Raw genomic sequence first — 72,089 nt, 5'->3', positions numbered from 1 at the left:
TCAGTGTAGAATGAACTTCCTTCAAATAAGATGGGTTCAGGGGCTTGAGGGTAGAGTATAAAAGATGTTAAGGAGGCCATGCATCTTGAGTTCTGGTATATTTAAAGCAAGCAAACAAAAGCCCCAAGGAGGTGATGGGATTAAATCTCAAAGTCCACATTGTTCGGTATTTGGTGAAGCATCCAGGAGAAGAATGAAGCTTTTTCCCAACAGAGCTTTGACATGCTCATTTATTTTAGTACCATGCTCTTAAACAGGTTTATTACTGTATGGATATGAGATCAGGACAGACCCCTCTGAGGAGTCCTTTGCAGGGGGGATGTAGAGGTTAGGAAAGGAAACACTTAAAGGAATCCCAAACAGCTCTTTCCTGTTTTCTCTCTGTCACTTCAATGTAATGAACAGGGATAAATAAAGTAATAAAGCTGTCTGCAACCACAGCTGTATGGTTCCTGTTCCCATAGGCTCAGCAACATCAATCAAAAATGAATTAGAGAGACATGTTTTACTTCTGTTGTATATCAAAGAGCTGCTCAGGCGTTACCAAATGCTAATTCATTTTAGCAACTTGAAATGAGACAAAAATCTGGAAACAGTGTATCTGAAAACTCTTTGCTGTGTCCTGGCTTTGTGTCCCGTGTCCTCCCTTTGTTTCTGTGGAGTAACAAGGACAGGCTGAATGTGGTTTCCATGCACAATGAATTACACTGTGTCCTCATTTACTGCTCCTCCTGTTACTGTTATTTCTACTTACTGCTGATGCTTGGCTGGCTGCAATCTGACATTTTCTACTCCTAAACTCAAAATCAGGCTTTCCCTGGTGACATGCACAAACTCTTCTGGAGGCAACAAACCATAGTGCAGTTTTACACTGAGTGGCAGTGGAAAAAGTATTTCCAACTCTATTATCCTAGAATATTACAGTGTGGGTATATCTACATAATAAGAAAAAAATATCTGGATTTTTAACTCCTGGGAAATTCTGAGGTGAGGCAATAGGCGGTAGAAAAACACTGAAATAATAAATTGCAAAAAGAGTTTGGTTGCTAAGCTGTAAGGTGGTTTTGGGCTGGTTACTTTAACTCTGTGTTTTATGTCATTTTATTCTTTTCTGTAGTTCTTTGGGCAGGAACAGTCTCCTTGCTATCACCAAGTCCTGCCATACAGTATCACCTCAGCCTAGAAACAAGTTCTTCCATTTTGTTCAAATGAGGAGTAGATTTAGAGGAGATAGAACAAGCTGCAGATAATTCTGGGTTATGGTCTGGGTTCAGAGTGCTATTAACCAAATATTGATAGGAATTTCCTCTTTTTATGGTGTATTTTTGGTTTGTTTTTCCACACAAAATGTCTACACAGCAAGATGCAGTCTGAGCCCCAAGGAACACTTACTTCCAATGCAGAGGCTGTGAAATTCAAATTCACTTCTTAGTTCATATACCTGATGTGTCTCTTTTGCTACATGTGATCTACACATTATTATAGAGATCTATGCAGATATATATCTGCATATCTATACATATATATTTGTACTGATGCAGCCCCATTTGGGTCTCAGATTTGTTATGACCAGTAATTTAAAACTGTAATAGTAGAACTTAATTTTGTCTATAAACAGGAGAAGTCTTGAAAATCCCACAGAGGTATAATATTATTTGTGTTTATAAAAATCAGAAATAGTGTGTTTTGGGTCCAGGACAGAGTCTCAGGCTTATTTTACATGCTTTACTCTATTAAAATATATTTATTTTTTGCTAATGGAGATACAAATGCTTGCTCTGAAATATTTATTGGGATGGGTGATTTTCTTCTCGATGACAAGCTTGGAGTTTGATTTTTGAGATATGAATGCTGACAATTTCATATGGGGAAGAAAGCTTATCTAGCTTTATGTGTACTTTTTATTATGTACTTTTTGTGTGGGACAAGTGTGTGAAGATTCTTCTTCCCATGAGAGAATTCATTTTATTTGACCATATCAGGAAGACAATAAGAGACATTTATCTGTTTCTTTTTTCATTATCTAGTGGTTTTATCCCAGAACCAGATGCTGTATTACCTATGCTCTCTGCCAATTATTAAATGTGTCATTTTTCTGTACATTCCCTAAGTCTTTTAATTTAGCAAGGAAACAATTCTTTCTACATACACTGAATTCTAGCAGGGAAGATTTTGTGATGAGAAAATGAAAAAGCTGGAATGACATTACAAGACTTCCATTGAATTTACATAAAAATTGAAACTGGTAGGAGATAAGAAGCTTCTTTACACTACTTACTTTTTTTTTTTAAAAAAATAAAGTTATATCATCTATGAAAATGCTGATCAAGCAAAATTTTCGGGGTGAAAATGAAAAGTTGCTGAATCCTTTAAGATGTGTAAATTCAGTATAAAGATAAAGATTTTCAGCCTAGTTTTGTATGTTGCAATGTAAGAAAGCAAGAAAATGTTAGAGCACAGTCAGGTTTCCTGTCATTATTCTTAGCATCTCAAGGAAGATCTGTCACAGCCTGGACTAAAAGAAACCAGTGGAAACAACCTCTGGGCCAAACCTGGGGTAAAGTTTTTTAAAAAGCTGTTTTACAAAGGAGAAAGCTGATTAGATAGAGAGTAGTGGAACTACACGTTAACGTCATGAAATGATCACTGAGTTTTCTTTTTCATGGTTCTGTTCTGTTTCCTCTAACGAGAGCAGCACCCAGTGGCTGAAAAATATCCACCTCTGGAAAAGGAACAGGGTCTGGGTGTTTGGTGAGCAGGAGAGAAAGACTTTCTGATCATGCATGGAGTAATTCCATAGCAATAACTGCACAATTACTATGACTCAGTTAAATGCTACAGTAATTTACATAATATTTTCTGCTGAAGTACCTTAAATGCAATTTGATTGCAAACACCAAAATAAGTCTCATGGAATCTTCAGCTCAAAATCTCAAACCAAGTGGGAACAGACCTGATGCAGCTGGGAAGCACTTTGAAGTCAGTGAAACTAAAAAATTTTTAAAAAGTTGCAGATGCTCAGCAGGATGCTTAACACAGTTTAAGATTTATAATTTTTTCGTGTAGGAAAAAAGGGGGATTTGATATTTAAATATTAAATATTATTTATACAACAGCTATGTTTCTAGTTAGAAACCAGAATTCACTTCAAGCCTGGAGTAATTTCCTCCTCTCATTCAGTTACAATGACATTAAAATGCAGGGTTTGTCTGACTGTATGGATATTATCCTTCTTTGCATTGAAGAGAACCATTTTGTGAGCTGTTGCACGTAATTTCTGCACTGGGATTCAGTCACTCTGTATCTCCCCCAAACTTGGGATGAATTTAGATAGTTATACTGGGGGAAGAGCTAGAAAATGCCATTTTTATCCTATTCCTCTGTTTCCTACTTTTATCTTATATGACAGAGCTTTTACACTGCTTAAGGTTGTAGAGAGCCCTGTAGATTTTAGTGTAACTTGTAAAAGCAAAAAACAAGACCACTGTAGTCTGTTTGGAAGCTTCTAGAACTTCAGCAGGATACAGGGCTAAGAATAGACTTTTTCTTTTTTTTTCCAAAAAAATCCCCCTCAAAAAATCATATTCTGAATTCTTAAAAACTGACATTGACTATCACAATGGCAGTGATGAGTTGTGAAAGTTTAGCTTCATTTAAATGTTAAAGCTGGAACTGAGGGATTTTCCTCTCAATCCTTTCCAGCTGTTATGCATGAACATAAGTGTAAGCAATTTTGAAAATCTGGACACTTCTGAAAAACTAGAATCAAGACAGGATTTGGGGGCTGCATTAGATGCCTCTCTGAAATTAATTTTCTAGGGAAGGACTATTGATAAGGAAAAAATGACCATATCTGAATCTACAAATCTATTTCCATCTTCAGCCCAACTGATTTGTCAAAGGCTCTTTGACATTGGCTCTGTGGTTCTCAAGGTTTCCCCAATTACAGTTTTGTGCAGTGTAAAGCAGTAACTGCTTGTTTACAGCTCTTTTGGAGGGAATTTACATTTTGAATAGTGGAACGATAGCTCTCGATCTACACTTAATTAACACTGACATTGCTCACATTTATTCAAATGGAGTTAACACAGAGATGTGTAATTTTTGTGCCAATTATTCTGGTCAAGTGAGGTTAGTGAATGAAAGACTGTAACTCATAAAGGAATGGGTGTTTGTTTATTTGTAAAAGAAAAAGCTTCACACAGTTCCAGCCCCTTTGTATTTGTAATACAATACTGATTACAAACACAGAGCTCCGACAGTAGTTGACTTTTACATATCTGGGATCTTGGGGGAATCGGGGATAAGGCAACAAACCTGCCTTAAAAATTAATTGGAGCAGGTTTTTTAATGGCTTGTGGCTAGCCAGCTTTGTATTACTGGGAATATGGAACAGGTGAAGTTGTCCATTTTGACTGTAAGCTGAGGAAAACAAAAGAACACTGAACGGTGGGAGAGGCTTGGATGTTCAGAGTGGCTATGTCAGTGTTTTGTTGTGAGACATTGCCTGAGATATAGCTGTTCAGAATCTCTGCCCACAGGAATTGCTTAGAATCTGAAATGTGGAGACTCATCATCCATGGGAAAGCAAAGGACTTCGCATTCTGGATATTTGGAGTCAAATAAGTTTGGCCTGTGCTATTTGTCAAATTCTAGACATACATAAACGAAGGCAGAGAACTGGTCCAGCTGTTGTTACATAAATTGCTAGAGAAATCCATCTCTGTGTGAGTGGGACTCAAGCCCATGAATGGCAAGTCCTGTCAGTAATATTTTACAGATTATCTGTGTGCAGTCTGGTCTCTTCAGTCTATATACAGGCAGCAGGAGAATTTATGTTCACATTTTTGGAGCTTTGATTTTTAATTGAGGAATATTCATTTTGTTGAAGTTGGACTTCTCTTTCATATCTGCATTAAAACAATACTTCTGGCTTTTGAGATTTAGAAGGTACATTGGACACCTAAAAGGATTGCCTCCACGGCCTTACTATAGTTCAGAGACAAAATTAGAAAATACTAAATCTTAAATAAAAAATAAAATAAAAATCTCTATTCCTTGCACACCACCTGCTGCTCAGTATCCAGAAACACAAACTTGCTCTGAGGGTGTCTGTACCAGGCTGGAAATGGTGCTGCTAAGTGAGCAAACGGAGCCACTGGCTGTTTCCTGGAGCTGGCTGCACCGAGCAGTGTTTGCCAACCGACCCCACTGTTTTGGGCTGAAGTATTAAATGTCAGAAGATTTCAGCTTTTCAGTGGAAGACGCCTCCCTGATCCTCTTTCAGCTGTCTGCTCAGGCTCAAAACTTGAAAAGGGTCTGAGTAGGCCTGAGGGAGGATAAGCAAAAGTCAGGAGAAGAAGTGTAATAATAGTTCTGTTTGCACGGAGTTTAAAGGCTGCACAGCTGCACAAAGGGAGGGTAGTTGGAGGCTTTGCTGATCTGTGTGTGCCAGTTTGGTTAAACAAATGTCCTGCGAATAAATGAGAAACCCTAGAGAGCCTTTGCTAAACTTGGTCCTCCTGTGAACTCTCTTGGTAGCTGCTCAGAGCATAACTATCACTGTCTGTGCAGCTGATGGGGCTTGGCTGATAATCCATGGATTCCTACCATAAAGGAAAGTGGGCAAATATTGGCTTCTGGAAGCAATAATTGAATTTTGAGCTATCAGCAGTGACTTTCACTTTGATTAAATAATTTCTGTATTTAAGTAGCTTGTGCAGTATAATTTTGATCCTACTTAATTAATGCAGTTTAAGAAAAATACTATACATGAGGTATGACCAGTAATGTAACACACTTCACACCTCTTAGTGTCATTAAACTGTGGAATTATATGCAACATTGATTTGGAATTTGATTTGAAGTTTCAGATAATTACAGTGGTCAAATTTCTTACTCAACTACATTAATTTCAATTAGTTCTGAATTTTGAGGCAGTGCTCTTGCCATGCAGAGTAGTTGCTGTGCCACTCCATTTTCACTAGCTTCATATAGGTTTTCTGGCAGTTTTAACATATGGAGGGTGGTTAAAAAGCTAAAAAGCAATACTTTTCTTTTTTTCTTTATACTGATTTTGCTCCACTGTGCATTTGATTTTACAGTTGTGTCAGGTATCTCCAGCTGTATTGTACCACACACAAAAATGAGAGGAGGCAGGCACGTTTTAGTTATAGCACACTGGCACTAGTGAGAGTAGTCATTTAGTATTGCTGTGATAGCCTTCATGAATAATTACATGCCATAATTCATTTTAGTACTTTTATCAGAAAACAAACTGAAACCTCAAAGTACATCCTGTGTCTTTCATTAAAGTTGTTTCAAGTGCTTGCCAGATCTGATTGTCTCTACAGCTGCTGAAAGGATATAAATTGTAGCTGAGAGACAAAGAGGTAACCTTTAAAAAGGCAAAATGCAAGGTAGTAAAGTCAGATTAGTACCAATTATTTTTAAATAACCATAACCATTCACTTTAACTTCTGTAATACAGTATTTTCATTAACATTTTCCTACTTTTCTGCACCCAAATACTTACAGAACCTACTGGGGGAAAAAAGGACCTGCTCTTCCAGTATCTAAGTATTAACATTTTGGGAATCATTACAATTCTAAAGAAAAACCTTTATTTTTATATGTATACTAGAAGAATCCTAGAACTGTTTTCTCTTTATTTCATTTGATGTTCTTTAAATATATTTTCTACTTGACTTGGACAGCCTTTAGGAGAGTTCAGTGACTCAGTGTTTTGGGGTGTCAGGAATATGTCTCAGAAATCGTGGGGAAAAGTCTGTTATAGGGAAAAGTAATGCATGCACAGTGCCTTTAATACTACTATCACTTTTTAATAGAATTTAAAGTGTCTGTATAAACTGGAGTCTTGCTGCCATATTTACAGGTGGGTCTTAACAAGGCATAACGCATTATCTCTTCAAGTGAAGTAAATTTTGTTTGTTTCAGTTCCTGTTTTCTCACACACCTGGAGAAGACAACTCAGCTATAATTTAAGGAGAAAAAACCTCTGATATAATTATTGGAAAATCACCTTTTGTTCATTATAACTGTAATAGCTCTGTTGAGGAAAGAAAAGTGACTAATCTAAGTAAAAGGCTGCTTAAGATGAAGCAATACAAAAGCTTATCAACAACAGAATTTAACAATAGACCCCAGGGCATTTTCCAGGCTATTAGAACTGCCTGTGGAGACTACTGAGCTGCAGTAGCTAGAAAAACATTTTTCACAGTTTGATGTGAAGTCTTGTGTTTTCCTGGCCTCCCTTCTTGCTTTAAGGACATACCATGTAGTTATTAAAAGGCAATAAACAGTGCATTTAGTGTGAATTTAAAAACTAAATATATATAGTAGCAACACTAACAATCAAATAGTGATGCTACTAAAGTGAATTTGTTTTTCTGATTTCATTTTTAGTAGATATTTGAATTTTAAACATGAATAGAAGTAAGACTGAGTTGAAGAAGGCTAAGATGGAAAAAATGATTATTACATGTTAGGGTCTTACTATGATTTGAATTTTTTGCAGTCTGAAACAGTATTTAAGAACAAAAATCCCCCAAAACTGAACACACACACCCCCAGCTGAGGCACTAACCTGAGATTGTACAATGATGATAAGACAATAGTAACACACTTCTACTTATTATGAAGAAAACCATTCTAATTCCTTTTATGAAATGAAGCACACTGAGATTCATTTTTTCTCATGCATTCCAAAAAATTGTTATGGTTATGCATCCTAAACACCCAGAGTTTGTTTTTCTTAATTTTTGTTGAATTTTTTACCAGCACACAAAGAAAGTAATCAGATTTGATATATGCTATGTTTAAAAATTGGCAAAATGAGATTGAATTTCATGGTGTTAAATTCTTTTGAAGGTCTGTGGTGGAAATCAGTAGCATTCCTGTGACTAAATATAAAAAGCCCCAGGATTGTTGCAGCTTGTGTAGCATGGTAACACTGATGGAAAAACTGTTTTATCACTGTGTTGAGTGGGTTATCAGCCTAGAGTATCTGCAATCAGCAAAATTTTAAGGCAGCATTGCCTATCAAAATTAGGGCAAAAATGAAATAAAGAATGTTCAACTGTATTTGTCTTGCTGATTGATAGAGTTGTCTTTTTTTCATAAGCATGAATTACAGTGACACCTTGCACAGAGGAGTCTGCATGAGACAGCAGTGGAGATCTGCTGGTTTTCATTCTCCTTAGCTCTTGGATAGCTTTCAGAAAAAAACCTGAAACAATAGAAAGGCAATGTACTAACTATCTGCCAGTAAAACCCCTGGCTGTAAACCACAGCTGATAATTTGTTAATGACACTGTCTCATGCAGGTGATTTGAACTGAAATGTGATGTGTGCACAGTGACAGCTCTCTGCTTATTTGTGCTGTATAATTTTGTCTGAATGTCGCAAGAATGCAGAACTCTGTATGTTTTGGCTTCTGCTTTGATTTTCCTTATCAGATGAGTTCTGCTTTCAATTTAGAGAAAATTGAAGTTTTAAAATACCCTGTACCCTCAGAAACCTACAAGAAGTTCGTCCCTGTATTTCCTGAGCAGAGTGACAATTTTATGTAGGTTTGGCATGTAGAGAGTTAGGACAGCCTTACGACTTACAGTTTTAACACATCTATCTTAGGATGCCTTCAAAAACCTGTTTGAGGGAGTAGCTACTAGCACTTGAATTGGTTCCCTTCAGGTTATCTCAGGTCAGTTGAAAACTCTGTCTGCACTTGCTACTTCTGTGTCTCCTTTGTCCCCACATCCCCCTGAAGCTTTTAGCATAGAAAAATGTTACTAATGCCTTTTTTGTACTCATAATCTCCTGTCATGTTTCAATACTCATAATGCACTAATACCAAAATAATGCAAGATTTTTACCCTTGCAAAATCTCTCTTAGATTATTTTGTGTCTTTTCATTAGTGCTGTTTTGAGAATATTGAAGTGTGGTAAAACATACAAGAAAAACAATGAAAATGCTTTAATAGGTATTGTCAGAAGGGGAGAGACACTTGAAGAATAGCAGCACACCTAATCAAGAATACACTCTTCAAAACAGGACACCTGTGTTCTCTGGAGTGATGATGGAATGGGAGAAAATACCTTTGAATTTTCTAAATTCTTGCATTGCTGGGTGCTCTCTACCATTTGCCACAGCAGTGAATTTCCAGCCACTTCAGTCTGCCATCTCTTCTAACCCGGCCTATTTCTGGATCTTTGTGGATGGCTGCAGGACTCCAGGTGAACAGGCAGCAGTGCTGGACACCAACCTCTGTAATCACATTCTGCACACATGAAGAGACTTAACTACCTTCAGAAAAAAATGGTTTAACCAGAGCCCTTTATACAAAAAGCAGAGAATAATTGACAGCTTGCCAGGCTGAATGTGCTCACTATATAAGATGATTCTACAGTTCTCAGCTTCTGATAAGCCTTTACAAAAGAATTGAAGATTCAGGCTAAAAATCAAAAGCATGCACAGTAAATTTCTGAAGGTCAAAGAAAAAGGACAATTCAAACCCCTAAAAATATCTTGAAGGAATAGTACATCAACTTACTTAAACAGAATAAAAAAAACCCCAAACCAGTATCTGTGATAGCAACTGCAATTAGCAGAAAAAGAAAAACAAGAGCTATTTTGACTAGAATAAAAAAGATTTCACAGTGCTGCAAAAAAATCTCAGATTGAGATGGAAGGCTCACATCCAATTCATGTGTATTATTAGCAGAAATGGTTCATTAGGCTGCCAGTGGGAATTGTATCAGAGAAACTCATTGGATTCTGTAAAATCTGTGGATAATGGGAAAGAACAGAATCAGATGGTAGAGTTTGAAAAATTACAGGAGAAGCAAACAATTTTATTATAGCTTTTACAATATCAGCATTTATAAAGCACCATATGTAAGTAATGCTTTTGAAAGGAAAATAAATTTCTTCAAGTCTGAAAGTCTTCCTGTTGTTTTCATAAGTAAGGAAAAAAAAAAAGAAAAGCATGAGTCAGGATATCAAGGATTTGATGATTTCATAGCAAAATCTACTACTCCACTTAGCTCTATGCCTTGTACACAAATAGCAGCAACATAAGGGAAAGCAGATTAGAGAGGCTGTTACAGACTTAGGTTACACAGAGTGATAGCTTCACTGAGATACCTTGTTAGAGACTTTTAGACATTTTATGAAGATTAGCTTCATAAAATAAGTAACTGAGTAAGAGCTTTTATAGGTAGTACTTTTTGTATTTTAATAGAAAACCTGATGTAAAAGGCTGAAATTCTTATAACTGCTTCAGGTATCTATAATGTAGATGTCTGCAGCCAAGCCTGTTCTCTAAGCTGTCTTTACAGTCAGTAGTTCCATGTTTCAGGCATTTCACCTCAGGGTGGGACAAATCTCAGGTTGCTGGTTTTCTCCTTCAATTGTTAAGGAAGTCTGGATAAACATTAAATAGATATTTTCTACTAACTGTAAAGAACAACGTAGCTGCTTTACCTCCTAAAATAAATTATCGAGTAACATAAAAGGAATCTTTAATGTTGCCTTTAGAAAAAATAAACCCTTTAATGATACTTAGTATGATCATACTAAGTAAGTACATATAATGACCCTTTAATGATACTTAGTATGATCATACTAAGTATCGCCATACTCCTTCCATAGACTAGGAGAAAAAAGTACTTCCCAGCACAACAGTTTTTGTTATCCAAAATGCTGTAGTTTTCCTTTAAAGAACACAGAAACAGAACATGATTTCAGTCTTCACTGACACAATGATAGACAATAGTGGACATAGATTGGGGGGGCTGAAATAGAAGACACCTTTTTTACACTGCTTTTATTTTCTTTAAATTGGAAGATGGGTCTGAGGAAGACTGGTATATAAAGCAATTTTAGGACGTCTTTCATAGTAAATCCTTTTACTCTATGTTGTAAATCCATTGGATCTATAGGTTTTATACAAGTCTCTCATGTCACACAGATACCATATTTTTATTGCACTGAGTTATGAGACATTTATAATAATTTTGATAGTGCTTAGTTTCACCATATAAAACCTGCATTTTGACCCAAATCACACTCTTTTCTTTAAATATCTAACTTTTCATTTGATGTAACTGTTATTTTTTCTTCAGACTTTTAGTTTAGGTTTCTGGATAGCTTTGAAATTTCTAGCGTTTCCTCCCCTAAACAGGGTGAAGTTTTTTCACACGCCACATACATTTAAGTTACAGAGGATATTTCTCTTGAGTTTTTAAAGGTATATTTCAGTTCTATGTTATTGCAACCAGGTTCAGACGGCTGTGATGTATGTCTTGTTGCTACACCTCTTCCTCTAGAAATAATATCTTTAGTTTCATGTGTCCCCTATGCATTTGTCAAGTTACATAGAATCGTAGAATAGTTTAGGGTTGGAAGGGATCTTTAAAGCTCATCTAGTCCAGCCCTTCTGGAATGAGTAGGGACATCTTCAACTAGGTCAGATTGCTCAGAGCTCCACCCAACTTGACCTTGAATGTTTCAAGGGATGAGGCATCTACCACCTCCCTGGACAACCTGTGCCAGTGTTCTACAATCCTCATTATAAAAAAAAAATCTTCCTTACATTTATTCTCCTTTAGTTTGATACCATTGCCCCATGTCCTGTGGCAACAGGTAATGCTAAAATGTCTGTTCCCATCTTTCTTATAGGCCCCCTTCAAGTCCTGCAAGACCAGGGTAAAGTCTCCCTGGAGCCTTCTCTTCTCCAGGCCCTAGTTTTCTCAATTCTTCCCCATAGGAGAGGTGTTCCATCCCTCAGAACTTTTTTTGACCCTGTTCTGGACCAGTTCCAACAGGCCCATGACTCCCTTGTGCTAAGGAGCCAGGAGCTGGATGAAGTGCTCCAGGGGGTTTACAGGAGCTGCAATACAAAATCCTTGTAGAACTAGATGTGGTTGTTTTTGTGCTAATGTCAGCCAATATTAAACATATTTTAGCACAATAACCACGTAAAAGTGCCTTTGTATTAGTTATTACACAGGAACTTTTTGTCAAATGTACTACTCATACAGAGAGTCTTTGCTAAATGCTGCTGTATGGTAAGTACTCCTTCCATTTGGTAGCAGTCATTGACTGACTAACAAATTATAATAAATTATATGTACTTACTTAGAATGATGAGGAGGTCTGCGTACAGAACTGCATTGATATTCCATTTTCCCCCTTCTCATCCTTGACAAAACAAAATGTCAATAGGAAGAAATGCAAAAGCCAAATTTTGTTCCATGGAAAAGTAGTTATAAATCCATTTCCCCCTATGCCTCCCCCTTTTCTATTTTTCTGAATTGAACTGGCAGGACAGAATTTTTATAGATTAAAAAGTTATTTGTCATCTTGAAATGAACCTTCAAGCTATAAAGAAAATTGCTATGGGATGATGTAATTGAGATCTGAAAAGATGAGAGCAAACTCAAGAAGATGGGTAGGAATTAGATGATCAGTGATAATTGGGATGCCCAAAAGAAAGCGTTCTGAGCCAAAGGTGATGGGTTCTTTATAGCATAGGCAGTAAATCTCTAGAATTTACTGTCTGTGCTCTACATAGTTGCAAAGGCAGATTGGACAAGTTCAGGAGGAAGAAATCTAGAGATTTCATGGATTACTAAATACTCCATAAACTACAATTAGTCAAGGAATTGCATAATATGGCCTTTAAATAGCTAAACTGAATCCCACAGCCTGCGTCATTAATTGAATATTAAAATTATTTTGATTTCATAAAGACCTGTAAGGATTTTTTTGCCATGGGAGGAGATGAAGTGGAAGTATGCTTCTGCCTGTTTATTGAAACTGTAGGAATATCAGAATCCAGGATTGTGTTGGGGCAAAAACAGGAGTCAGGTCAAGCTAGTGTACAAGTTCAAAGAAATCAGTTGTCAGTGGAGACAGACAGATTAAGCTTTTGTTTAAACTGTTCTGGAATGATCTGTGGGCAGAACACACACAGGTGATGTAGCTGCTAAATATTTGCTCTTGTTTAGAGTCCTTATGTTACCTTGCTGATCCAAGATAATTAGTTAGCTTGCCAAAAAAAAAAAAAAAAAAAAAAAGAAATGTTCTTTTTATTTAATGATTTACCTCTCAAAACAGTTGGGCACTTGGACATTTGTACATCAGCTAATTGTTTTTTATGGACAATTCTTTTACTTTCTGAAAGGCACTTGCTCTTTGCAAACAAACAAAGGCCATGAAAAATACTCAAAATCAAAACAAACAAATGTGAAGCCATGTAGGTTGGTCTTTTCTTGAGATGAGACTGACAGAACTCATAAGCTCTGTTCATTTCAACAGGTGCTAAATGTGAAGTTAAAATGAGGTTTTCATGTTAATATTACCTTGTTACTGATCTTCATATAGTGGATTTGTCACAAAAATCTCTCTTCCCTTGAAAACTTAAATACTTTGTATTTACCTGCTACTCCCTCTTCTTCACTACAACAATCTGTATGTATTGTTTCTTTTCTGCTCTATTTCTAAAAGAAAAGTGGTGTCCCTCCTATACTTAGTGGCATATATTGTTTGAGGAATTGTTACTATTTTGTAAAAATATCCATATTTTATACCACAGCATTCATAAGTGAAAGAAAAAGACCACTATTTACCTCCTGTAGTTGATGCATTGCCAATTGTACTGTTTTTATTTAATTTTAATTTTTATTTAAGGGCTGCTTTTATGCCTTGTTCCAAAATAAGCTTTCCAACATGTGGCCAGGAATGGGGGGGCCTTGGAGTGCCAAACGCCACCTCCAAACTGACATCAGGAAACTGGGAGGCTGAGTTTTGTTTCCTATGGAAAAGGGCCAGCATATCCTTCTGGCAGCTACATTTCCAGCCAAGGAAGAGATAAGACCTTTCTCAGCACAGGTCAGGTCAGGGAATAACCGATCTATTATAACCTGGCATATAGATGTCTCCTCTTGTGCAGTTTGGAAGTGGGTCATTCTCATTCCAAGTTTTTTGCAAGAGAAGGATGATATCTTAAGGGGAACAAAGTAGCTGTGTACCAGGGTGCTCTGATTGTATCACTTTTGTGACTGATCACATTAGCATTTGCTCTGATTATTAGGAACAGCTATATAATTTGCAATGCATGCCTCTAGAGTATCTGGATTAGTTTAATCAGTCATAGTATAATTTGTCATTTGCATTTTGAATCCCGTAATGCAGATCAGGGATTAGTCACTTTAAAAAAAATTATGCCTAATTTCAAAACATTTGGGAATGTTTGCTCTTAAATGCATGATGAGAGAAAAAAAGGCAATATTCTGTACTTAATTCACCATTTGGAAATAACTGACTGTAACATTCAGTAACAGATGCTTAGCAGCTATAATATCATATTGCTTCATTCACTTCAGTCCACCCCAGCTGAGACACTGGCCCTTGTTAATGGACTATAAATGACTCTCAGGCAGTCACCACACTGAAATGGCAGAAGGGAATACAATCATTCTCCTGAGCCTGTTAACGAGAGTTTTCTTTATGAAAATCCTCAGTGAACCTCTCTCTATTTCATTGTTTTACCAGCTTGATTTCCTAATCTGACAGGATGTGATGTAACTTTATTAGCAGGAGTAGAAGAAAAATAATAAAAGAGTAAAGTAAAACATAGAGGTCTTTAAAAGCAGTAGTACCTCGAAAAGGTGTAGATGCTGCATAGTTTGTTTGAGGTTATTAGAGGCAAATCCACCACTATAAGGAAAGTATATCCCAAAGGTGATCGTGCTTAGGAGAGCACATGGGTACAACAAAGGGCATGTTGAGTCCTTAGGCCTCCTGCCATGGAAGGACTCTGACAGGCTACACACCATCATGTCCAAAACAGACTTGGGTGCAACTGAATATGTGCTGCTCTGCAGAATTTTTAAAGAAACTTTAAGTGTATAAAAGAAATCCTGAGACACAAAGTAGGTGGCTGTATTTAAAGCCTTTTCTTCTTAGGGTTAATTTTATTAATAAATTTGCTACAATAAGATTGCTCCTACAATACAATTTTGGGTTCTCTTCACTTAAAAAGTTATAAGCAATTTAAAACCTAGTCTTTTTTATTCTTTCTCCCTTTTTCTTAATGCCACTATAATTGCTTGCATTTTGGTATGAATTGTAATACTTATTTCAGTTTTAGCTCCATGAGGAAGAATTTCCGTACTTAACTCCAGGCTGCATATAGACCACATAATTGTATCTGAAAGTAAGAGTTCAGTATTTCTTATTTTTCACCATCTGTAAAATTTCATGCATTTTTGTTAATTGTAGTATGTGTGCTCTGAACCATACAGATACATGACTAAAATTCAGTCCTGCATCTTGCTTTTATGTGTTCTTTGTAAAATTGCAGCTGTTTCCTACTGTGAGACCTGTGGTATTCTCTATAGTTTTAAAATTATAGATTTGTATGAGAAGAAATAAATTGTTACACTTTCTAGCTTACATTTTAGACAAGAAGCACTCTGAAATTTTGAGCACTTAAAACCCAACAAGTTATTGACTTGACATTAGCTTTTGCTTAGTATATACAATGCACAGGATTTGATTCCTGTAATAGGCCAGTTTACCTTGACAATGGGGTTACAGATTTATCAAGTGAATTATTTGCCCTTTTCATCCCATTTTCAAACACTGTTACCCTTGCAAGTTATCTTAAGCCAACCTGGGCATGGTAGCCAGTTCTACATTTCCAGTAAGACTGTTTCTCCTTATCTATCAGCATTTCAAGATTGATGGTTATTAGGGAAATTGGAGTGAGTTTAGAAAACTGCATGAAAAGTTACTTGGAGAGTAAGGGACTAATTTATGAGAAAAGATTGAGTTAAATATGTGTGACTTAAAGAAACACTTGAGTTTTTCCTAAAGGTCTAGATATCTTTAACAGCAAAGAGGTTGTGAGTAGAATTAGTAAGGGACTGTCAGTCACTTGACTAGAATAAGGAAAAGAAGCAGGTCTGGGGTTTTTGCAAGTATCTGAAAATCAGAGAGAAAATAATGGTACAAAAATTTAAATGTTTGGCCAGCACGTGTGACATTTAGCATGCTCCAAGATCAGAGTTACAAAATTAAAAGTCTCTGAAGAATCATGTGATCTTGAGACTGTTTATCATTTCATTGTCTGTCATGGTTGTTAAAACAGAGTCTGGATTTTAAAATGGTTGGAACTATGAGTATGATGAGTTTGGAACATTTGAACTGGATGTAAATCAAGTACTAGATAACAGGGAAAAACATGAAAAAGCATTAGCAAAACTGAGATCGATGTTTTGGCTTGATTTTCTTTTTAGGTTTTGTTTGGTTTCATTTTTGTTAGGAACAAAACTGTAACACGATTGTAAAAAGCACCCAGTGATTTAGGAAAACAAAATTCAGAGGAATGGAACTGTGAAAAGAAATCTGTAGTGCCTGAATCTCCAGATCTATTACAGAGGACTTTTGTTCCACTGGGATGGAGCAAAAAATACTACTCTCTTGAGATAATTTCTGATGTTTTGTTCTCTTTGCCTTTTATCATGAGAGAGACCTCAGAAGAAGAATGTATAAAGATCCTTCTTTATAAAATGTTTCAGAAAATACATTAATTCATCTTGTTTCTGTGAACTGATATTGGAAAAAACCCCAAAATTACAATTGTGTTCACTATTTGAATCACAATTCTATGTCTTAGGTGGTTGTTTCAAAAGCTGTTTCCCAATAGTACATTGTAATCAATTTAATGTATGTTAAAATCTCATTCTTTATTTGGGTACACTTATCAGTTAATGAAATTCCTGCTCATTGAAATTCAGTTGTGAATTTAGCCATCTTCATCTGTAATCAAGCTGTAAAAGTCTTGTTAAAATATTTCCTTAATACTAAAATATCTGACAAATAATGAACATAAACAAAGATAATTGAACATGAGTGTTACAAAGTAGAAATGTTACAAACCGCGTGCCACACTTTTAAAAGTGGTATTTGTGATACCTCTTTTTATGCTTATTTTTCCAAGAATATACACTCCCAGTTTAATCCCTGAATATTCATTTGTTCCTGTGACTTCTATTACATTTTACTTTCTTACATTACACTGTTGCTCACTAAGAAACAGTCGAGCTTCCCTTTTTATAATCATTGCTGTATGCAAGTGAAGGTACGTGAGGAAAAAGCTTTAAAAATAAAAAAGGCTTGTTTATTTTAAGAGCTGCATGCTAATAACTGCTTGATTGGGAATATGCATATATATTTATATATTTATAAAATATATTACATATTCCTAAGAGATATGTGTGCATATACATATATATATATGCTTCTAAAACCTACAGAAGTAGAACTACTGCAATATGAAGTGATTTTTTTCACAATAAGTTCTGCTGTATGTTCTGGAATTTTCTTGGGATTTTATCCTGCATCTTAGGAGTTGTTAGAGACAGCAGTAATAGGAGCACTAAAAGGTGCTTCCAAGACTCTCACGGTAGGTGGATGGCTGATTTCATATGCTCTGTGCCTTGCCTGCTGTGGGGGTGCAGAGTCAGGTACAACGGCCATGGCCAGGGCTCTGCCATTGGGCTCCATGGCCAGTGACATCACGGAGGGCAAGCCATGGAACGCTGTCACCGGGCACCCCAGGAGCACAGGGCCGGTAGGGTTGACACCTCAGTGCGTCTCGAGGCAGCAGTGAGTGCAGCAGGTAGGAGGAAGGCTCTGCTGGACAAGGGCTGGGGCAGAAGGACCGGCTGCTGTGGGGGGTTGGGGCTGGGGTGAGGGTGCAGGGGCTGTGGGCCCACCTAGGGCAGAGCAGGTGCCACCCCAGGGCTGCAGGCATGTGGCCTCATTCCTGCAGTGCTCACTGACCTGCGCCTTGAGCTCCCTCTCCCACCCGTTCCCAGGGCCCTGCATGTCCTGCCCCACTACCCCAGGAGCCATCTCCCACCCAGCCCTGCTGAGCCCCTTCTGTCTCTCCTCTTCCAGACCATGGGTGGAACTTTCACCCAAATCCTGGTGGTGCTGGGTGTTCTCCAGTTCGCACTGCGGGCAGATGACCAGACCGCAGAGGTCCCCGAGGAGCTCCTGCACCAGCACAAGGAGCAGCACAGCCAGGAGATGGCCTGGCTGCTGGAGATGGAGCAGAGGAGCCAGGAGTTGCCTGGAATCACCCAGGGGAGCCTGTTGCTCTCGGCCTGCCAGCACTGGTGGTTCTGGGCCTTTGCGGAGATGCTGCTTGTGTGCTTTGGCTTCTACTGGCTGCCCAGGTAGGGCAGCTCCAGCTATGACAGCTCAGCCTGTGGAGAAACTCCAGCAGAGCCTAGTAGGAAGAGGAGGAGGAGGAGGAGGAGGAAGAGGATGCGTGGCATAGCAGACTACTGTGACAAGCTGGATCAAATCAAGCCTCTGGATCAACGTCATGAGTGGAAGGACATGCAGAATTTAGAGGAGGACGGGATGAAAGGCATGATTAATGCATCTGCCAAGCCCTTCCCACAAAAAACTTCTGGACAGAGCTGCATCCAGGGAATACATTAGTATTCGTTCTTAGACTGTATGTTTTTACCTTCCTAAAAGTTGATTGTATTTTAGATATTTAAGAATTTTTCATTTTAAGTATAGAGTATAATAATATTGATAAAATTTTTCATAAATAGGAAGTAGAGCTATTAAAGCAACAAATGTAATGCTAACTAAATATACACAGGGCTGCATCTAGGGAATAGAGTAGTATTCATTCTTAGACTGTATATTTTACCTTTCCAAAACCAGATTGTATTTCAGATGTTTAAGAATTTTTCATTTTAAGTATAGAATATAAGAATGTTAGTAAAATTGTTCATAAATAGAAAGTAGAGCTGTTAAAGTAGCAGAAGTAATGCTAACTAAATGTGCTATGAAATCCACTAAAAGTCTTGTTCTTTGTAATGTCCATACTACTTTGCTCAATTAAACCTTTGTTTTGGTTCAGTGTTTGCAAGCTGTACTTTTCAAATATGTTAGAATCTGTAAATAAATACATTTCCCTTGTTTCAAAAGTGAAATACGTGATGGATTTTTTTTCCAATACCCAAATGGTATTTATTTCCTCCACTTCTGTAGGAAACAAATTAAGAAATAAAATTCATTTCTTGTACTGTCAACCAGTTTATTTGAAGACATCTTTAGAAGTAACATACAGAGCAGATTTTCACAGAGCCACATATCACAAAATGAATTTATTATGCTCTTTAAGGCCCTGAGGCTGCGCTCTCCCACTTTTCCCTTGTTGTGCCGGCAGAGCTGGGGCAGCACAAGGCACACACTTCTCCTGCTTCTCTCTCAGAGGGGCTTGGTTTGGACCGGTTTTGAGTGGCAACAGCAGCAACCCGAGAAGCTGCATTTCCCAATCCAAGCTGTTTCAGGGGGAATTTCACAAGGCCTGTAGCCAGTGTGGGGCCATAACCAGCTGGGGCTGTTTTCAGTGCTTGGGGAGACCATTTCTTCCCCCCTCAACACCCCAGTGGCTCAGGAACGTCCGCACCAACAGCAGTGGAGTCAGTGCATGGCAGAAGGAGGCAGCAAGTGTCAGCTCTGACCCCACGCACTCTGACTCCACCATGGGCACTGAGGGGATGCAGGGAGGCTCACACCGAGGGGCTGCAGCTCCCAGGCAATACCAGCAATTCCCATCTGCTGCCAGAGCTGCTTCACAAGCGCCTGCCTTCCCGGTTTTGTGTTCCAGGGAAAGGTTGAGCCCAGTGGGGTTTGTCCACCATTTTCCCTCTCTCTCCCCACACGGGCGCCATCTTGGGGAGGACTTTTCCCGCCATTTTTGTTCCTCCTTGATTCTGGGGAGTCCAGCAGATTTCAGAAACTTTATAACTACTTATTATGAGTTATTTTTTGCCTGTTGCTGTTCTGTTTCGGTTTTTTTTTTTTTTTTTTTAGTTAACAGTTATTTTTCACTTATATCTACTCACATTCATCTCTCCATATTGGTGAAAAGGGAGTGGATAAGACTAAAAGGGGATCTAGCCTATTTTGGAGTGTCTGCCTCTTAAATTGTCTTAACCCAAGATGGTAGATGAAATAATTTATTTTTTTTCCCCAAGCCTGAGAGTGAAGTCACAGAGTGCTAATACTGAAATGAATGTCTGCTTCTAGCGCTAGAAACAGCTTTGGACTTGATACTATAAAATTCTGAGCATCTGACCCTGCAGTGCTACGAACATGAATTTAAGGTTATAAATAAATATTACAGTATTCCTAAGTATTCATGCCAATCATGAGCAGGACTTTTGGATCAGATTCAGGTTGCACAAAAAACATTTGCAGCTTCTGATGGATTTTAGTTAGGACCATATGCTATTTGGCTGGTGAGACATGCAAATTGATGAGTGTGGAGTGGAATTTTTCAGAGCCTTTTTCATTATAGGTAGAGACTAGATCTTATTGTATAGTATTTGAGGAGGATTGAAGCAAACCTTTTTTACTTTTATGTTTGTTTCTCTTTTTCTGTACAATATTATACACAACTTCTACTTGTCCTTTATGTGTTAAATACATTATGTTCTTCCCATCTCTTTTTTATTTTCTAAGAATAAGTTAGACAATGGGACCAACACAAAACTCTTGCAGCTAACAGCTATGACTATATCCTTTCATCACTAAAGGTGAAAGCCAATAATATGTAGCAGATGAGATTAATCCATTGGATTAACAGCTAACTCAAGGGAAAACAGAAGGTATTATTCAGCATTCACCAAGTTCCTTTTATGGTTGTCAGACTGACCTTAAAAATGTTAACTGTAGAAATGTGTGTGTTCTGAAGCATATAAAGATATTTTGACACGTCCAGACAGGGATTAATATGCATTTTTTAGGAGCATGACAAACAGCCTGAATACACCACTGACTAATTAATGGTAAGGTAAGGTCACACTCAGGGGCTATGAACAAAGCCCCTCCTTCCAGTGGATACTGCCTGCTCTGTCTCTGAGCCAACAGAAACTCCCCTTTTTGAAGAAAACTGGCATTTGCTACACATAACCTGTGTCCTCCTCATACTGCTGCAGAACATGGGCGGGGCATTATGACATCTGCTCCTGTTACCTTTCAACAAGGCAGAAATGCCATATTCTGTGAGTTTAACTCAGCTCAGGTTGGGACTAAACATTATCTTGGAAACACACTGATCCACTTAGAAAAAAAGCAAACTGAAGTAAGACACTATTTCATAATATTGTAGCTAATGACATTTCATCTGTTCTGTGTGTTTCTGCATTTGATTCTTCAGTTACATATGCAACTTAGTTTGCTATGGTGGGGATGGAAATCATAATTTTAAAACTAGGATCATATTTCTGATGAACAGAGCTCTTACTTACTTGTCCATCTGCCTTACATGGTGCTGAATTAGTCATTTTGTCAATATTCCATTTTCAGAGTTTCTTGTCCTTGTTCAGATTATTCTTTGGAGCAAAAATTGAAAAAACTTTATAATTAGCTTTAAAAACTTTAAAGTAACTATTTAAACCTGGTGACAAACTCCCTGAGATTTTTTCCAGTCATGACAAAATGTTATATTTGGAGATAAATATGTAAAATGTTCCAACATAATATATACATGTGTGTGTGTATACGTTGCATCTTTGCATGTATTAGGCAATTAGAAGCCACAGTAATGGGAATGTTTATAGAGAGCCAATAAATAAGACCAATTTCAAAGCAACATTTTATTACATTGATATCCAGTAACAATACAATACACAGGGCCAGTGGTTAGTCCTTAATTGCTGTCAGTCGTTATCAACACATGTTCAAAGTATGACTCCTTAAGTTTCCTATAAAATACCAGTGTAAGAAAGCCCATGGCCCGATCCCATATGGTCAGCACTGATAGTCCTCAATGCTCTCACTTGCAGAAATCAGGGTGCTCAGAGGTGAGAGCTCTTCAGCAAGAAAAGCTGGAACTGAAGGCTGCTGTTTTCCCCCCCACTGTTCCTCTTTCCTTAGTGCTTTATGCTTCCCACACCATCTTGTCATAGTTCTTTTTACTTTGTTGTCTTGGAATTCTGGTTTTTGCCAGGCATATTTCTTGCTTATTCTGCAGGATCGCTTCGGTTTTATGAGACACTTTCTGCTTTTTCTGCTGGATAAATTTGGTTTCCCTGGACATCTTTCCTGCCTGCTCTACATGCTTTGTCTTTTGTGCAGATTTTACTGCTTACAGATGTTTTCCTCTACACCATTTGTGCAGTTGTACCATAAATCTCTATATGCCCATTTTGCAGTACATGTGTACATACTTACATACATATATATGTATGTATATATATGTATATTAGCTGTGTTATATAAATGGTTGCTTGCTTGGTATTGTTATTCCTATTGTTACTGTGTTACAAGATCCTTATTCACTCCCAGTGGTTAGGTTGTTTTAGTTTTCTGAGGTCTAGGTTGAGAACAAACAAGTATTACTTATATTTTAGTCTGGTTTTGTTCTAGACACTCATCAGGCCTCTGCCTGAAGTCTGAAAATTCTGAGAAGTCTGGTTTTTGTTTCTTCCATGTTTAGTCAATCTTTACATTTTGTTATTTGATACTTAATGGGCAAAAAAAAAAAAAGTTACATCCTTTTTTGTCTTACTGCTCAGTTAGGATGTCCTTATTTCTTGTCTCTCTTACCTTTCTGTGTTTTGCACCACCCATACCATGCCTAAAAGCATCCCTTCAGTATCTGGATTGTGTAGATTCTAACTGGGATCAGTGAGATTTTTTCCCCAGTAGTGCTTTGGAATTAAGCCCCCAGTCTTTTTATTTGGCTTATATTACCTCATTTAATAAGGCAGAATTCTCTGCTCAAGAGTCTCTAAACTGTAGTTAGGGCCAGCTTGTGCCACAGCTGTATTTCAACAGTTAAATTGAGTATGCATATAGGTATGTAGGTGTGTGTATATGTATACAAACAGGGAGTTCATAATGATCTACATGTACACACACCTAGATTTACAAACACTGCAGAAATCCCACTGTTCCATAACTGGTTCCTGGTGCTTCCCTGTCACCATAATTCTGTTGCATCAAGTGCCAAATCCTTTTCCTCCACAGAGTTTTAGATCACCTGCATATTTGATCAAGGCACAATACAACTCTTTCCAGTCTTCATAAATATTAATTATGTTAATTAAATATTAAATCAAATAGTAAATCATAACTAAAATTAAAATATTAAATATTTATTGAAGGAGATCTAGTGTTGGTGACTCAGAGCACATATCCAGACATTACCTCCTAGTTAATGTTGTGCCATTTATAATTGTTATAGTAATGGTCTAGCAGCCAATTGTGTGTCTCAGACTGCTGTATTCATGTTCAAGTCACATCATTCTTTCTCCTTGAAAGAGATTTGTTGAGCTATATTGAAACCACTGATAACATTTCTGCAGCAAATTTCTGGTTTGGAGATGGCGATTATAGCACAAGACCTGAGAATTATTCTGCTCAAAGCTCAGCTTACTGCCCAGTGCAAAGGCTGCTGGCCCTGGAACTTGGTCCTTGAGTAGTTTAGAGCATATTGAAGGAATGTTATACTTTAAACCTTATCATCACTGGGAAGGGAAAAAACCCCTACCTGATTATACTTTCTACTCTTGGAATTCTCACAATGGAAGAGACAATTTGTGCTGGACATTCATCATTTTACTTGACTAGTGGATATTTTCTGAGCTTTACAACTCTTACTCTAAACCGCATTTAGTGTTGTAAAAAGGACTGATGGTCTTTGTTTCCTACTGAAAAAATCCTGAAGGAGTATCACCTGGTCTTGTATGTTCAGTTAAATTGCCAGTATCCTCACAGTTCTGTTTTCTTATTAAATCATTAAAGCTAAACTTGTAGCATGGATTAACATGAATTTAAAATACAACTTCACAACTTAAAAAAAAAATCAGTGAAATGCTACAGCTAGCAGCATTCCTTGCATTTGCTGTGTGTTTTCTGTAACAGTATTTTCTGTCTCTTTTCTGTGAAATGCTGAGTGCTGGGGGAATTTGAGCTGTAAACAAGCAGGGACAGAAGAAATTCCGGTTTCCAAGTCGTTTCTGACTTCCAGCCTTCCACCCTCTCATAACTGTGAGTCTGTTTTTTCTGCAGGGATATTTTGTTCATCATTTCAGGGAGGAAAAATAGCTGCTAACTGGGAGATGGGAGAGCATTCAATACTCCACAGATTTTTATCTTGCTCACCTTGATTTCATGTCACAGGAAGGTTTTATTAGGAAGATTGGCTCTGATAGGAGAGCTCCTATTGGCTCAAGGGAAGTGACCCTTCCCCTCTACTTGGCACTGGTGGGAGCACATCTGGAGTTCTGTGTCCTAGTTCTGGAGTCAGTGGTACAAGGCAGGCATGGACATATGGACTGAGTCTGGCAAAGGGACTCAAGGTTGTTAAAGGGTTTGGAGCACCTCACACAAGAGGAGAGGCGCTGGAAAAGAGAAGGCTTGGGGAGATGTTATTAATATGTATAACACTTTATACGACAATACAAGGAAGAAGATATGTGAAAGGAGGAGAGGCAGCAGGCAAAACTGAAAAAAGCAGACATTCTTTTTAAGCAGAAGGAAAAAAGAAAAAACCAACTGTGGGTTGATCAAACACTGGACTAGTTTGTACAGAGAGGTTGCAGAGTCTCCATCCTTGGAGATATTCAAACCCCAAATGGATGCTGCATCCTCCTCTAGCTGACCCTGCTTTGAGCTGGAGGTTTGGACTAGATGGTTCCAGGAAGCCCTTCCAAACTCAGCTATTCTGTGGTTATATGTTTCATACCACCTATGGCACTGGAGTTGGTATTTTTATTGCAAAATTGACTTTAATTTACATTAGAACATGTAAATGATGGTAGGATAGGAAAAAGGTTATTAATGCCTGTACTGTTTACTTTTTCTCTATTTATGCTGTTTATTTTGAAGTGTTATAATTTTCACATAATTAACAGATTTTCAAATATTCAAGAAACCTGTCTTAGATTATTGTCACTAAATCACCATTCCAAAGAAAAGTGTAAAGAACTCTCACAATTCTAGCATTAGAAACATAACGTCAGACAAGAAATTCTGCCTCTTATCTTTTTCTTCCAAGTTTTATGTGATAAAGTGCACCTGAAACCTAGAAATCCAGCATTTCTGAAACCATTTATTTTTCATGGGACATCAGAAGCACATTTGAGCAAAGCCCTTGATGCAACAGGTGGAATACTGAGTATGCAATAAATAAATGTGAGCTCTTTATTGGTGAGACAGGTTCTGATGCCAAAAGATATTTGAATATCCTAAGACCTCAATTTCCCAAATAAAACAGGAAAAGTCTGGTTTCTTTTTCTTTTTTTTTTTTCCTGTTCGTGTTCATAGGACCTGGTTTTATTAGTTTTTATTTCTGGCCTCATTTTTGTTGCCATGTGAAGATTCTATTCCACTTGAAATCATGGAGGCTGAGATTATAATCATCAGCCTAGCACAGCTACCTATTTGAAATAGCAAAAACATAACAAAAAATGAGGCTAGAAAGAATCAAAACATGTAGGTTCTGTTAATTTTTAAATTATGCATTTGTAATGTAACTACTGTCACCATGTTTTGCCAGATAATTGTATATAACCTAGTATTTCCTGAAAAGCTTGCTTGCTGTTTCTTCTGTTCTTCTTAAATGTGGCAATTTAGAACTAAAAATAATTATCCCCTTAAATTATGTCAAGTATTTGCTTTTCACCAATTGTGCTGTAAATGTTTTTAAACCCACTGTGGGATTAAATGAGAAAGAAAGATGGTGAAATACTCACACTGCACATAATACATGTGCCACCTACTGTTGGACATTTTGATTCATATTAGAACTATATTTATTAATCTAGTATAGGTATTATTTATAAATATTTATGTTGAAACAGATGAGGCTAAAGAGAATACTCCCTGCATTTGCAGTAAAGCAGTCAGGCTTTCCATCTGTTTCTATGTGGAAACTACTTCTAAAATATTCAAATATAAATTCTAAACATTTTGTAAAAAAACCCCCAACCAACAAACAAGAGTTAGGTAGCAAAAAGAGATATTAATCTGTGTCTAAGTTAAAAGAAAGATAACCAGAAGTCCATTATTAGACATTTTTATTTAGCAATGGAGTCTTGGTTATCAGTAGCCAGTCAGTGTGTGGCAGCTGCAGAGCAGGCAGTACTGGGTGAGAGTTTTCACTGCTCTGCCTCTTGCAGCTGTGGCACAGATTCCTCTGGAATGTGCATGGCACAGCCATTTAACCTGCTCTGGGCTTTCTAGAATGCAACTGACAGAAAATGTGCTCCTGCCTTCCTAAATAGCACATAAACAAACATGAAAAACCCAGCATTTTTATTTCTCCTGTTCTGCATTTCCATAATTTAGGAAAAAATTCCTTATGTGAAAAGGAATGCTTGACATGTTTTCACACTCTCAGTATTAATGTTTTCCAGAGGTGACTACCTAAATCAGTAGAGATTGTTTCTCTCTGGTGAAAGAGGCCATGAAAGTAAATGACTGTGAGAACGAAGTGGAGTAAAATGTTAAGATTTATGCAGAGGTGTGGGGAAATGAAGGTTGTTTCTTCATCTCTTAATTTGTAGTCCATTTTGACATGCATTCAGGATTGTGTTTTTTTCTTCATATCCTGGAGAAATAATCCCAAAATGAGTGATTGAATGATAGACAGCAGTAATTTTGGTAACATGTCTTGTTGTCTTGGATGGTACCAGAGAAACTGCTAATTAAATGGAAGGCTCTTTACCAAGCCCAGTTCTGAAGTGTCCTGTACTCTTCATGCTTCATCATGAAGCTGCAATGTCTGTCCATCTTAAGAAGATTATGCACGACAGTGACTTAGTAAATCTCATATTTTATAAATCACAAAACATTCTCAGCTATTTAATATCTACTTTATAATGTCTAAGAGTCCTGTCTTTCTTTTCTGTGTGTTTCTATTCACAGCAGATTTTTGGCAAGACTCCCAGGATTTTTTGAAACTGATATTCATTTTTGTTTTTATAAACCATACTGAAAATAAGTTTGTACACATGAAAGTTTTACAAAGAGTCAATAGGTAAAAATAAGTGTACCTATATCTGCCATGTTTTGTATTTTCTCTATCACAATATTCTACCACAGGGCCAACGGGGAAAAGATGTAAAATTGTGGATGCTGTTGTGCTTAGCTAATACAATAATTTCTATGAAAAATAAGGTGGGTTTAACTCATGTACATTAGAGGAATCAGCATGAAGTAGCAGTGTTGTTGCCATGTACACATGATATGTTTCTGCTGTGGAGATTTCAGAATTTCAGACAATGAGGTGAGTGGCTACATGACCTGAATTTCCACAACAATATTAGAGAGGAAATTGGTTCTAGTATATAATTTCCTGGAACATCCTCAGGGAGTACACAGTTATGATTACTCCGTGGCTTTAGATCAATGCAGTGGCAAGAACAATATTTGGCAACTTAAAAATATTTTCAAAGATTAAATTATGGACAGCATTTTGGCCAATGACTCCATTCAGTTTATATTGTGGTCAAAACTGGCACTGAAGGGTTGGGTGTCTGTGTAGCACAGCCAAATGGCAAAGTGCAGATACAACAGCAAAGAATGAGAAGGATTATTTTGCTAATTCAGAGATAGGTAACTGCTTCTATTAACTTTAATTTTTAAGGGATTTGCTTCTGAACAATTGAATAAAGTTGATAAAATTTGGTTGAATAACTGAAAGCAGAATAGGTCATGCTTCATATAAGGAATCATTATCCTGCAGATTTGAAAGGGATCAGGTAGAAAAACATTCTTGAGTTGATTGACCTACAGTGTGCAGTTAATATCCTCTCAAACTGCTGAAAACAGAGAAGAGTGACTAAATGCAGACCAGGCAGTCTATCCAGCTGCTAAGAATAAAAAGCAAAACCCCTGTTCATTCCCAAATTTTACTGCACTTACGTCTGTGTAATAATTCTGGGCTCTGTCCCATGGTCTGTGTGGACTTTCTGTAAGGTCAAACCCTAAAATTACTCCAGAACATTTGCATGCAATTTTTAGGTGGCAGTCAGCAAATTTCATTTGAACAATGGGAAAGAAAATGCTCACTTGGGTAAAGGAACATAAAAATGTGATTCTGAAACTCCTTCAAACTGTTGCTTCACTAAAATATTGACTACAAATATGACTGAGTTTGACTTGAAAGAGTATTTATTTCAGTAAGCTGTGGAAATAACTCCGCTATTTTCCACATCTCTCTTCTTTGGTGGCAATGTTCTTGTTTTCAGGAGAAAATCTACTTCCCTTAGTTACAATCCAAATTTCTTCCACTTTATGAGGTTAAAAAAAATAGGTTAAGCCTACAAAACTTTACCAAAAATATATTAACCTCAAATGCAGCCTTTTCAGCTCTTTCATTCAGTTGCCTTATACTAAGGAAACATATTTTTATCTCTTACAAGCAGTTCTCTAAAAAGGCTGATTTGGCACTATGTAGATTAAAGAAAAAAAAGAGAAAAAAATTATTCCAGATAGGATGCTGCACACAGGTATTGGGTGCAGCAAAACTAAGTTTGAGTGAAATTCTCTTTCAATTCCTTCAGCAGCAAAGCTTGACTGACGGCATTTCTTTAATTTCCCCTGGATATTTCCTGTCCTGCAGAAGTTCCTCTGAATCCTTATTTTTTTGTGTATGGATGCATCTGGTGTGAAAGTCCTGTCTGGTTAGGCAAGGCAGGTGAGAACTCTCTCTGGTCCATGCTATTCTAGCTCAAATTTCAAATTTTAACAGTAAATTTGAATTTCTTTTCCTGTGTACCTCTTCCTGTCCCTTCCTTGGAGTTCACTCACACTTTTGAATAAAAGATTAAGCCTTTAAATTCAGCTGCTCTGGTGAAGTCTGTTAGCACTTACTCCTAAAATGCATTTTACAGTTCCCATAAAGAATCCTACACAGAGCTTCAGAAATGTCTGAAAGGTCTCTCACTCTGTTAGTCAGTAATGTGCTGCCAGCAGCTCCTGGCATGTGTTCCATGTGCTGTTCTTACATAACCAACTGGGAGCTTTTTAATCAATCAGGATCTGATAAAAACCAAATTCTTTGTGTGAAGAAAGAATGACTGAGGATACAAATGATAACAAAACTACATTAAAAACCAGATTTTTAAATTTCCACTTCAACCTTACAGTGAGTAGAAAAAGTGGACATTAAAATAAATGCACTTTAAAATGCAGTTCAGTTATATTATGACATCCTTTCAATAGCTTTACATAAACCTTCTTCCAAATGGTGGTATTTTAAAGATTTTTGAGGTATTTGTGATGCATGCCAAGATGGTAGGGAGCATCTGGGTTGGAGGAAGTATTATTGAGGAAAATAATCGAATGAACAGACAAGTTATGAAGTCCATCTGTGCACAGACCATGCATACATATAATCTCTCACCTCAGAAGACACAAAATGTATGTTTTATCATCACATGCATTGCAAAATCCTGACAGTTCATTCTTTATATTGCACCAGGCTTGTATATTCCTTATTGGATGTCTCATATTAACTGATGTGTAGAAACAGAGTCAATTCAAAGCATCTTTTCAAAGCATCTTTAAGAATAAGTGATTTTTTGGATTTGGAGCCAGATTATGTAATTGTTAAGAGAAGCTCTTAAATTTTCACACAGTAGAGAGAGAATTTGAAAAGAAAATGGCAGAACTTTTTTCTCTTTCATTTATAGACATAGCAATTGAGACTGGAGAGAAACAGTTCCTAAAGAACATCACTGCATCAAACAATCTGTAAGTACAAAACAGGATCAGTATGAGAAAGTCTGATTGAGAGTCTTGTTTTATAAAATAGCTGCAGAGGGCTTGAGAGCTTTAGAGAGTGCCAGTGAGGGTGCAGAAGAGAAGTAGGTGCACATCTTAGGGGAAAATTACTGAGCTTTAATCTCAAACATATTAACCTCAAGTCTTCATTGTGATGTAGCTTGGTCTTGGTTTTTGGAAATACTGAACTCTCTCACGTTTGTGTAAACAGAAGAAATAGTGCAAAGGTGAGGGGAGAGGAAAAAGTTACAAGTTTTACAGGAATAAAATACAGATATCTGTGAATTGCAATACTTTTTAAAGAAATAGGTCTTGAGAAGATCATTACTGCAAAATCATTAGTACGATCTTCCAAGGAGCTCAGAAAGAGCCTGTCTATCCTGTCAGTCTCTGAAGCACATGAAATGAATAGCATTCATTACATGCTTAACTGGGACCTAAAACATTCTATCAATGAAAATTCTGTGAGGTCCAGTTGTTGTGTTGGTCCAGCTTCAGAGAGTGGAAGCAGGGGACTCTGCAGGGCACAGATTTATCAAATGGGGAGCACAGGTGCACTACAGCATCTGGTAGAATGTTCCCTGTCTTTACCACATTGTGCTGACACCCATCTCCTTCAGCCAGGCTTGTGCTACACCCAGACCAAAGCAGGAGTACCTGAGCTGTGTGAAGTGATGCTGTACCCAAACAAACTTCACACTCGATTTCATAGGAAGGTGGAAACACAAAGAGGGTATTAGTCTCTTTATATGACATTTGGAAGACGAGTACTGGAGTTATAGGCTACCCACATTTAAGAAGGATGAGATTTTATTTAAAAAATTAGAAAGATGGCTAACAGAGAAGCTCAAAGTTAAGCTGTGACTCAATCATGGAGCACTGGTCATGTTCACTGAGGAATAATTTTTATTCTAGTAGGCAACTCTTCAGTCTGTTGGATACAACAGAAGCCAGTCTCTGGAAGCTGAGAGTACAAGTAAGCAAGGTGTAAATTTTAACCATGTAATCAACTACTGAACAGCACACCCATAGAGATGGTAGATGCTCTCTTGCAGTCACTTCAAACCAAGGTTGAATGCCTTTGAGATACAGTGTAAGTCAAAAACTGCGGACTTGATTCAGAAGTTGCTGGTGAGAGGTAGAGGAGGTCAGACCATGTGGCAATTGTCCCTTTTCATCTTAAATTCTGTGTGCTGGAGGCACATCTTAATACTAACTGCTAGACAGCTTCTCTTCTAGACTATTCAGCTAGTCTAGAAAAACATTCTGAAAGGCTGTTGCTCAAATGTGATCTGTTTGTATTTAAGCAAAATACAATTTGGGGGATCACCTACTATCTAGCCATCATAATCAGGATGTGATCCTGTTGTATGGCTTAGTGCACACAGTTAAATACTGTGGTTTTAAGAGTTGTTCAGGAGGAACTGAAAGGAATTTTAAAGCAATCATTGAGATTTTTTCATACAGCTCCAGAATTAATTAAGAAAGTATTGTTAATGACCACAGGTACTAGTCACGCCTGAAGGAAGTAGAAAATAGTAGTCTGCAAAATAAACATTATACCATTCATAGATTCTTTTTAATCAAAATACTCAAACTGAGAAAATTAATCAATAGACATGATGAGCAAATATTTAACCTTTAGGTTTGGTTTGTGTTCACATTCCAAACAAATATAGTTGGAGATGCCTACGCATTTTTAAGTGTTGAACATATGTTTACAAAGTAATTATATTTAACATTCGGAAATTCACAAAACACTTTCTACATGTATTATGTGCCCTTTTATATTAATGTTTTCTAAATGTCATGTTGAATAGTATATTAAATTCCAGCTTCTTTCTAAGGTACCTGAAGTGGTAGCTTTAAGAGATACTTTTCTCAGGTGTAATAACTTCTTGCATTTAAATATATTGTTGGTATTTCCATATATCCTATTACCTAGCATTTTCCAGTAAACCAACAGATTAGGGTTTTCATAAACCAGATGATTAAGCAAGGTTTTTACTGCAGCTATCCTTTTGCATTTCAAATTGTCAGTTTGTTGCTACTGTGATTTCCCCTCTGTACAAAGGATTACCTTTGTTCAACAGGAATCATGTGAGTCAGTGATTAACAAGAGATTGGCTAACACAGTTCACTGCATTATGCAATTTTGATATTGCACTAATTTCACCAATGGGAAAAAAAGAAATAAAACCGAAAGTTTCTAAAAGCCACTTTTTCATCTGAGCTCTCCACTTTTTCATCTGAACTCTCCATAGGGCCTCGGTGCTTGGAGCCCTTTCACCTGGGCAGGCTGTTTTGGCTCATTGCCCTAGTGAGCTGTGTCCTGGCTGGTGCCTCTAGGGCTGCTGAACATCACTATAGAAGTGGAATTCCCATGCTGTGAGCGAGGCCTCCCCAGGCAGCCAGGCTGGGAATGGACTGGGAATGGAGAGCACCAGCCGGGCTTTTCTCCTCCCTGCCTTTCGGGGCCACGCAGAGAGATGTCTGGTTCTCCATCTCCTCCCTCCGCTTTGGGGCTGCCAGGAGCACGTGGAAGGACACCTGTGCTCACCTGCGCTTCCTCAACAGGACGAACAACTGCTTCCCATGGTGGGTGGCAGAGCCCTGGAGCAGCTGCCAAGGGAGGCCGCGGAGTCTCCCTCTCTGGAGACATCCCAAACCCACCTGGGCGCGTGCTTGTGTCACCTGCGCCAGGTGTCCGTCCCTGCCTTGGCAGCGGGTGGGACTGGGTGATCTCCAGAGCTCCTTCCAACCCGAACGATTCTGTGACTCTGTGAAACAGGATGCTGAGGCCTTTGACCCGGAGCACGGATGCAGGAGAGCAGATTTGTGTAAAAACCAACAAAAAATTTGATTTCATTTCGTAACCGTCCCATTTAACAAACGATAAGATTTGTTACGCTCTCCCTCTCCAATGTCGGAGCACTGGTTCAACAGCTCATAGCACGCACCCATTGCCAGTGCCAGCCTGACACCTGCCGGCGGCCGAGCGGCCTCCGGGGGACTGAAGAGGAACCGGCCCGGGCTCGGTGTTTGCAAGGAGACCGGACCCGAGAGGCCCCGGGAGCGGTGGCGGTAGCGATTCGGGAGCGGTGGCGGCGGCGATTCCTGGCCGGGGGCGGCGATTCGGGAGCGGCGGCGGCGGCGATTCCTGCCCGGGGGCGGGCCCCGGCCCGGGTCGGGGGCAGCGCTGCGGCCGCCGCCAGGGGGCGCGGCGGGGCGCGCGTGGCCGGTCCCTGTCGGGCGCCCGTAGGGGGCGGGGCCGTCGCGCGTGAGGGCCGGGCTGCCGTGGCGGCGGGGCCGTCGTGAGGGGCGCGGGGCAGTGCGAGGGTCACGGGCAGCCATGGCGGCGGGCAGCGCTATCCAGATCCCCAGCCGGCTGCCGCTGCTGCTCACACACGAGAGCGTGCTGCTGCCCGGTTCCACCATGCGCACCAGCGTGGACTCTCCGCGCAACATGCAGCTGGTGCGCAGCCGGCTGCTGAAGGGCACCTCGCTGCGGAGCACCATCATCGGCGTCATCCCCAACACCAGCGACCCCACCTCCGACTGCGACGACCTTCCCAACCTGCACAGGTGCGGCCCGGCCCGGCTCTCCCTGCCGCTCTCGCGGCCTGCTGGCCCCCCGGAACCCGGCCCGGCCTCCCCGGCCAGGGCTTCCCGTGGGGTCAGACGCGGGGCCGTCGGGCTCCGCTGCCCTCGGGAAACGCCTCTGCCCTCCGAGAACCCTGGTTGCGCCACCGGCCCAGCGGGCGAGGAGCCGGGGACGGGCTGGCCGGCGGCCGGAGGGGAAGTTTGAAAAGAGACCAAGGTGGACGAGCAAGATAAGACGAAAGAACGCAGCTCTAGGGCTGCGTTAGCTGTTAACCATAGCATTTTCCACCTAATAGATAACACGGATATTGGCTTAGTTCACATAAAACAAATTGTACTTGTGTGTGGTGAAACTAATATGCTGTAACCCTTACTCTCCGAACTTTATCATATCAGTGGACTTAGTAAGATGTTGCAAGAAAATAACTTCTGTTGTAAATCTGTTTAAATAGGTACAGTAATCTAAAACGTTGGTTCAGCACAAGACTGGGAATTTCAGTGAAGGACCGTAATTTATAAACACTCGCATTTCCCAGGCCATATTGTTTAAGCAGAAATGTCAGTGTGCCTGTCCACAGCGAGATCCATTATTATGAAGAAATTACATGTGTTTCTAAATTGAATGATTGTATTACAGTATCTTAGTTGATTTTTCAGCTAACTCATTCGTGTTCAGGTTTTAGGGTTTGGCTTTGTAATATGTGTTACAAAGGAAATTGGGTAATTTGATTTCATTTCACGATAGGAACTATGACCCAGCAGGGTCTTGCAACCTATACCTTGATTGCTTCTGATAAGGAGCACACAAAATGTTCTGTGGAAGGTGACAAATAATACAGGGATTTGATCTGTTTTTAGGATTGGCACTGCTGCCTTGGCAGTTCAGGTGGTTGGTAGCAACTGGCCCAAGCCCCATTACACGTTGCTGGTGACAGGCCTCTGCCGATTCCAGATCCTGCAGCTGCTGAAGGAGAAGCCGTATCCCGTTGCTGAGGTGCAGCAGTTAGATCGACTCGAGCAGTTCACTAATGGCCATAAATCTGAGGAGGAGCTTGGAGAGCTGTCAGAACAATTCTACAAGTACGCAGTACAGGTAATTTGTTTTATTCCTGCGTGTCATATAACCTGTGTGTACAGTTAGGCTCTTTATTTGTTTCCTATCTGCTCTTTCTCCAGGTCCTGTATTTTTCAGCAACTAGTAGAGTTTCAGTATTTCTGTTACAAAATAAATGTTATTGTTACAGCTTAAGGTTTCTGTGCCAAGTTCCAGGGTGTCTATACAGCTCATTGCGGCCGAGTCTAACTGCTTGTGTTAGTGCTATGATAAGTTGGTGTTTCATATATAGTAATACTGTAAATACATTCTAGTAAAATAATTGATTAATTTTTCTGGAATTTTATAGCTGTGTAAGAAAATGCATACATTGGAAGTATAATGAATTGGAATTTAAAGGATATATAGAAAAGAGTCATGGGGAAGTTTTTAATCTGGGCCTGTGAGGGAAATAAGAGATGTATGTGTTGAAAAAAATGCTGCAAATAATAATAATATTTTTGAACTTTTCAAACAAGCAGGAAGCTCAAAGTCTTGGTGCTCTGTGCTGAGTTAGTGTCTCATCTGTGAACTTTTTGTGAACTTATTTCAGTGGCTTTATGGCAAACTACCTAGCCATGTTTCACACTGAAAGATACAATCCTGTTTAGGTCAGAGAGCCACTGAGATAATTCCAAAAGAAAACCAGCAGCCATTAATGTTGTTCCTTGTGTGTTGTAGCTGGTTGAGATGCTGGATATGTCAGTGCCTGCAGTCGCAAAGCTCCGGCGTCTCCTGGACAATCTGCCAAGAGAAGCTCTGCCAGATATACTGACCTCTATCATCAGAACAACCAACCAAGAGAAGCTGCAGGTATCATGTTCTTCAGCTTTTTCAGTGGTAGTTAGGTGTTGCTATCTTTTAAGAGTAAAGCACTTTTCAGTAATTTTGGGATTGCTTACACTTGTGACTGTACAGTGGTAACATTATGCCAGCAGGGATTTGTGTTACAACTGAGCATAAATGCTTGTAAAATAGTTTTACAGTTTAAAGTGTTTATATATGCATATGTCAGAACTCACCTTAGGTAAATAGATCTAGTTGGGAAATCTTGGAAATGGTTCATTTTATTAAAAAGTAAGTAGAGCATGGACTTCCCATAGTAAAGACAATAAATCTTTCTTCAGACTGTGTTGAAACTTTGCTTACTTATCACAACTGACTGATCATTTTACATATCTTAATACTAATAACTTCAGAATAATTTTTTTAAAATGCTTCTAAAAACATCTTGAAGTCTGGGTTTCTTTAAATACTGAGACAATGATTATATTTCTGTCATATGTCATGGCAAATCTATGTAAAAATGATCTTTATGGCTTGGTGCTTATTAGTCTGATTTCTGTATTTGCTTACTGTGTTTGGAAGTTTTGCTGCTTATGCTGCACCTGGAATTGAAAGCATGTTAGGTTCTTTCAAAGCACCACAAGTAGAAATTAATGCAGTAATTTGAAGGGGAGGTGTGTAATATAGCTGAATATCCTGCTGGAGGAAGGTACCTTACTTATTAGTGTGTCGCTTTTTGTTTTATTAGAAGTTTAAAGAAAAGAGCAACTGGTGGAAGTTGTGGAATTACAGAGGAGCAGAATTCTACCTATTTCCACATATTAACTTCGTTTAATATGAAAATGGAGTTGTGTGTAAAATTTTAAAAAGACAAAATAAAAAAAAAGCTAAACAAAAATGTTAAGGCACAAGGTGATTTTTTTATTTCCTGGGTTATCCAAGGAGATGATGCTGTAACTTTCTTAACAGGGCCATCTCTTTCCTGAGGCCCAGTAGTTGAAAAATAGAATGTTGATAGGTGGTTGCCACAGAAAATGCAACTGAAATACTAAGATGCTTTAAAACTAGACAGGATAAGAGACTTTCTCTAGTTTGAAGTGTAGTTCAGGCATCCAGATCCTTGAGGCTAGATTTTGTGTACTGTATTCTCCTTGCTTTTCTTGCTACCTCTTTTCCTAATCCACCTATTCTATGCCTCTGGTCAAAACACAGTAGCAGTACCTCCATGTTCCTTTCCCCCAAAGTGAGGATTCATCAGTGTGAACTTGTTGGCTGCTTACAACTCCTTGCTCTTAGATTTTAGATGCTGTTAGGCTGGAAGAACGGTTCAAGATGACCATACCATTGCTTGTTAGACAGATTGAAGGCCTGAAGCTGCTTCAAAAAACAAGAAAGTCCAAACAGGATGATGATAAAAGGGTATGGAGCTTTAAATTTGGGATACTTAAACATTCTAAATAAGTACTAAGATGCACTTTTTAAACAGAATAATGAATGCATGATTTTAATCTGTGCATTTTTAATGTATAGCCGTAGTGTGTGATCATAGTCTGGAGCTGCAGAGAACACCCAGCTGGCAACTTTGGCCATGTAGATACACAAAAGACAAAATATTTGTTTAAAACTACTTAGGCTTTATTTTAATTTTTTTAAAATTTATTTTTTATGTTAATCTGAGCACTTTGTGACATTGAACGAATGCTCAGATTCGTCTGAAGAGTCAGTGGTATGCACACAGTGAGTTTTGGCCTGTGCTGTGAAAGTGTATTTTTTAGTGATGGCATTGCAGAAGAATGGCAGCTTTTGAAATACCTATAAAAATGTGTGTTGGAAAATGGAGCTTGTTCACCTTTGCTACATCTAACTGCACTTACATAGTTTAGTAAATGGGAAGTCATTGAGAAATGAAAAAAGATAAGAGTGATTTACCTATTTTGTAAAGATTAAGTTTATTCTGCCTAATGTGATGGGCTGCAGTGCTTGAAATACCACAAATAGCTACTTGCAATTTTGTTCTTGTTTTGTGTTGGTTGCTAGTTTATAGTATATGATGAATTTACTTAGGACATACATAAAGAACTGTAACTATTTAAAGTAGCACCAATAACAGTTTTTGAAGTTAATTTCTGGAGTTAAAGGTGTTTTTGTAATGATTTTCATTCTAAGCCACAGTACACACCTTATTTAAAAAAACCAAGACCTGGTGCAATTCTGTGGCTCTTTCCATTGCACAGGTTGTAGCTATTCGTCCTAATAGAAGAATTAGTCATGGAAGCATTACAGAAGATGAGGAGGAAGAAGAAGATCATGATGATGTTGTCATGCTAGAAAAAAAGATTAGAACATCCAGTATGTCAGAACAAGCTCTTAAAGTTTGTCTTAAAGAAATAAAAAGGTAGGAGGCTTTTAAATGGTGGTTTCTTCCTTTAAAATTTAAAACAAGTCTTGCAGACCTTTTCCTGTTTGGTATATGTTTGTGTTGATTGTGTTTTTGAAATGATTTTAAATCTCTGTTTTGTTCAGTTGCTGTTTTGTGGTGTAGTAGAGTCTTTCTTCGCATTTAATTTCTGATTGGCCTTTTGAATTCCATACTTATATTTCCAGATTAAAGAAGATGCCTCAGTCAATGCCAGAATATGCTTTGACAAGAAATTACTTGGAACTGATGGTAGAATTGCCATGGAACAAGAGTACGAAAGGTAAACCCTTCTGTTACTGGTGATTCTCTTGCACAGGCATTTTAGGACAAGTAACTATCATGTAAACGCTGTTACTTAGTGCTGTCTTGTAAAAAAATCGTTGGTATGTTACTGAAAGCCAGGTAAACCATTAGACTTCAGTGAGAGCTGTACACTGAATAACCTGTGTAATTCAGTTGTACATCTGAGAATGTGAATTTAAAACATATAAGAGTAGTTTCATTAAAAAATGAAAGTGTTACTAATTATAATTTGTGCCAATATGTATCAAAAATAATAAAGAAATGAGAATCTAATTATTTTTTATATGTCAGATAAAAAAACTTTTGGACATTTCTGTAACATTAATCTTCCTGAAGAAGGTTCTGGTTTATCTTAAGTTAATCAATTTTTGTAAGGAATAAAAGCACAATTGCAATTAATTTTAATAATTATAACTTGAAGTGCAGTAGAAAAACTGAGTCTCATGTCCATTTTGTACTATAGTTTTTGGAGTTGTGAGTAGAGAGTGATACTGTTAATACAGATACAATGTGCAAAAATGGAGAGCGAGGGAAGAGTAGGAAACAAAACAAGGCCAACAGACATCTCCTACTGACCGACACAAGTAGGTTAAGTGGGCAGAATGCCTTTCCACAAGGTGGACTTAGCACACCTGCATGTCTGTCTCTACCCTTCTGCTGATATTTGTAGTGATGAAAATTGTTGGTGGTTTGAAATAGAGCCCTGGCTGTTTACAAATGTTGTAAATATTTTCTTTAATCATTAAATTGTAAAAAAATCTGCCTACAGATACTGTGCAGTATTATTCAGAGAATCCCAAAATGAGTAAAGTGTTGCTTGCCAGTCATGTCCTAGCAGAATGGTTTTTTTGGTGGAAGTTGCTCTTTGATCTTTTAAAATTATTCCATGTCATGGGAAGTTTGATATTTTTACTTTAAGCAAAGTTTGTGAGTGTGATTCATGTGATTGCTATTTTGAACTCTAGCTACAGTGAATAAAAACACACATGAATATAGAAATAGAAAATCATGATTATTTTAGCCTTGGAAGTCATTATCAGTACTGTGTCATTATCCATACTATAATCTATTTTATGTCTAATTTCCTTACTGCAGAAGAATTGTAATACCTTTGTTTTAGAAAAGCATTGTCTGAAATGTGTGTGTGTTGGGGCATTGCCCTGATGAAGGTGTTTGTTTGTACTGTGGAATTGTTGCCATTTTTAAGGTAAATGTGCTGATCTCTTTGCTGTTGTCGATGGCAGATCGCCTGGAAATCCGTGCAGCTCGGATTGTTTTGGATAACGACCATTATGCTATGGAGAAGTTGAAGAAGAGAGTTTTAGAGTACTTGGCTGTGCGACAGCTTAAAAACAACCTCAAGGGACCCATTCTTTGTTTTGTGGGGCCCCCAGGAGTTGGTAAAACCAGTGTTGGAAGATCAATTGCAAAGACCTTGGGTCGAGAATTCCACAGAATTGCTTTAGGAGGAGTCTGTGATCAGTCTGATATTCGAGGCCACAGGTAATTACTTCTTCCTTTCTTAATCGCAGTTCTTAATCTGCAGAATGTATTGATTATTTTCACTGTTCAGGCAACACAGGCAAATTTTGCTTCTTTGAAACAATGTTAGGTATTTACTGATTTTCCTTGGCATTCAGTGGTGTTACTTGGGAGAGAATTTTAATGGGAATGGATGTTTAGTGTTGAGGTACAGCCTTTATTCTTTCCTTCTGCTGCTGCCCTTTATTGTCATAGGGAATGGATTTCATCATCAGTCATTTTAGCACTTTGAAGTAAAATTCAGTAGAAAGTCTAATGCAAACTCCTGATTTTTCTGCTTTTTAAGAGGGGTGTAAAGATTTAGTTATAGAATATAACCTGTGGTAGCAATACATTCCTTCATAACCATGTTTGCTGCTGAAACAGGAGGAGAAACTTGGAATGATGTATGAAAGTTGCTGGAGGATGGCAGTAGACTTGTTTGTGCACTGTTTTCCCATTTCAAAATGAGCTTTATGCAAGAATACCTAAGGTTGCAGGTTTAAAAAGAGAGTTTTGTATGACATTCCTTAGGACTGTTTTTAATGTTGTGTCCCTTTCTGTATCTACTTCTTTTAAACCATTGGTTTGTATTAATCCATTCCTCAATCCTTGCAACTGGAAGTATAATGAATGGGTAGTAAAGATAAGTAACTGCCAAGCATCAGTGCAGCATTTTTGCTTCGTTAAACGTATTTTATGCTTATTGCATGCAGTGTAGGAAATTTGGAATAATGAATTTTAGTCAGGTTTTCTTTTAAGTCATATTACTGAATAAAATTTCTCCTTACAACAGTAGGTGGATATTGTGAATTAAAGCTATCAGTTATTTTTTTGATGCCATCTAGCAGTTAATTTTGCCCAGTGGCTATGCAACTACTCTCAATAGAATACACCTGAAATAGAATGTCCTAAAAACAACTTAAAATGTGACTCAACAGGTGCTATTCGAAGTGAAGCCACTAGAGGCTGTGGAATACTCAGCGTTGTGGACGCGAGTAACTTCTTCAGAGCAGAGCAGGATTCGAGCCTTTGTAACAGGGAAATCACGTCTTGAACTTGACATTATAAACAAAAGTCAAACTTTCTATCGTGTGCTTCGACCTCATAAAGAGTACAGACAGGTAGAGTCATGTGAGAGAGCCTCTAAAAAGCTTTTAAATTTGGGTGTTTGTGGCTGTCACACATTTTTGAGGGCATTATTTAGTTAATGATTCATCTTAGAGGCTAACCATTACAAATTATATACTAAAATGTATTTGAAATTAAATGATGAGAAATATTTGATAAGAGAGTTTATTTTTCACTAGCAAAGGAAAATGTAATCTAGAATTAGCAAGAATATTGTGTGGTTACTCTTTAGCAAGCAAGTGTATAGTTTAAAAATTAACTTAGAGCAGTTGGTACCAGGAGTCCCTTGTAACCAACTGCTTTTTCAAGTTTTTTGTAGCTAAAATCAAACCCACCTGTTGCCTACTGGATTTTAAATTCTACTTTGGTTTGTTTTCCTGCTTCTCAGAATAAGATTTAATCAGATTAGAACTACAGCTTTTCTGTAGAACTCTGTATTGTCCTTTTGTGTGAATAGCTCCTTCGAGTTATTCCCAGTCAGGTGGGATGTTGTGCATCTGGTGGCAGTCAGAGGGCGGTGGTCTAGAAGTGGAGGAGACACAGACCGTTGTTTTCTGAGTTTCACTGTTGAGTAGGCTGATTTTCTAATATTACACCTTAGAAGACATTCTTTTTCTCCTAAAAGCTCCTTATTAGGCTTTGGGGCTTAAGTTAAGCATGCCATTAACATTGCAGAAGAACAGTACTATATGTACCTACTGATGTACTGAACATGTAGAAAAATGTACTAAATGTACTAGAACGTTCAAAAGGAACTGTTTCAGTTTGACTTGCAAGCAAACAGTGCCTGAAATAGCATTCTCTTGGGCCACTTCAGTGAAGGATGCAGACGGAGAGATTAAGCAGACAAATCTCTTGGAGAGCAGCAGGGTGGGGCGTGGCGTTTCAGTAATTGTGTTGTCCCACCTGACGTGCAAATGGGGCAATTGGAAACGCCCAGGTTTGGCCATTTCACTGGGGATCTGCACCTGGGGTTTGGGAATCCTTTAGTAGCAAATACTGTTCTGCATTCCCAAAACAAAATCATCCTCTTGGTACAAAATCAGAACTCCTTTATCAGACATCCTTCAGCTGTTGTCTGCATTTACCGCTCATATGTTGTCTGCATATACCATATGTTAAAGTATGCTGGTTTACATTTGTTGTTTACTTGAATTAAAAAAAACAAAAAAAAAAGCTCTCACAAACCATTCTGAAGGATGACTTAAAACTTTTTTCTAAGAAGCTCATTGCATTTAAAATCTTGTCAGTATTGATATTTTGTGTCACACAGGAACTACATGATCTTCTATGTTGTGTGTTTTTCCATTTCTGAAAGGGAAAGATGTAATTGTGCCATTTATTTATAGTGGTGCTGGTGAGGTAAGTGTGAAGCTCTTCTTTCTCACCTTCATGTGAAGCACTCCCTCCTCTGTTACCATTGCTTTGCAGTTTCAAAAGCTGGGACAGTTCACTTCTGGTTTCAGCCTTTCCTGAAGACTTGTTTAGGTGCACCTGTTTGAGGAGAGGTGAGATTCCTCGCCAGGACAGCTGTGCTGGCAGAACCTCCCTGCACTGGCCTTGTTGCACCAGAAAAAAACAAACTGCAGGCAGCTTTACCCATGAGAGGAATGAGCTTTGTTACGCAAGTACAAAGCAGAGATAGATTTGTAAAGCCCTTGAGTGGATGCAACCTCTGGCCTTGCAAAAAAAAAAAAAAAACAACAAAAAACAAAAACAAAAACAAACCCAAAAAACCCCAAAACTGTGACCTTATGCAAGCAAGTTCAGAGACAGTGGCCTTAACTTTGTTATCCTTTTCTACCCCTGCAGTTAAAAATGATTTAAAACTATTTGTCTTGAGATCACTATGAAGAAAGTGAGTCCTGTTTCTTTCTTTCAGTAATACTAGCACTGCTTTAAGGGTTCCAGTTCCTATGCTTTCCCAGTTTACCTTGGGAGAAGCAAGAAGGTTAGATTTCCCAGCTGGTTTTCTTGCATTTTTGAGGATACATAGTGCCTGATGACATACTGTACAACTCTAGCGTTTTGTTTAAAGGTACTTTTTTACTGATCTAAAACTAGATACAAAGATTACTAAGTTGCAGACCTTCTCTCTCTGGTGCTCTCAAGGGTTTAGGGTTTTTTAAGTGTTGCTACACAAGTGAGATAACCAGGAAACTTGCTCTGTACTTCCTGTTTTGAGTGGGGAACAGCTGTCTGTCCTCTGGTTTTAATGCAGGGAAAGAAACTGCATCAGAAAATGAACAAAGCAATGTGGGATATTGTTTTACCTCCTTTCAACTCTAGCAAAAATAATGAAATAAACATCACATTCAGTGATAGTGTTCTCAAACAGTAGTATTTAGTTTCACTAGTTACAAGGCAAAGATTAACAGCCAGACAGATAAATGGCCATATCTGCTTGTAATTTTAATATATTCTAGTTGGTTTTATATTTAAATACCTGCAGGGCCTGTCTTACCAAGGATTCTTTTGTTGAGATGTGATCTGTAATAACTTTGGAGATCTCGAGTATTTGATTAATAGTATAATAAAATAGGTATTGGTCCGTCTGTAATAAATGAAGAGGTATCACGGATTTAGACTGTTGCATCTGTTTGCCTTCATTTAGTTTATAAACCAGCCTCTTTCTTAAAACTAGATGGAATGTGGATAGCTCAAATTTTTATAGGATTTGAAAGGATCAAGTAAAACTTTGTGTATCTAAAAACACAAACAGGCATTTAAAAAGTATAATGTCTTTAAGCATGCACTTGAGAATAATGTGCCAAGCAAGAACAAAGAATGTTTAATGTTTACCTAATTATGTTATCCTATTACTGGCATAAACTGAATATTGAAACAGTTGGGCTGCATTGTCTCTGACACACATAAACTTATTCTCTAGTGCAGTGAGCACCTTGTGGTAAAAACAACCCAGAGGAGAACAAAACTACCACCATAAAACAAAACCCAAAACCACAAAAAGAAAAAAACCCAAACCCATACCTGAAAAAAGCCCAAATCGCCCCAAAAAACAAAGAAATGCCCAAGTTGCTACACTGATAAATTTGGTTGCACTGGTAAATTATTCACTTCTGTGAACTTCATCTCTGATTCAGTCTCCTAATTCTCTGATTGCATTTTATAGAATGCTTTCCCTCTCTTGGCAAGGCCGTGGGTGTGCAGATGGAGAAGGAGGAGGCAAGCTGGCTGTGTAATACCTCGCCATGCAGAGTCCTGATCTGTAATGAATGTTACACAGCACAGCCCTCAGTGAGAGCAATCCGCTCCCTTGCTGCAGATTAAGACTATACAAAAGCAGTGAAGTGAGAAACTATTGCCTGCTGGCTGCTTCAGTCTTTAGCAGCTGCCTGAGGAAGGTGGTAACAAGCAAACTGAATTTCTCTTGCATTGTTGGCTGTTTAGAAGATCTTAAAACCTTTTAGTTTTTCTCAGATCTAGAATTAAATACAGTTACTGCAATTTGTTTCCTCAGTGGTTAAATGTTACATGGAACTGACATCACTGCTGTGTGGTTCGGGTTCTGCTTTTGTTGTTTTCTGGGTTTTTTAAATATATTTAAAGTCATCTCTAGTATCTTTGGAAATTAGTCCCGTGGTATTTTTGGTTGCATCTTTGTAAATGTCATCCTGTTTATTTTGGACAGTAGGAAACCAGATCATATGGCAAAGCAGGCCTGTTCTGCTTATCTGCTTTGTAAGGGTCATGAGCTAGGTACTGTAATTCAGCACTTAATGTATCTCTTTCTTCTTGGAATTTCATGCTCTTATGGCACAAGCAGAAAAGACTGTGATAAATGCAGTAAACAAGGGTTATATACACCCGTGAAATGTAGTTGTGCTCTGTGTGTGTTGTGGAAAAAAGATTTTACTGATTTTGCTGAATAAATTCAAACTCGTCATTTTTTCTTTTGTTGCAGTGTTCAATTTTTCATTTTATGTTGAAACGACATAGTAAATACAATTATTTTTGGTGGGTGTTTATTAAAGCATGCTGTCCTGGGGACATTGACAGTTCAGCATAATTGGAATTTTGGTCTCTTTTGTAACATGCTGTGTGAACTCTGTTGTGATGACAAAATCCCAGCATTGTAATTATGAAAATGTTTTTATTAATGAGGTTCCCAAATCTGCTTCTGCTTGTTCATACAGTACAAGGATGCTGGTACTGGCACATGTAAGACGTCCACAAGCTGTAACGTTTGGATACACTTTAATGCAAATTCTTATCTTTGACGACCAACTAGTTCACCATGGAACTCAAATTTTCATCTGCTGCTATAATTGCTTGTATTAGCTCAGCTGTATATTCCATATTTCTATCAGCTAGTTCCACAAATTTTTGTAAAAAAAGCAAGGACTGTTGCAATGCTCCTTGTTCTTGTGTTTTGCCTGGAGTTTTATTTGTGATATTTTGGATGTTCCTCTCCCTGTTCACCGAGTCACCACCCTCTTTCCCCGTACCCGTTCCTTTCCAGGCGTACTTACGTGGGCAGCATGCCTGGCAGGATCATCAATGGGCTTAAGACTGTCGGGGTGAACAATCCCGTTTTCCTCTTGGATGAGGTGGATAAACTGGCAAAGAGCTTGCAGGGGGATCCTGCAGCAGCCTTGCTTGAGGTAAGAGGTGTTTCATTTGTATTTTAAAATAATTAAACTGGACTCGGAAGATTCACTGGACAAAAGAAAACCTGACAGTGCTGGCTTTGGGTGGGTTTCCGTCAATTGCTTGGGCACAATGCAGATGCTGTCACATATTGTGCTAAATAACATATAAGTCTCAGGGAGCTGTATTTGAACACAAGGATAGATTTTGGGCTGTTTTCTGTATTTAAATACTGTTCAAGCCCTAAACGTAACTTATTTGGGGGACTTCAAGACGTTGATTTTTAATGATCATATGTTGTTAGCTAAGAAAAGAACTGTAGAGGATCTAAACAGTAACTCAACTTCTTCAAGTTTTCCCTTTTTTTCTTGGAACAACTTTCGTGTATTTTTGAAGCTCTTGATGGTACCAGCTTGCATTGGAGCTAAGCCTTTTACCTAGTGCATAATATGGACTAGCTGCATGTTCTTTTAGGAGCATTTCTTTAATTAGTGTTGTAAGTAACTTTCTGAACTTAGATTTTTCATGTAAGTCACAGATCCCCACTCCTTGACTGATTATGGTATGATGAGTGTTTGGCTGATTATGGTGTGATGAGTGTTAGCTTTCCATGAGAGTCAGGTTTTCCATGAGTGCTTTTTTTCTGAAATTCTGGCACTCAGACTAAGATATAAATGAATCTAATTTTGAAACACATATTACAGTTACTTTATCACAAAGGTTTTAGAGTTGTCAAAGTTGATTTGCTTAAAGACAAAAGTAAAATTCAGGTGATAGAATTGAGGACTTTGGTGAATGAGATACTCTTGGAGTATTTTATAAATCTCAGGAGGTGTTGAGATGTTATTAACTAGGCTAGTTGGGCTTTTAGGAGGCTAAAACTGAAGTGATCATGAATAAGATGACCTGGGCCTTGCAAGCTTCTTGTATCATGTAGAAGACAGCAGTGATGAGTTGTCAGAACCTTCTTCCCCGCTTCTGTTTTCTGGAGTGTGACATGATATCCCAGAACAATTCCTTCTTCCACTGGCTTGTGCATATTCAGTGCCTTTATTCTAGCAGTTTCGTGGAGAGAGGAAGGAGCACCTCCTGAGGTGTGGGGAAGAGACAGAGCATTGCCCTGCCCTGGGTAGAAGGCTGTGTCCATCTTCCTGTGCCAGCACAGATGGCAAAGGAGAGAATGAGGGAGGTGCTGGCACGGCTGGGCCAGGCTGAAGTGTTGAGGCAGCCAGGGCAGACATAGTGCTAATGCACTTAATGGTTTTAGTATTCCTTGTACAGCTGTAGTTTTACACTCTGCCTTCTCTTTTGTGTTATATCTGGCAGTAGGGACTGCCATGCTCCCGCTGTTGAAGCTGCACTTCTTCTGTCATGGTTCTGTACCTGCTGCAGTCAAAAGAAGGGGCATTAGTAAAAAATACTCACATTTTTTGAGCTAGCCTGGCTCACTGTCACAGAAGTGACTTAGGGCATGATCCTGGAAGCATCGCAGTTATCAGACTTGAGGTCTGGTAACTTTGATAGGTGGGGGTGAAAGTGGTTCTGATAGTATTTGCATACAGAGTCATTCTAATGACTCTCTTGACTGACAGTGCTTAATGCAGCGATTTAAATATGAAAAATGCTACTTAAATTAAGGTGTCATGAGCTCATCTGGATGCTGTATGACATTCTGCAAATAAAGCGTCAATTGACTTTCTACAAACGTCATTATTTTCTTCCTGCTAGATAGTGGAAAATTACTGTTTTGACAAGGGCAACGAGTTCTTTTAAAATCACTGTATGAACAGGCTGTGGTTTGAGAGCTCTGTTTTGATCTTTGCATGTTAACATGAACTAGTAGTAATTTAAATGTGCTAGAAAATAGCATGGCTTCACTTCTTTAGCTTTTAAAAGTGACAGTTATGGTCCTCTACCTGTGCATTTCTCAAGTGTATAGGACACTTTTCTAGAGTGCATGAAAAGCCTCAAAGTGTAAAGAAAACAAGCAGGGTGTGTAATAAATACAAGCATTTTCCTTGTACTATTCACCTGTGGGGTTTTAATTACACTTTGGTGAAAATGTAATGCTCTGTTTCTGAGTTTTCTGATACCTCTCCTGTCATTTGTCTTTTAGATATTTGAATTAAGCTGTTCTAATTCTAGTCAATGCATGGGTAAAAATACCTGAAAATCAAAATTTTCTACTTAGCTGTCTGTTGTTTGCTACGCAGTCAATGATTTCGCATTTCTTGGAAAGAGCGTTCTGATCATGAATCTAGATCTATATATTAATACTGGTAATGTTATTCAACCTTTGCTGGTTTTTATAATTTTTTTATAATTTTTTTGTATACTGTCCTGCAGTACAGAACAACAGTATTCTTCTATCACATCAAGTTTGCAAGGGCAAACAAATTTAATTAATACTTGTTTAATTAGTTGTGTTTGAATTCTGGATACTTTGTTGCTGCTTTGAGATGTTTCTGTTTTCCGTCTTTTAAAACCACATTCTCAGTGATACTCAGCTCTGCTCCTGCCATGGATTTTTCCAGCTGAGGCTCATAAGGTTCACTTCCCACTGCCTGCCTGGGCTGCAGGCTTTATGTAAGCCCTGCTAATTGACCATTAGTTGCATCTGGAGAAGTAATTGCTCTATTAACCATGGCTGGGCTGCTCCCCTGCGAGATCTCTATATCCCTTTACTGCTGGCTAAACATCCTGAAGCAGGTGCTTTACCTCTTCTAATGGACAGCTCATGTCTGGACATAATACCTTAATTTTCATCTGCTTCTCGTGGTTTACATTGTTGGAAAGTCCATCTGGAATGAGCAAAAGTGGCTGTTATGTTGGAGAGCAAACAATAGTCAGTGGTCACCTAACTGGTACATTTGCTGTTCACACTGCTGCTTGTCTGGTAGGTGCCATCATTAAGTATGAAAGGCACATCCTTTTTTTCCTTAATGTGTAGGTGTGTTAAATTCTTGCTGTCTACAGCAGGGCATATTCAGGAAGAAAATGGCCATCCCTGTGAGCTTGGGAGCAAAGCTTGGTGCTTTATAATTGCTGGATACGTGTTTAGTTCTAATGCTTCTGCAGAGCTGTTGCTTCAGCAAGACAGAATGTCTTCCTATTTCCAGTTACTGTTCATTAACAAAGGAATATTTTAGTCTAAATTTAGATGACCTCTGTTAAAACCAGAAGAAAACAGAAATGGATCCAAGTGCCTGATAGTGACTATTTGTATGCAGGGAAATTAGACCAGGAGCATAGCCAGGCAATGAAATGTTCATGGACTTTATTCTGGATTTTGTGGTAATAAAAAGCTGTTACAGAGAAGCCTTTGTATGCATGTGAGCTATCTGTCATAAATTAGCCAAGATACTTTGTGCACTGAATGTTCTTTTTGTACTTCATATTTTTATGTTAGTTGAATATCTTGGAAAACTTTTGAACTTGAACTTCAGCACAGATGCCTAACTGAAGAACAGTTCTATTTGCTTTGGGAAGTCTATTTGAAATACATAGGCAGGACACTGGTTTGTACCTTACTCTAAAAAATAGTTACCGTGACAAAGAATTTTAAGTCCGGAGGAACTCCAGCCCTTGTAAAAAATCTCAGATAATTCACATTTAGATATAATCTGAGTTGGTTTGGATTACAGTTTCCATTATCTTTATTGGCTAGTATTTTTTGCATATGAGTACAGCATCAATATTTTGTGTACCTTTGTAAATCATATTCTAATCACCAGCTTGGCACTGAGTAGGATTCAGAAGGATTTCTAGTTGCAGACTAGAAGGAGAAAGAAACATGCATGTAAATAAATGTGACAAAATGCCAGTTTGGTCTATCAGAATACATTGTTTTTCAGCAGCTTTGGAATTAGTTGCAAACACTTCAGCTTATAGACTGGAATTCTGTGGAAATATTGTTATCAGTATAAAAAAAGGGGGGGGGAGTAAGTTGAATTAGGATTAGCTGTTTAAATAACTTTTGAAAAATTTGCCAGAGTAGGCCTTGAATGGGAGACTAATATTTGGTATAAACCTACTTGTTTTGAAGACAGTTTGTAGATGCTGTGCTTGCTTTCCCTGTCTGTTGTTGTGTCTCCCTATAGTTTAGGGCTAGACTGTGGGGCTGGCTGAGGTAAGGCACATCTCTAACTGATTGAATTATTCATCAGTGGACTTGGCTTGTCAGGGTACTTCAAGGCCTTTGCCTTCATTGGTAAGGAAGGGAGTAAATGACAGCAGCTGCTTGCTGAAAAGGGTAAGAAAGCTTTTGAATAGCTTAGAGCCAGTGCACAATGGCATTCACGGAGTTCCAGCCCTAGGTTCAGAATTGAAGCATATGCTTCAGTATGTTTTAAGGTTTCACTGTTAAGGGGAATGTGTAACTGGTATTTTATTGCAGCTGCAATACATTTCTAAATACTGCTCTTAAATCTGTGCAGTACTTCAAAATAAAATTAGAATTTATTCTGGTTTTTGGTGAAATCTGCTGTGTTTCTGGCATTCTGTAAAAAAAAAAAATTTTCCTAGTTTGTTCTGATCATAATTTTGTCCTAAAGATTTTTTCACTTTTCAAAGCCTGAAGAGAATTTAAGAGTAATGAAAATTCAGAATTGTTTCTTTTATAACTTTCTAAGAAGTTCTCAAATTCCTTTTTTTTTTATTTATCAACTCTGTTCTTGGCTATAGTTCAGGTTGTGTGCATTCATTTGGGTGTAGGCAGATAAATTATTTTGACAGTGGTGCGCTGTTTCTCAGGAGATGCGTGGGTCCCATTATTTGTGACATGAGAATTATTCATGTTGGTGTAGCATTGATCATTCATCATTTGGGAGGGAAAAGTGTGGCGTTACTTTAATGGGATGTGAAGCAGAGGTGGTTCACAGGTGATATGGAAGCCAAGAGTACATTGCTATAGACCATGAACTTCCCATTTGTGGCAGTGTTAAATCTACAAGACAGTATCTCAGTACCCTCATGTTCCACATGTATATTGAATATTTATCACCTTATCTTAAATACAGACAAGTGTTGCATTAGCACACATAAGTAGTACTAAAAGCATTAGGAAGACAACACAAATATTTAAGCCCTAGTTCTACTTGTTCAGTACATTTTTGAGGTTGGTCAGACTGTGTGTTTTTGTTCTACAGTGCTTGTTCAATTTCATCTCTGTTGTTTTGGGACAAAAAAAAAATGATTGTGTTGGGAAAGCCAGGGCTCACCAAGGGTCAGAGCTTGCCTGGGGTGTCATGGGCAATAAGAACTTTTACTCCTTCATCAGTAGTAACAGCTGGACAAAGCAGAGTAAGTGGAGCATGTGATTTAGTGACAGCAGATAAGGCTGGGATTGTGTTCTTCCCCTTGGTCTCACAGAGAGATCTCACATGTTGTTGTGAGAGTAAGAAGTAAGCTTAGAGTAAGAAGAGTGGCCAGCAACAGGTGAGGATTGGAGTCAGGGATTACTTGGGAGAATTCTCCTTGTTTGGAGTCAGGGATTACTTGGGAGAATTCTCCTTGTTCCATGGGACCACATGGGCTGCTTTTCCAAGGTTGCTCTGAGTCCTTGAAGGGTCATTCTAGCATCTTTAAAAGGTCATGGGGATACAGCTTAGGGGAGGTACTTGATGGCTGGAGAAATGCTGCAGCCACCTCTAGAAAAGGTCAGGAGCAGCTCATGGGGAAATGACTTTTTGAACTGTACATGTGGTGTGAAATGTAGTCACAGAATCATCCAGCCAAGGCCAGGATTTAGTGATATCCTTAATGTATTTTATCACTGTAAAGTCGGATTTGACAGATCCAAATGGAATATAATAAAGATGTGCATATTTTACTTACTTGTGGTTGAACAACTGCATGACTTTTGTGTTTACTTTTGTTAAGGTGTTGGATCCAGAACAAAATCACAGTTTCACCGATCACTACCTAAACGTAGCCTTTGACCTGTCCCAAGTGCTTTTCATAGCTACAGCCAACACTACAGCTACAATCCCACCCGCTCTGCTGGACAGAATGGAAGTTATCCAGGTGCCAGGTAACACTGCAGTACTTTCATTACAGTGGCTATTGCTGGTCCTTAAACAAGTTTGGGGTGTTTTTGCTGAAATGAAAGGCAGCTCCTTAAGGAAAGCCTGCCAGGAATCTGGAGTGCGTGGCCAGAATCATTAAAAGGGACAAGGCAGGATGCCTCTGTTGTGCCTCTGTCATGAATAGTATTTATATATGTAAATATTAAATATTTATATTTAATTATATATAGAATATTATAAATTATATAAGAATAATAAATTATATAATATTTGAATGGTATAATAAATTATATAATAATATTTAAATATTCCATATATTTAGCCTTGCTCTCAGGAAAATTTAGTTTCAGGTCTGTGGTGATACGTGGATACATTCTGTAATGATATTTTCCTTCACTGATTTTTTTGCATTCTAACTGTCTGTTGGCTGATGCATCCTTTTAAGATTTCAATGGAGAAAGGGATCTTTGAAACACTAAAATTCTGTTCTTGTTTGCGTGAAGTTGTGAATAATCACAAAGGATCATACCAACAGCCTTGTAAATTATAGCGGGGGGAGGGTTTTTGTTAAATTCAATCAGGTAGAATTGTAAAAGGTAAGAAATCTGATTATATTGTAGTGTCAAAGCAAAAAGATTGTTAATAAATACATGTTTGGTTTTTTTTTTTTTTTTGGAAGGATACACACAAGAAGAAAAAATTGAAATTGCACATAGACACTTGATTCCCAAACAGCTTGAACAACATGGTCTGACTCCACAGCAAATACAGATTCCCCAAGTAACCACTTTGGGCATAATTACCAGGTAAATCTGTTCAGTGCTTTCAGTTTAAATAACTTCTTTTTTGCAACTAGTAAATCAGTTTATAATGTGATAGCACAAACATGTCTTAGTATTGTCCTTAATAGCTTCAGCAGTTCAAACATTGGTAGTTTATAGAATTGCTCTTTCCTTAGCTCTTGTCTTCTCTACAGAATATCCTTTCTGTAGAGAATTCCTTGCTCCTGCACTCCAGGTGTGGCTCCTACTCAGTTGTGCTGACACAATTGCCAAGGCCCTGTGAATAAACAGGAACACCTGAGGCTCCTGTGGCTGCAGTGTGTGAAGCCGTGGCCTTGGCAGCAGACAACATTTAGTTTAAAGAACTGAGTTATATTTCAATCATTTTCGTACAAAAAATGGAAATTACCTTTCCTTTTTTTTTTTTTTGTGACTTGATGGGTGCATTTGTCTAAAATTTGGAATTAGGTTTAAAAAATTAAAATATGGGGTTTTTTAATAGCTTCTCTTCATTAGAACTAGGGTTTTTGTTCAACATGACAGCAAAAATATTGATCAGAACATCATTTGAACTTTAAACTAGCTCATTTCCAATGGAAAAAATGTATTGTGATTCAATGAATTGAAGTATTTTATGACCAGTGTTTTGGCTATTTTGCATAGTGTTAACTGCCTGGTGCTTCTTTTCAGTTCATAGACTAAAACAAAAAATTCTTTTACAGACAGTTCCTCAACTTCCGGTGAACTATATATTTTAAGTTTTAAAATAGTTCTTCCTTCTAATTTTTATGCATCCAAGAAGAGCTCAGAGCTATTGGACATTGTTTAGCATTTCATGAAAGTTTGGCACCAGGTGTTAGTCATGTCTTCCCACTCAGTAGTCTGTCTACAATTTTATCAGCAACCACAATTATTTTGATGAAAACAAATTATTGTATTCCTATTTATTAGAGTAGTCCAAGGTTTCAATGCCTTTCCCATCCCATTTTATTTGGCTGTGTGTTTAGTAGGAAAGTGTGTTTCTGTTGAAAAGAACTCCCTGTTGAAAAGGACAGCCCAGCATAGCCATTGTCTCTCACAGGTACACGAGGGAGGCAGGAGTCCGTGCCCTGGATCGGAAGCTGGGAGCCATTTGCAGAGCAGTGGCTGTGAAAGTGGCAGAAGGGCAGCACAAAGAAGCAAAGCCAGATCGTGCTGAAGTGGGGGAAGGAGAAGGTGTGTATCTTTAGCATGTTTTGTTAAAAAGGGAACTTCTAATGTAGTCACTAGGAAGCTAATTTAGCAACTTTTTCTCCTGTTTTATTCTTCATTAAGGGCTCTGTTTTCAAAAGCATGGCAGATAGCGTGACATTATTCTTATGTGCAGTTTTAGTGCTGAATTATGACTTAGGACATAAGTTGAGTAGTTTCAGCCTGCTGACTTGGTAATTGAGACGTTCAGTGCATCTGTTTCATATCTTAGGGATGCAGTTATGATTTGTGTATGTCTTCCTAGGCTATTTAATGCAAATCTTTCACTTCTTGTCTTTAATAAAAAACTAAGCATGACTGTAGTTCCTGTGAGCTCAGAACGCAATCTGATTATTTTGTTGTACACTAAAAAATTGTCTGCTTGAAGAGCTCTGAAATTAGAATTATTTTTATGTGCCTTTTAAGACTATACTTATTCAAAGTCTCTCAGAGCTTTGGTGACTTCTCAGCCTCAGTCCGGTCTTGTTTACCATGTGCACAGACAATATTTTGTCATTCCCAGTCATCCAACAGACTGAAAGAAAGCTAAACACAAAATTCTCAAACAGCAAAACTACTCAGGTAACTGCTTCACCAGTAAGGTAGGTCTCTTTCTAGTCTTGAAATAGAAGAGGGAAGGATGAAGTCAGGCCTATATCCAGGTCATGTGCATCATACAGCAGGTGACTGCTCCCTTTTTCATCCCCCCATGAGTGTTCTCTCTAATAAAAATGAACATTCCCACTGTGTTTGCTGAAAGATATGATGGAGGGTGTAGATGGCTGTGCTTTTGTTCCAGCCAGATGCTGGTGGAGGTTGTTCCTGTACACAGCAATTTCCTGTTGGAGCTCCACAGTGCTCATTGCAGCACTGGATGTCTGCAGGAGCCCTCAGTGTAAGGTAGGTTAGAAATGTGAAAGGACAAACCCCAAACCTCAGGTTGAACTTCTGGAATGTGGATAGCCCTTAATCTAATAAAATCTAGCAAGCAGGGTGTTGGGTGTTTCATTAGTTTGTTTTTTAAAGACTGAAATGAGTTCAGGTAACAAGAAATTCTGCCAGTCTGTCAGAGAACAACTGGGTGTCAGAGGATCCTGGAAACTGAAAACTGCAGAATGGCTGCTTGCTTTTGCTGCAGGATACTCGCAGACTTAAAATACTGAACAGGGCCCTGTTGGTTTGATGTTCTGAAATATTCCCCAATTGAGTTGATGTGGAAAAATCCTTTAGGTTCTAACATCTGTACATCTGGAATTGGTCTGGTCTGGATTGGAGGAGGACAAATGAGGAGACTCATTATCTGTTCCTTTAAAACAAGGCAGCAAACAGGTCTGAACAGTGCCTGCCCCTTTCAGAGAGTAAATCCCAGGGGAGGAAATATAAGGGATATTTTTACAAGTAGTGGCGATGATTAGAAGGGTGTTTGAAGAAGAGTTTTACTCACAGTAAAAGCTTACATAATTTGTCTCTGAGAATCTGTTTCTTGACAGTCTTTCAGCTTTACCTTGCCTTTTTTCCCTAGCTCAGTATTTCCTTTCTGAAAATTAAATCTTCTTTTACCTTGTTGAGTTTTCTAAGATCACCATAATGTCTGTGGAAACTGCAATATCAGAAGGTTGAATTTGGCTGTGTTTGCTTAAGCAGGCTCAGCTTGGTTTTCTCTGAATGTTTGGCGTAAAGGCAGTGAGCTCTCACAGTAGCAGTGACTGAATCCGTGAACGGTCCTGCAATTTAAATCATCCCATTTACATTAAAAGGCAGAGGTTTTAAGATTTATTTACCAATGCTTTCCTTTTACATCATGTGTGTGTTCTCTACCTTCTCTGCTCTGATGGACTTTGTGAAGTCAAACACTGACTTGTTGATGCTTCTGTGGTCTCTTTGTGAATGCAACCGCTGAGCCTTTGGGCTGTGCTGGCCCAGCTCACCAGCACCAGGCAGTATCGGGTGTCCTGGCTACTGCACCTTTTGGCTAGTAATTTTGACAAGTCATATTTTCAAAGTAGGTAGCTGTGTCTAGAATGTTTAAGATGTCTAATGCAATTGCTGAATAAAAAGAGATGTCATTCTGCTCTTCAAGCATTGACAAACGAGAGGTGGGTTCAGAGCACAACTCATGGCACTGTAAGAAGAAACACTATTATTAAGGCAAGTAACAAAAAGGAACTGTATTAGACATCTCAGTCCACTGAGAGAGTTATTTACCATGTTAAAATTAGCGCTGTGCTTGCGACTTAGGTATTTACGCTGTTAAAATTATACACTGTTAAAATTAGTACTGGACTTGCAACTTACCAAAGCTAAGTGAAAATAGCCAAGTGCTTCAAAAGGGGGAAAATGCTGGCATTACCCAGTTTGCAGTAAGAAAGACATGTGCTGTAAAGAGTTGCCTTTGTACTTCTGGAGTGAAAACTGTCCATAAGAAAAAGCTGTATTAATAAAAGGGAGTCTGAGGGACAGGTGTCTCTACAGTTAATTGCTGTTATGAAGACTTGGTACGGAATGGTGTGGTCTGCAAAGTGTATTTTATTTTGTACTAATACTGTGCTTGCACCCTGGTGTGTTTTTAGCAGAGTGTGTCATTTGCTGGGAGTGTATGTTAAGTCGGAGCCTTTTAAAAGACATTTTTATTTTCATTCTGTCTGTTGAAAACAACTAAGTGTTCAAAACAAAGCTTATAAATATCTCCAGACACTTGCAAGTTGATGCAAATAATGGGATTTGTAGCCTAAATTGATTTCTTCGGCATTTTTTTTTCCTGTTCATTAGTGGATGTTTGTGCAGTTGTGCATCATGATGATGAATTTTTATTTCATATAATGAATGACTCTGGAAGATTAGTTAATCAAGTTGTCATCCCTTAATAGTTTCACTTAGTATTATTTCTTGAATTTATTTTTCTTTATCTATCAAAAATACCTGGAATTCATTTTTGCTTTCTACATTTGTGGTGCTGATGTGAGATTGAGACTCTACAGTTAGTGCATTGGTATGCCTTGAGTTGTGTAGGAGAGGGCAGACTGCAGGCTTGCCTTGCTTGCTAAAACATAATTTATACCTGATTCATAGTATAGCCAAACAGTACCTTGGTGTCTGTTGTGTTTATTCAGCTGAATGCTTTCTGGCTGGTGGGTTGTAGTAAAATTTAAGGACGCTAGGTGGTAGAATCACAGAATTTCCACCATTACATTGATTAAATCAGATTATTAACTCCAAGGCGAGCACCTGTTTTCAAGGCTTTGTAAAGATCAGGCTTCTGACACTGTTTGGCAGTGGGCTCTAGGAAGGGAGGGTACTGCCTTAGCAGAGCTGGAGATTCTCTCTCAGCCTGGGTTTAGCACTTCCCAGAAATGCACCACTGAAATGCACTGGCAGCTTTGTGGTGCCTTCCTTGCTCCTCTGCCTCCTGAGCTTTCTGGAGAAGTTGGTGAGTGCAGGAGTGTTAGTTTGTGTCAGTTTTTCACTTCGCACAGGGAACTTCAGCAGAAGCAAATGCAGTCATTTTCAGAGCTCTCTGGGGAGTCATCCCTGTGTACAGTAATGCTATCTGGTATTTCACTGAAACACTATCTAAGATTTATGAGACACTCCTCAAGTCTTTTGACAATTAGAAGAAATTCTAGGAGTCACAAAAATATGTGAAACTCTCCTTCCTATTTTAGTGCAACTGCCTTGAGAATACAATGCAACAACTGTGCACTAAGGCATCGTATCATGGTACAACAGTTGAAACCCAGAGTGAAAAACAGTTTCTCTAATTCAGGCCCAAAGGAGGATTTAGGACAGGTAATATTTCATAACTAAAAGTGATGAAATGAGGATTGGATTTATGTTGAAACCAAGGCTTTGAACATACTTAAATATTTCCATACCCAGCAACACAGTGCATGAATTGTGGAAGAAACACTTGGTTTTAAATGAAATGCCAAGTTTGACTGCAGTTGTCAATGTGAGCTGACACATGAAATGTGATGACCATCAGTCCCAGGGTGGTGTGACTGCAGGTACTCAGCTCTGAGCTCAGCTCTGCTGACCTTAGAGAGCTTCCCAGCTCTCCAGGCTGCAGTGTGGGCTCTGTCTGAAAATTGCTTGGAATGACTTCTCTGTAGGAGGTCAAAAAGGCATAAATGTTCAGAGAGGTTGGGTTAATATACAAATTAAAGTGTTATTTTTTTTCCATGTTAATTTATCTAAATATTCCTGCAAGAACACCTCAAATTCAAGTGCTTCAAGTACACATTGTTTTTGTTTACATGATGGAATGTAATAATTTAGTGGAAAGAGAACCTTCTGATGCTGTGGGAAGAAATGCACAGAGCATTAAATTTAAGCATATAAGTAAGTGTTAACAGGATTAGGGTCCCAGGAAATTGTTTCCTTCCTAAAGAAAATCTTGTGGAAGTAACACTTCCTAAAAATTTGGTGCATAAGATTTGACAGTGGAATGTTGTTTTTAGGGTGCAGTTTCATGACTGGCTTTGAATGTGAACTGTTGTCAGCAAGAGCAATCCCATCCTTTTCTATCTAAATGCAGTTTTGGGAGGTTTTTTAGTTTGGAGCGGCTAAAAGAATTCAGAGTCTGTTGCCTGCTGAAGGATCTGCTGCTAAGTCAGATGAGAAAGAAAGGACATGTTCTTTTCCCTTTAATTGCCCACAAACCTGAAACCTTTCCTGTCATGCTGTGATGCCCTTTTTCATACTTCTTCATAGCAATTCAGCAAATAACAATGTGTTATGTTAAAAACTGCTTTAAAATGTTAGGCTTTTATTTTTCTGTCTTGGTCAGTAAGTATGGCTAGAAATCTTTGGGTTTAAGACTTGTGTTGCTAGTGGTTAATTTAAATCTGTTTTATGAGGAGATGAGAAATTGCTACATGTTGAGGAAGTTTTAGGCTTTTGTATTCTCTCATTTCCATTACATCTCTAGAAGAAAGTAGCATTCTTAATTTTTTAAATCTTTGTGCCATGGAATGTCTATTAAGATTAAATCTTTAATGATATTTAATAGTTCATTGTCGGTATGTTTACTTAGGAGTCAATTTTCTTAAAAATCCAGTATTTACATGTGAGACTTTGTTTTATTTTGGGAACTTGCAAAGGCAGATTCCTGAGGAACATTGAGATCTTTGAGTAGCTGCAGATTCTGCTTGGAAAATTTTACAAACATAATCTTTTTTTGGTTGGTTGTTTTTTGAACTTATTTTTGGTTACTTGGGGAGGGCTATGTGTTGTCGTTTATTTTTAGTATTACAATTTTTAAATGTTAAAACAACTCAATACCGTGCTGCTTTTGTGTCAGCAGACGTGTAATAGAGGAGCAGCAGGTGGTTCCTCGAGGGCTGTTTGGAGCTCTGCTAAGGGCACTTTTTGACCTTTTAGTTTATTTTGCCAACTTATCTCAAACTGCTTAAGCTGCTGTCCTAACCAGAAGTTCTGTTTCTGGAAACTTGAATTTACCTGTCTTGTTTTAGATAAATGTGTCATTTAGCTTGAACTGTGGTTTATGGCTATTAGTCTGGGGTAGGTAGAGAACACTCATTTGTCATTGTTAGTGGAAATCTTAATTACTTATGAATCTTTATAGATTCTTCATGGTCAGCACTTGTTTAAAGATGATAAACAAAGATGGCTTTTTCCTTCAAAGGAAAAGTTAGTGTTTGTAATTGCATTTTGGGACATCACTTTATGCTTTTATAGAAAATTAGATAATGCCAGAATTCAGGTTAACATTTTTAGAAAAAGTCTGGAGTTTGTTACTGTTACAGATTATAAAATGGCATCTACTCATTAGCTTAGATAAACTCAAGAGTTTCTGATTTTTTTAATAGGGCAGGTGTCCACAAATTCCCTGATTTGTATATGAGGAGTTTGTCTCTTCAGCTGTATACAGTTAGGTAAAATAAATATGTTTGTGTTTGTTAGGCAGTAAAATCTTGTAATAGAACAAAAGCAACTGGCTTTAAACTCAATTTTGTTTTGAAATATGAATTGTATCTCAGATTATCAAGTAGTGTTGAAATTGCAGTCTGAATTGCAAGAATAGCATGCATTGCAGCCTTATGTTTCCTAGACTTGCCAGTGTTTATGTCTTTGAATTTATTATGTACAAAAATAGTAGTTTAACAAAAACAGAGAGACATGCTGAAACAACAGGAGGCATCTGACTAAGGCAGTGTTTACAGTAAGGGAATGGGATTTAGCCATGGAGGAGTGAGTTGTACAATGGAAAGATTAGTGGCTGTTGGATAAGAACTGTTAGACTGGAGTCCTGAATAAAAGCTGAGTTGCTGTTGTCATTTTAATAGTGATGTAGAATGTTTTCCTTGGTACTCTATTAAGGCATTAGTGAGAATTGCGCTGTCACAAAATCATCTGTAAAAAGGCCTTTATGTATCAGGATTAATAATAGGATAGTTCTTCCTATTAATAATAGGAGACTTCCTCATTCATCCATTCTGAGAATTGCTATTGCACCACTGACCACCTCTTCACATTATAGTAAATAGATTAGATCAGTGATTTGTGTTTTTCTGTTTAAACTCTTGGATTTTCAGTTACTGTGCATGCATTGATGTGCAAAGGAAGATCCAGAAGTTTCTTTGTAAACTGCAGTTGGAAAGAATTCAAGGAAAGTAAGCAACCCATATTTGAGTCCAAAGCACAGTGCAGGAGTCTTGAAGCTCAGTGTACATTCCTGTATAATACAGACTTCAGATGTGTGTTAGGCTGCTGTTTGGGGTGGAAAGAAATGTCTTCACTCTGTGTGTGCCTGAGGGGCAGCCCCAGGGCAAGGAGGCACTGCCCTGAAACTGCCACAGAGCCTTAGAAACAGCTGGCTTGTCGAAGTAGTCTTCATTTCTGATACATGTTTCACTGAAACACTGCTTAGCGCTCTTGAGAAATGCTAATAAGCCTCTTGCACCTGGGCCACATTCTGTGGGGAAATGATTCCCTGTTTGAATTGTCCCTCTGATCCCAATCCCTTGGTAAAGGCACGGTTTTGGCCCCTGCAAGTGATGTGCAGGTTCTTGAGCTCAGTCATGCAAACAGCAGACTGGGTTTGAGAGTTCGACATTGACACGATTCCCATTATAGTTCAGTTTTGTACTGAAAGAGAAAACAGAAATTTGAAGGCAATTCTGCTAAGGAAGCCATTGAACAGGTAAAAAATCCAATCATGCTGTAAGTGAAGGAAGGGAAGAGCCCACTTCTGAACCCGTAACTATTGCTTTAATTGTGTGGTCCCTCCTAGGTGACGCTTGAGTATATTGCATTCAAAAGTGTCAGGCTGCTGGGGGTTTATAGCCCTTCCTGAAGAGTGTATCATGCCTGTAGGTATCTCTGAAAATGCCTGATAATTGGACCTTGGAGGAATTTTTTCTGCTACTGGCTATTGAGTGTGACACCTTAGCAATATCTCACTCAACAAAGAACAGAGCCCTCTGTGTGTGTGTGTGGTATTTAAAGACAAAAGCCACAGATCATTACACTGAAATTGTTTGAGGTTTTTCCACTGAACAAGGCCTGTAGGTGTTGTGTTCTGAGCTGCTGTTCGACAGACAGGAGACGTCAGTTTTGTGAGTTAAGCAGCCTGAGCAGGTGGAAGGTGTCCCTGCCTGTGATGGGGGTTGGACTAGATGATTTTTAAGGGTCCCTTGCAGTCCAAACCCTTCTATGACTGAGTAAAGCCATAAAAGTCATAGGAGACAAAAAGCAACATGAAAAGTGTCACATCAGAGTCTGTGCTGCAGGGCCTGCACTGGAGGTGGTCTCTGTGCTGGGGCACAGTTGTAAACACACATAAAAAGAACAGGAGTTACTGCACTGTCAGAATTGCTCTGTTCAGCTCCACGTTCTCTATTAACACTACATTGCACAGGATTCCTCCTGCAGGAATAAATCTTTCCCTGTGAGGATGGGGAGGCCCTGGCACAGGTTCCCAGAGAAGCTGCCCCGTCCCTTAAGAGTGTTCAAGACCAGGTTGGATGGGGCCTGGAGCAACCTGGGAAGGTGTCCCTGCAAGACCTTGAAGCAAGATCAGTTTTAAGGTCCTTTACAGCCCAAACCATTCTGATTCTATGAAATACTGGTTTTCTGCACAAATCTGGTGAAAAATGCAAAGTCTTAAATGAGCCTAATGTGTTTTGCTATTTGAATTAGTTTAAAATGCACTTAAGCTGATACGTTGCATCTCTGTCAGTGCTCTAGATTTAATTTTATCTTTGATGAACAGTTAGAACATATTTAGGCTTAATAATTAAATTTCATGCCATATTATCTTTAATTTGACAAGATTTTTGTGAAAGATGGTTTGAGCACATTTTCCTGAACTTTCTGAGCATTTCTTTGCATATTTTATTTTTCTCTGTCACGATTTTTTAAAAATTCCTCTGTCTAGGAAAGACTGTTACAAATCCTAAATTAGATTTTCTTCCCTTAGATTGCAAAGAACACGTCACAGAAGATGCCAAACCAGAATCCATCAGTGACACAGCTGACCTGGCTCTGCCACCTGAAATGCCGATTTTAATTGATTTCCATGCTCTGAAAGACATCCTGGGGCCACCCATGTATGACATGGAGGTAATACCCTCATTTGTTTCTGCTTGACTGCTGTTTCTGGCTGCCATGATTATTGCTATTGACTGAGTCTGTACTATGTTAACAACTTTAAAAAATATTAATAACAGCACTGTGTTCCTTCGTGTTCCACAAAGTGTGTTTTCACCTAAAGAAGTTTTTATTTCCTTTTAATTCAGGGTACATAAATAACAAAGTGCCCTGACTTTTCTGTTAGGAAAGGTTCCTGCAGCAGTGCTTAAGAATGTGGTGGTGTTTTTTCAGTTTGAAACAACTTTGCTTTTGTTTGGGGGATGTTTGGTAGTGTTGGGAAAGTAGCCAAAAGTAGAACCCAGGAATCCTGTTTCTGCAGCAGCTGTGCTAGGGACTGTCCCACATACCTCCTTAAAGCCAGGCAGCGTTTTTGGGTATTAAAATCACTTCAGTTTGCACCAGAAGTTCTCAGACATTCTTTAGGTTAATGTGACTCTTAGCTATTAAAATGCTTTATGATCAGTCAGGCACCTCCAGCTCTGTTCCTCAAGTAGGCATATTTCAGATTTTTTGCTTTCCCCCATCTGTATTTTGCTCCATTCTGTGGAAATGCCATCAGTTAAAGTAGTTTGTTAGTTTGGGATTCTCATTTCACCAGTGACATTGCAGCTGTGCTCTGTTTCTGAGAACTTTCCTCTTACAGTTCTTTTCTCCTAAATCAGAGGACCAGCCTTCCAGTGGGATTTGGAGAACAAAAAGGGGACAAGATGTATGGGGGAAGCAGGAGAAAATGGATGATTGTTAAGGAATGAGTCAGTTTCTAGACCTGAACTGAGTGAGGCATTTGGATATGAAGATTTTATCATGGAAGAGATTCTTAAAGAAGAGACAGAAATGAGAAAACAAACTGAAAGGAGACAGTGTCATTGTGACAGAGGATGGTGATGGGAACAGTGGGAGGGGGAATGGGAAGCAAGGAAGATAAATGACCAACAGGCCAGTGCCTGGTGACTGGGCTGAATTTACTCACATGGGTTCTTTGGTGATTTATTTCTTTTTACTTTCAGAAATTCGAAGAGTTTTCTCTTTAGGCAAATGACTTAATTGTCAGCAACTTTTTCCAGCTCTTAGAAGCCACTATACCCAACAGTAAGATCACACAAATTTAAAAGTTCAGTGCTAATATGGGACTTTTCTTAGGTGTTCTGCCTGGTTTCGATTTTGTTTCTGGAGTTGATTATTCATTTAAATTTGGTAATGTGGCTGCGTTGGAAAATAATTTCTGCTATTTTGTCTTTTTTCTACAGATTAAGTAGTACAAGTCAGATTTTTAAAGTGTGATTCTTAATTTCAAGTATAAAAATACAGGAGTGCTGGGGTGGGGATTTTCATTTGTGGGGTCCACCAATAGATGCCATAAATTTGCAGGTAAGCATTTCCTGGATCTGCTGGCCTGTGTAAACAGCAATAAGACTGATTGAAGCTTGTGACTTCTGCATCAAAAGGTTTTCTTAACATTTCTGTGTTTAGAAGGCAAATTTAGTGCATAAATAGAAGTAGAGATGAATCCACACAGATCAATTCCCCAAGCAGCCCAGGATTTATTTTCATGTACTATTTTCATGTACTATTTTCATGTACTATTTTCATGTACTATTTTCATGTACTATTTTCATGTACTATTTTCATGTACTATTTTCATGTACTATTTTCATGTACTATTTTCATGTACTATTTTCATGTACTATATTATTACTATTAATAAGTGAATATTTTTCAGTACACACTTTGTTTTTTTCCATGCAAATTGCTCAGATAACAACATAACTCCTGTTTTAAGGAATTTTCCCAACTAACTTGTTATTCCTTAGAATTTTCTCAAGTCCCCCCAAGATTCTTTCAAGCAGTACAGTTCCTGTGCCTGGCAGGTGTCTGAGCCTGGCTGCTGTGGGTTGCTGGTCCGTAGTCACAGGATGTGTCTCCTTTCTGTGTCTGGCCTGAGAGCTTCAGCCTGGGCCTGCATTTTGCCATTTATCAGCAGCTGAAAAAAAGACACAGAAGAGGCAGCCACTGTGTCAGTACCTGCATGAGGCTGAGCAAATGGAACTGAAAACATGACATGACTTAATTGATCTGTTATCCTTCAGGGAATTCCTTACACAGGGATTCATCTTTCACCTTTCCAGTGCATTGCTTGGCTATTGTCTCCACAGGTCTCCCAGCAGGAAGACATGACAGAATAATCAGCTCCTACTTGCTGGATTAATTCATTTTTCACAAATAAATAATCTTATGTGTCTCCCTACAGAACATGTTGGAATAAATCACATAGTGAGGCTTTGAAAGAATAAATCTCGACAGTTTGAAGTGTAAAAGATTTAATGAAATATTTCAGCCCAGCACACTTTTAGGGAAAAGGGTTTCTATCATATCCGGTGGGTTTATAACGAACTATTTGTATTTTAGTTTGGGTTTTGGGGGGTTTTTTAGCTTTTTTTTTTCTGTCAACCCTTAGTTCTGCTCAAGTAACAAAACATTATTGGCACCACAAGAAGGCCTATCAGGATTAGTTTATATCCTCATAGCTTGAGTGAAGTTGAAGGGACAGAAGCTGTAGGTCAGTGAAATTGCCTATTCTAGGAAATAAAAGTGCAGATGCCATAAAAGAATGGCTCTGTTTCATGGGACATGCACAAGTCTAATTAGGGGAAAAAATTAGGGTGTCTTTTGGAAGCAAAACCTTTCCAAAGCACAGGTTTAGATTGGCATTTTTATCGAAGAACTGTCAGTCTTGTGGTGATATTTCTGGGAAATCCTCCGCCCTCAGAGGGAAGCCACTGTTAGTGTGCTTTGTCAGCAGTGATTTGCCAGGGAATGAATCAGAAGAGTAGAAAAAAAGGTTTGTACAGTCAGGCTGGGAGAACCTGTGGAAGGAAAACAAGCATGCTAAAGGCCAGCAAGTGATTGAACTGGTTCTCATCTTCCCATTGTCAATCAGGGACTTAACAGCTCTTTGTCCATCACACTGGTTTAGTGTGGCTCCAAAACTGCAGATGATAACCTGAAATATTTTAAAATAAGTGACTGTGCTGAATGTAAAGACTTCAATTTTGCAGTGTCCAGACAGCTAAAATGCATCTGACAGGATGTTCATGTACTCAGGGTACAGCTAAATCCCAGCTGGGTCAGTCTCATCTACAAAAATTTTCAAACCCCAAGATTCCATGTAGGTCAGTGACACCTTCATCATCTAACAGACATGACCAGTCATCACCTGATTCGAATGGTCATTTTTAATTGAAGTTGTTTAGAAAATGCAAGAAAGGATTTTTTTCTAATTTAAATTCATCAGAGTTTTGGTTAGAAGAAATTATTCAGAGGTGTCAGGAGCGATTCAGTCTTGTGGAGTTCCCTGTAACACTTTGTGGGTGTCCAAAATGTAATACAATGTGCTTTCCTCTGAGTGTTGGGGGTTGTGTGGCTCTGGGTGTGTTTAGGGATTTTTCAAGGGGATTTTCTGTAGCCAGATCTCAAAGCTGCCAGGGCATTTGCCATGTTTGACTGTCAGCAGGCCTCAGTACAGGCTCAGCTGAGGAGGTTGCAGCAGGGGTGATCCAGTCTCTCTCCAGGACAGCAGGAGAGGTTGCTTGGCTTTGGAGGTACCAGCTAATGCAGGGAACAATGGTCCAAAGGTGATCAACATCTACTGCACATCCAGGTTCTCTTACCAGATCTCAACTGACTTGTGAAGGGAGGAGGAGGTACCTGCTTAGTCTGAGCATAGAGGAGGGAGCTTGTGCTAAGTGATGTGTCTTTAGAACCATTTGGGTTTTGATTTGTTGTCCCATTTGCTGTTTTCTGCCCGTGAGCTCTCAAACAGTCTCTAAACTGTTTTCAACTGATTCAGAGTCCAGTCCACAAAAACTGAAACAAAACCCCCAAACCAACAAACCTTGTTGATGGCTGCTTAGGACTGAGAGAGGGTGTGGGCATTTAATTTTGTTCATTATACCTGAAGTGTTTGAAACCATGGTGGTTTGCCAAAACACCATTGTCTCCAGTGCAAAGGGGAATGTTCCAGTGTTGTTGGATTTCAGTGTGACCAGGATGAACTGACTTTGTTGACCTGAGTTACTAAGCAGTTACTAAAATAATCAGAGTAAATCACTGTAACTAATAACACACAGGGAATGAATATAGAAACTGATGTTAGCAAAACTGAAAATGCTTGATGAAGTATTTTGATACCTTAAAAGTGAAACACACTATTCTGTGCAATTTTCTTAAATGCTAGAGAAAGAAAGAGCCTTTTTCGCTAAATCCTGCTAATGAAAGCAAATGGCAGGATGTTGATGCCAGTGCACAGGTAAGGGAGAGCCCCAAGAGAAGCAGGAGAAAGGGCTGTGTGGCTGCCTTGGCTTCAGCTGCCAGTGTCCCCTCTGCCTGGCCTGGGAACACATTTGTGCTTCTGCTATTCCAAAGTGTTTGTAAATGTCTGCAGGGAACAACACTGGGGGCTTGTCTGGCCACAGCTCAGGCAGTGCCACCACCTTTAAAAAGGCTTTTAGGGAACACTGGGGAGCAGAACTGGCTTTGTCACCAGAGCTACGGTCAGGGCAAACACACTGCAGCAGAGGGGTTAAGTCACATAAACATTCAGTCAGAAATGAGTGAATACTTGATCCTTTGAGGAAAAAGATTCTTACAGTGCGTTTGGGGGCAGGCAAGATTTCAAGAATGACATGCCCAGGTGTTTGCCATGGCCTTAAGCTAAGCTGCAACAGACAGCTCCTGTTGTGTAATTAGTGTTTACACATATCCAGAACTACTGCTGCATTAAATAATAAATTAAAAAATAAGAGATTAGACACTTGGCTTAACTTTTGTGGTGTTTTAATGGGTACAGTTGTTTTAAAGCCAACTATTGAATTGTTTTTGCGATGTCTTTTTTTATGGCGGTTTCCTAAACTGAGTCCTGTGTTTCCCTTCAGGTGTCTGAGCGCCTCAATCAGCCAGGAGTGGCCATAGGCCTGGCCTGGACCCCCCTGGGAGGCGAGATCATGTTTGTGGAAGCGAGCCGGATGGACGGGGAGGGCCAGCTCACCCTGACGGGGCAGCTGGGGGACGTCATGAAGGAGTCGGCTCACCTGGCCATCAGCTGGCTGCGCAGCAATGCCAAGAGATACCAGCTCACCAACGGTGGGGCAGCAGGGCCGCTGCAGGGCAGCTACAGCCCTGCAGCAGGGTGGGAGCAGTTCAGCACATTGTAACACTGCTGAGTAACGCTGTGAGTTACTCGCTGTGGAATTCAGTATCGCATTAACAGAGAAAGGGTTTCAGCCATCAGTGCTACAGTGAGGATGAGATCAGCTCCAGAGTGCCTTTGTGTAGTTCTTTCCCAGTTGATGCCAAGCCAAGGTGGTTGTGGCCTGGCAGAACACGAGTTGTGTCTCCCTGCCGTAGCCTGGAAGGTTGTGGACAGCTTCAGTGCCAAGGTGCTTCTCCTTGGTTGTGGCAGACACTGCCTCTGACTCATTGTTACACTCAAGCTTTCCAGCAGTACTTTTGTGATGGAGACGGATAGGGAAGTCTGTAGTTTTTCCTAACAGGTTCTGTTAAAAGGTTTTTGTAATAATGCTTAGTATTTTGAGGATGTTGGGTTTGTATGGCAGCTGTGGAACTGCAGTGCAATAGGACTCTGGACAAGAACATTTTAACTCTTTTTTGTTTGAACCTCCCAGGACTTGAGGAAATGTGCTTTCTAGATTGATCATCTGCTGATCAGGCGAACAACTGACCAGTATCTGTCACTGTTTCTGGAAGTTTTAGATAGGTTTAAAACCACAATGGAATTAATGTATGAAATGCTGCAGGCATTACCTGTGTGCATCTTTACCTCTCCGGTTTACACTCCATGTACTCCATTACAGGTGAAAGGACATAAATGGAAGTTTCATTTTATTGTAATTGTGGGTTTCTGTGGAGTGTTCTCTGAGCATTGACACTGGTGGTTTGGGATATAAAAATTCTATGTAGAAATTCCTTGGTTTCTACATTAATCCCTGCTCTGAATTTCCCAACACATGCAAATGCCAAGCTTATTGGTTATCATGTTACCATTTTTTTCTAGGAATATATATGTAGGAAAGCTCGTTGGGTGTTTTTTGTTGTTTTTTCCTTGGGCCTCTGCAATATTGTGTTGTTTTTTTCAGTCTACTGTTAATAAATAGTGCCAAGGCTTTTAGTTCTTGGTGGGCTTTTAGAATAAAGACAGGGAACAAAATGGGTTTAGATTTTTAACATTCAAACCATTCTTTTTTTCCTTAAGCTTCTGGAAGTTTTGATCTCCTTGACAACACTGACATCCATCTGCACTTCCCAGCTGGAGCTGTCACAAAAGATGGACCATCTGCTGGTGTTACCATAGTAACCTGTCTTGCTTCACTCTTCAGTGGGCGGCTGGTGTGCTCAGATGTAGCCATGACAGGAGAAATTACACTAAGAGGCCTTGTTCTTCCAGTAAGCATCGTTTGAGAAGAAAGCTAAATTGTATTAATTCTCCCTATTTTGGATATAATATCTGTTAATAGCCACTTAGAAAACCAGAGTCTTGCTGGATCATTCCTTAGTAGGAATGCAGTCTGCTGCTGCTGCAGTTGGAAGAGGCCAGTGGAGGCCAGGCTGCTGCAGGACTGCCCCACTGCTCTGCTTTGGTTTTCAAGCTAAAGCCAGCCTTGATGTGGCTTTTTGGGAAAATACATGAAAATGTCTAGTTGGAAAGGAAAGCTCAAAGTCTTAAAATGCAAGATGGCTCTAAAGTCTGTACTGCAATTTTTAAATGTGCTTCCTCAGACTGTTGGTACAGAACTACCCTCTGGTGTCTTTGAAAAGTTGTGTGTTAAAGCTCTCCAGTAACTGCACACAGGTTATTCCTGAATCCATGGATCTACTGTTAGGTTTCTCTTAAATGTTCTTTGTATATAGCTCAGCCAAATGCGGTTTCCATAAAGCTTTGTCAAAGCATGAGGGCAAAGAAGGTTTTCAAGCAGTTTAATTTAAAGTGTCAGTGGAGCCTGGCCCAGGTGCTGAAGCTGATATGGGAGTTACCATCTCATACCAAACGATGACAGAAGGAAGGATGAAGATGGAAATCAGGGACAGGATTTTGTTTCCTGCAGAGGAGACAGAACCAGAGGTGCCATGGTAAGGAGTGGCCTAAGAGGCTCTGGGGCCAGTGAGCCTGACACAACAGGCCATTGTCCAGGGTTGTAGAGCACCCTGCAGTAACTCTGGTGCAAGCCAGCTTAGCCCTGCAGCTAGGCTGTCCTTACTGCCCCAGGCAGTGACCACACTGTGCCTGCTGCTGAAGGTGCATGCAGAGGTAAGGTACCTATAAATATTAAACCACATTCTCCTCCTTCCCCAAGGTAGTCTGGAATCATGCTGTTATCAGTCACTGAATTCCCAGGAGCATGCCAGGGGCTGGCCCTGCAGCTGAGTGCACAGCACCGCCCAGACCCATGGGGTCACCCTGAGGATCAAAGTGCACTCCTGCCATGTGTCACAGCAGCCTGAGGTTTGCCCTTTGTGCTGTAATACAGGGCCTTCCTCTCCTCTAAAGCAGTGTAAAATTAAAAGTTTCTGCTCTGAGATAGTCCTTAGGAATAGAAAGGAGTTTGGGGGAAGAAGCTACAGCTGTAAGAAAAACTTAACCCCCCTGTTTACATCTCATTAGCAACTCCACCAGGAGGCTCAGTGGAGCAGTGGCTGGTGTAGCACAAAGCATCTCTCCACTGCTGGAACACAGATTTGCTTTGCTGTACATTTTCTGTAGTACAGCTCAAGTTTTTATGGGACATTGCTTCCTTAGGACTCTTTTCCCCCAAAATCTAACACTGCCTTTATCTGAAAAATCTTCTGTTCTAGTGCAGGTGCAGGATTTCAGCACATCATATAAAAAAAAATGGAGTGAAGGCCACTTTTGTTAAAAAAATTCTGGAAAAGCAATGACTTTTCCGCTATTGATTCTCTTGTACCTGCACTCCTAGATTTATTTTATTAGCTGTTACAGAAAGAATACTGTAGTATATGAACATATTTCCCTCATTAAGCACATAATGAGCTACAGCTGACTGCATTTTTAATTGCTTTCCTAAATGACTGAGGGAGGCAGAACCTTTCATCAGAATTTAACTCCTGATGTGATGTTACAATAATTACTTTATTCAATTAGTTCATTGTTTTTATATAAGTATTTCTTCTCCTTCTTAGGTTGGGGGAATTAAAGACAAAGTGCTGGCAGCACACCGAGCTGGACTGAAGAGAATTATCATTCCTCAAAGAAATGAGAAAGATCTTGAAGAGATTGCAGTGCACGTGCGGCAGGACCTGACCTTCGTGCTGGCCGGGTGCCTGGAAGAGGTGCTGAATGCAGCCTTCGACGGCGGCTTTGCAGTTAAGGCCAGGCTTGAGCATCTGAATAGCAAACTTTAGGCAGACAGGCCAAGGTTACCTCTCTCTCAAATCCTGTAGTTCTTGATCTCTTTCAGCTACAGTTAGGTATCAGGTACCACTATGAGCTAAATAGGATTGTTTAAATGGGGTGTTAGTGCCATCAAAAGGAAGGTGTTGCTGCAGCAGTTACCAACCTGAAACTGCATTTTACGGGCCTTTGCTGCTTTTTATCAGTAAAGAATCTTGAATCTCAAGTCAAGCATGAGAAAGAATTCCTTAGCCTGTCTGTTATCAATGTATGTACATGGCAGCAGCTGGTCACAGCCTTAAAGAGGGAATAACATGCAGCAGTAGAGGCTCATAGGCGGGGTTGTTATAAAAAGCAAATTGATTTAGTGCAAGTTTACTTATTTACAAAATATCTGTAATAATAATGAATAACAATGTGCTAAGGAACAGCAGTATCAGGGAAAATAAGGTTTTAGAAATCTAAAAAAATACTCTTAAGGGATCTGAAGAGAAGCACTGTGGTCTAAATGAAGTTACTAAGTTCTTTCAGCACTTGGTTCTAGTTTGTAGCAAGGCCACTGCAGGCACCATTTTTCAAACCCAGGAAGCAATGCCAGAAGAACTGAAATGTAAGAAGTGTTGTGTACGAAGGGCAAGAACACATCAGTTCACACCTGCACAGCTGTCCCTGCAGCAGCAGGGGGGGATGGAGCATGGCTGAAGCCTTAATGAAAAAACCCAGTAATATTTGGAGGGACAGAGTACACGTCCTTCATTCTTACTCACTACAAACTGACTTGATTCCTATGCTTGGATGCCTGTGCTTGGAGGTTCACCTATGGAAATTAAATCCATTTAAACAATGCCAAGAAACTTCTGAATCATTATTCGCTGTGAATAAGGTTCAGGAAGTCTGGCAGCATCCCTGTCCTTTGATAGCCTTGTCTCTTATCTCCCCTTGAACCTCAGTGGGAACTGCACTTCAGTGTGTGATCTGGGCTTTTGGCATTGTTTATTCTAGGGTTGTTGTTACATCCTTCTCTTGTTCAACATTTCCAAAGTGCTTATGAAAAACAAACTGTACCAGTGACAACAGCCTGTTCTAGAAGCTGCCTATAAATCAAAGTAAGAGTTTGCTTTGCTTTTGTTTCCATTGATAACAACGCTGATTTACCTGGAACATAACAGCACTGCTGGTAATCAATTCAGTGGGAATTTCAACACCTGTTTTATGAAAGATTTTACAACTTTGACAAAAGACTTAATCTAATAAAATGATAAAAATAAAACTGGCTTCTGTGTCAGTATTGTAAGAGCTCTACTCTTAGTCACTCACAAGCCAAGTTCTGAGACTATGGACAACACCCCCGGTCTCCAAACATGTTCTGCTTCACAAGAAGCATGCAGGGAAGAAGTGCAAAGAAACTTCCCCCTGGGTAAAACCCCAGCCTGGTAACTCTTGTGCTGCTGCTTTGCTTTTGATCAAACCAGGAGGGAAAAATTGTTTTCCAAACAGCTGGAGAAACAATCCTGCACTGCCCTGCACTGTGAGAGCACTGATATGCTCGGAATTCCAGCACTGTCTGTTTACACATGGACAAAACCAATCTGCGTTTTTTTAAAAGAGAATGAAGACAACTAAAAAAAAGTTTCCACCACAGCAAAAGAGGGAGCTGCTCCCCAGAAAAGTTAAAGGATGACTTTC

General features: G+C 38.9%; 1 protein-coding gene across 1 annotated transcript; it reads left to right on the top strand.

The window, feature by feature from the left end:
- The first annotated feature begins 33,141 nt into the window (after positions 1-33,141).
- Positions 33,142-71,677, top strand: LONP2 (lon peptidase 2, peroxisomal). Its single transcript, XM_039558061.1, has 15 exons — positions 33,142-33,448; positions 34,325-34,559; positions 35,241-35,372; positions 36,642-36,764; positions 37,580-37,740; positions 37,950-38,044; positions 39,312-39,570; positions 45,203-45,344; positions 51,211-51,361; positions 52,036-52,162; positions 53,220-53,353; positions 61,809-61,951; positions 66,913-67,120; positions 68,250-68,440; positions 70,193-71,677. The coding sequence occupies exons 1-15, from the start codon at positions 33,216-33,218 to the stop codon at positions 70,412-70,414; spliced, it is 2,556 nt and encodes an 851-aa protein (XP_039413995.1). The 5' UTR covers positions 33,142-33,215; the 3' UTR covers positions 70,415-71,677.
- The last annotated feature ends 412 nt before the right edge of the window (positions 71,678-72,089 follow it).

This window comes from Corvus cornix, chromosome 11 (assembly GCF_000738735.6).
Source record: "Corvus cornix cornix isolate S_Up_H32 chromosome 11, ASM73873v5, whole genome shotgun sequence".
NCBI lineage: Eukaryota > Metazoa > Chordata > Aves > Passeriformes > Corvidae > Corvus > Corvus cornix.
Note: the sequence above shows the minus strand (reverse complement) of the source record. Positions and strands in the feature narration are given on the sequence as shown.

Coding starts and splice junctions, on each gene's coding strand:
- LONP2 (XM_039558061.1), top strand. CDS start 33,216: ATGGCGGCGGGCAGCGCTATCCAGATCCCCAGCCGGCTGCCGCTGCTG. Junction 34,560..35,240: donor TCTACAAGTACGCAGTACAG/GTAATTTGTTTT, acceptor TGTGTGTTGTAG/CTGGTTGAGATGCTGGATAT. Junction 35,373..36,641: donor CCAACCAAGAGAAGCTGCAG/GTATCATGTTCT, acceptor CCTTGCTCTTAG/ATTTTAGATGCTGTTAGGCT.